Source organism: Strongylocentrotus purpuratus, unplaced genomic scaffold (assembly GCF_000002235.5).
Source record: "Strongylocentrotus purpuratus isolate Spur 01 unplaced genomic scaffold, Spur_5.0 spur5_scaffold_18, whole genome shotgun sequence".
Lineage (NCBI taxonomy): Eukaryota > Metazoa > Echinodermata > Echinoidea > Camarodonta > Strongylocentrotidae > Strongylocentrotus > Strongylocentrotus purpuratus.
The window spans coordinates 22767332-22839420 of NW_022145603.1; the positions used below are offsets into that span (position 1 = coordinate 22767332).

Below are 72089 nucleotides of genomic sequence, written 5' to 3' on the forward strand. Positions count from 1 at the left end.
GTAAGGAGAATGTCAAGCGAGGGAGGCACAGCGCATTACAAGAGGACTCGAGCCTTGTTTAGTTGATTACTGCTTTTGGAGCTTTATAACAATGCAGTAAAAGGGATGTACCCCCTCTACAGCCCAAAAATATACAGGAAGCTGTAAGGAGAATGCCAATTGAGGGCCACAGCGCATTACAAGAGGACTCGAGCCTTGTTTGGTTGATGACTAATGTTGGAGGTCTATGACACTGCAGCAACCCTCACTTGAACCCTTGGATATCTTGGAAGCTGTTAGGAGAATGTCCAGAGGACTTGGGCTGTCTTCGGTCGATAGCTATTGCGAAAGAGCTACCAAATATTGCAACATCTTGTAGCAGTTCGGGATGTACCCCCTCTACAGCCCAAACACATGCAGGAAACTGTAAAAAGAATGCGAGGACACACGGCACATTTCAAGAGGACTTTAGGTGTGTTTACATCAAGACCAAGTTGAAGATAATGCATGGAGCCATACAAATCATGACATTGTAATTATGACATCATGGAACAGTTAAAGGAGTAATTCACGCTCCATCCTAAGACTTGTGAGGAGAAATTAAGCCCATTTCCAGAGCATTCAAGATTCAATTACAGGTACATGTATACACATGCATTATGTACAAGGTAGGGGGGGGGGGAGAGAGTAATTAATTTTTAGAAATGTTATTAAAACATTGATTGTATGGTAATAAAATATGTATGAAATCTGATATTCAAGGCCTTATGTTTGATGACAATACATGTACTTGATTTTTATTACAGATCTGGTTTTCTTTACAGATTTATACTCTAAGAGTCTCTGATGATTATTCATCTAAATAAAATAGATGAAGAAATGTCATCAAGGAAAAAAATTGGTAAATTTCCTACCATACCATAGATTATTATTTTTTTGTTAACAATCTCCTCTATGCAATGAAACATGTGAATCCCACATTACTATCTGATGTGCAAGACCCTTTTTATGCCTCCGTTACGAAGTAGCCGGAGGCATTATGTTTTCGGGTTGTCCGTCCGTCCGTCCGTCCGTCCGTCCGTCCGTCCGTACGTCTGTACGTACGTCTGTACGTACGTCCCGTTCTCGTGATCACGTTATCTGAAGAACGGATCAATGGATTCCTACCAAACTTTGGTCATATATGTATCTAGCAAAGTCGATGAACTGATTAGATTTTGGGGTCACGAGGTCAAAGGTCAAAGGTCACAGGGCTCATTATGTATGCAAAAACAGCTCGTGATCGCGTTATCTGACGAACCGATGGATGGATTCCTGCCAAACTTTGGTCATGTATGTATCTTGTAGAGTCGATGAACTGATTAGATTTTGGGGTCACGAGGTCAAAGGTCAAAGGTCACAGGGCTCATTATGTATGCAAAACGGCTCGTGATCGCGTTATCTGAAGAACCGATAGATGGATTCCTGCCAAACTTTGGTCATGTATGTATCTTGCAGAGCCAATGAACTGATTAGATTTTGGGGTCACGAGGTCAAAGGTCAAAGGTCACAGGGCTCATTATGTATGCAAAAACAGCTTGTGATCGCGTTATCTCAAGAACCGATTGATGGATTCCTGCCAAACTTAGGTCATGTATGTTACTTGCAGAGCCGATGAACTTATTAGATTTTGGGTAACGAGGTCAAAGGTCAAAGGTCACAGCGCCCATTATGTATGCAAAAACAGCTTGTGATCGCGTTATCATTAGAACAGATTGATGGATTCCTGCCAAACTTAGATCATTTATGTATCTTGCAGAGCCAATGAACTGTGTAGATTCTTGGTTCATAAGGTCCAAGGTCATGGGCTCATTATGTTTGCAAAAATAGCTTGTGAACGCATTCTCATTAGAACTGACAGATGGATTACTATTTAACTCTGGATATCTTGCAGAGCCAATGAGCTGGGTAGATATTAGGATCATGAGGTCAAAGTTCAAAGGGTCATATATGTATATGAGAAATTGTTTGTAATCACGATATTCTGAGAACCTGTTAATGGATTACAATTGAACTTGAATTTGAAAAATTTCTTCTGTTTTGGATTGTAAAATTGCTCTATGACGGAGGCATCATTTTCGACTGCGCGCAGTCGAATTCCATCTAGTTTTCCTTTTAAAAATGATGCACATGTAGTATCATGTACATAGTTTTCTGTACAGATTTATGCTCTGATGATTATTCTTGTAAATATCTTTTAATAAATAAATGCTATCGAGAGAAAAATGAAAGGTAAATTGTTTAACATGTATGCCTATTTCCTATTGTCTTCATCAAAACAATTTACTAATAGGTACAATCTATTTCACTGGAGGAGGGGGAGGGGAGGGGTGCGAGTCTTTGTTTTTACATTCACGCCTTTCTTTGTACAAAAAGAATACCGTAGACAGCTTTTGCCCCCACCCCCATTTTTCTTTCTTTCTTCTTGTACAGTTGATGCTCTAAAAACATCCCATTAAAGGGATCCAGTAACTTTGTCTCAGATTCTGAAACAAAATCCTGGGTTTAGCTCATGCTGCAATGATAATTATAAACCTTTAGGTCAGTCAGGATCCACATGACTTTTACAAACCGTTGGCCTGTCTGATTATCAAGATATTTATGATTGGAAGTCGAAACCAAATTTTGTGTTTGCCAAACGGTTTTCATAAGACTACAGTATATTGGGGAAAACGAGTGTGGTAAAACCGGTCATTCAAGGATTATTACTTTTTTTTGAGGCACTTTCTGATCATTTTGAAGTGCAATTTGTTTAGGGAAGTTCAATATTATACCATATATTTCATATCACAGACACTGATAACACGTAGGGCCATGCATCTAGGGTTTAACATTGTTAAACGATGCCTTTAAAGGTCATTATTTTGAAGTTACCCGGTATTGCCTTGCTATTTTTTGGGAGACCTTTCTCCACATTAAAAAAAATGTTCTTGTTTATTTTATTTATTTGTATTTATTTATTTATTAGTCTTTTTTTTTTCAGTAGTTAAATACTGTTTTCTGTGGAGGCCCTACAACATAAATACAAAATTTACAAACATATTGATGTAAACAATCCAAATCGAAACATGTATGTTTAAATTATTGCTGATAGGCAATTGCAGAGGGAGTAACTGTGTATGTGTGTGTGTGTGTGTGTGAAGACAGAGAGAGAGAGTGTGTATGTGTGTGTATGAAAAGAGAGAGAGAGAGAGAGAGAGTGTGTATGTGTGTGTGTGTGTGTGTGTGTGTGTGAGACTGAGGGGGAGAGTGAACCATGAAACGTGAAAATGAAATATACAAGACTATATCAATCTTAATTGAATTGAGTTTACAAATGCATTTTCCATACATGCAGAACATTATGATGGGCAAAAGGGAATGGGGCAGAAGGAAAAGAAGCAAAAGGAGAAGCAGTAGTAGAAGAGCAAAAAGAAGACGCAGAAACAAAGGAAGAAAAAGAAGACGAAAAAGAAAAGAAGAAGAAGAAGATGAGCAGAAGCAGAAGAAGAAGAAGAAAAAAAGAAGAAGAAAAAGAAGAAGAGAAGCAACTGCCACTGTCATCACTTTTCTTTCTTTTCCTCTATAGAGATTATGTTGATTCATAAGCAAAAAATTAAATATCAAATGAGTGACATGGTCAATTCATTGCGATGTGATGTAATTTAGGGCAATTCGCTGTATTTTCTTACCCGCTCTCTCTCTCTCCTTCTCTCTTTGTCTGTCTCTATCTGTTCATTGTCTCTATATTCCCTGTCTCCCCGTCTCGTTCTCTCTCTTTCTCTTTCATCCTTTTTTAATCTTGTTTAAACACTTAACGTATGTGCCCACTAGAAGTAATTTGCATTATCCGGTTGTTTCGAACCATTACATGTAGTTAACATCAACCCTATCAATTCCATCATATCAACATTTCCAATTATTTCGAAATGCATTTAAATGCTTTCATTCTCCAACAAAAGAAGCTACAATAGCCATTATTTTAAAGTCAATAATAAAATCTTAGACAGTCTGTTATCGGTATGGGGTCGGTCTTGTACGGTTGGTGAGAGTGTGGGTATCACAGAGCAGTTACATTTCAAAACATCAAAAACACAAACATTACAAAATCAAACCATCAAAATTAAAACTTCTCTCTTTCTATTTTATTGATCTTGCCACTTTTTTCTTGTATCCGTACATGACACAAAAATAAATATTCTGGTATACACTCTAAGTCCTACTTTGAAACTATATATGGTCACCAGAACTTGCTAATACAGGTCAATGGAATGCATATAAATCGGATACAGCGTTTACTAGTCGTAGCAATAGTTATAAGAATTGAGGTTTAAATTGATATATGACACGATAGCAATTAATGACTTGCGAAAAATCAACTCAAGGGCTTTTTCAATTTCATAGCTATCACGTTCGGATAACATAATACTTCTTGGTAATGTTCGTGGAATGCGATCACCACTACTTCTGAAAAGTCAACACATGGGCGATTTTAATTTCAAAGTCCCATAGAAATCATGTTCGGTTACGTAATGCGTCACGGTATTACGTTCGTACATTTTGATAGGTGACGTTTAAGGCCATTGGAATTGATTCGGTTGATTTTGCGAAAGTGGTTGCGATCGTGTTATATTAAGGACTTTAGATTTGCACGACGAGAACGTGGATTGCTACATGTGACATCCTTTTAAGGCAATGTGACGTCCTTTTAAGGCACTGACGGTGCCCGGCAGTGCCTTAAAGATGTAACATGTAGCAGTCCACGTTCTCATCGTGCAAATCTAAAAGTCCCTTTTGACACTTGAATCTAATTATGATTCAATAATGAGCACGATCGCTAAGACGTTCAAGAAATTAACACGGGGGTAATTTCAAAACCCTATTGTATATCCCATAGAAACCTTCCTGAATTACGTTTCTGCAATACCTTATTGAGACCAGAGACTTGTGTCAATAAGGTATTGCGTTTCTGTAATACCTTATTGATACCAGAGACTTGTGTCAATAAGGTATTACGTTTCTGCAATACCTTATTGATACCAGAGACTTGTGTCAATAAGGTATTATGTTTCTGCAATACCTTATTTACACCAGAGACTTGTGTCAATAAGGAATTACGTTTCTGCAATACCTTATTGATACTAGAGATTTGTGTCAATAAGGTATTGCGTTTCTGCAATACCTTATTTACACCAGAGACTTGTGTCAATAAGGTATCACGTTTCTGCAATACCTTATTTATACCAGAGACTTGTGTCAATAAGGTATTATGTTTCTGTAATACCTTATTTACACCAGAGACTTGTGTCAATAAGGTATCACGTTTCTGCAATACCTTATTGATACCAGAGACTTGTGTCAATAAGGTATTACATTTCTGTAATACCTTATTAACACAAGTTTCTGGTGGAATGCTGGTGGTGCAATTGGTGGTTGACGGGGATATTGAAATTACCGTATGTCCTCATTTGTTTTCGAAAATCTCTGCAATCATGTTAACGCATAAAACATTCATTTATATTTTTTTTTAATTGACGGCATATTTATTTAGAGAAAATTATAGGAGAAAGTACAGATCAATATTGTGTTGACTTATGTTAAAGAGGGAAGCGAAAAGCAACTTCTTTCATAGCAATTGTTTGTGATGAAGGAACAAGCAACCGACTATTGTCACTGTCATCATTCATATACCTTCACAAGCAACTGTGAGTTTTCCTTTATACATGTAAAAAAAAAAAATCTCTATAAATTTAAAACAAGATATCAAAGTACACGATTTGTATGTTTATACATTATTTTTCGCCTTCGGTGATTACTAATGCAATTGTATCATGTTACTCACATATATTGTCTGTTGATTACCAAAAGGACTTTATCATCTAGTATTGTAATACAAAATTTATTCTCTTCAGTTTCTCAACACACTATATATTGAATAACAACACACCTATGTTTCAATGAAATAAGCCGTGGTCACGTGGTGTATGTTTTTTAAAAATGATGACATAAGTATACTACACTTTATATTTTTGTGTGGTATATAGTAACATAGATCTCAGTGAATACGTGTAGGACCCTTTTTGCGTGCACTTAATTGCCATTCATTCACAAATTCTTAATAAAAAAAAATTGTTGCAGTTTATTACTTTATATCTCTATATAAAAGATTCTTTCCAATCCATAGGCCTACTCTTGGTTATGTAAATATTCACAGGAGTTTCATGAAAATCAATCTCTCTAATATTAGTGAAGAAATGCATTATAAACTTAAATAGTGTGTGTTTAGGTTAATTAAAGCTCATCATTAGTTCTGCTTCTCTCTCTTTCTATCACCTTCACTACGAGAATTAGGCTTTTCCCCCTAAAGAATAAATCAACATACTTTTCAGTCTATTGTATGGTGTTACTTCAAACTATAAATTGGCATCCCTCCCCCATCATTAAAACCTTTAGAGAATATGCATTTTGAATTTTAACATCAACACAAAACATCTAATTTCACAATAAATAAAATAACAATAATGCTGAATCCAGGTCGCTTTCTTGTACAATATGTTGATATTCAGACAATTTCTTCAATAAAATGGACAAGATTTGGTGTAAACAATACAGATAAAATATTTAATGGAATGTGAAAGATTGCAGCCACTAGACCAATAATTGGTTAAATTATAATAAAAAACAACACTTTTTGGGAAATCCCAACTTTTTTAAAACCAATCTCTTAACAGGTTGTAAATTAATAAAATCGTCTCATTTCACAATGATCGTATTACATAGTATTTTTCATTCACCAGACTCTTGCACGATATATAACTATTAGATTCACAAAGCTTTTGGCATGGTTTTGTGTATGACCGCTTGTTGAGTGAATTTTAACAAAGTTGCCATGCTTAATCCATAATGTAATTTGAAGAATTTATGAGTCATGGATTTGCTTCTGTCTACCCTTCTTGGTTAAATTTCCCACTTTCCTTTTTTTTAATGAAACACAATTGCACATTGTAGAAATGGTACTTTACATTAATTATTTGCTTTCATAAAAAAAAGGATATCTGCTTTGGTTTGAAAAAAGGGGCTCTGACTGGCCAGTAGCGAAGGTAAACCTAATCCCAATATATATCAATAAAATAAGTTGCTCGGGGCATCACCATCGAATACAAGGAGAAAATATGCGGAAATTTGTTAATTTCGAATGGTACACGCCCTAATTTAAGCATGAAATTGTAATCGTGTGTCTTGCACTCATCAGTCTAAAGCACAAAAAATAAACAGAAATTGAAATCTGTTTAATTCTTGCATTTTTACTCTGATGAGTTCATGACCAAAAGCTCTCGGGATGTCTGTATTCAAAGAAATGTAGGTAAAACAGAATTTGATAATGATGTAAGCTGCAAATTTACTACAATAACATAACACAACTAAAAGACAAATCTCCATCCATCTTGATTAAGCCAAAAACAGAAATACATGAAACTCACAACTGAAGCATTGTGTTTGATAAAAGAGAGTACAGCATGGATAATGACTAAATTGTATGTGTAAGTTTAATAGTTTGTGGCAATTTCTCCTTCTGAGATGCTTAACAGATAATACACAGTGTTGGCAGAAGATGAGCAAGTCAAAATATACATTTCATTGATTCTATAACTGGTCGGATACACCGGTGAAAAATGAACTACACCAAAGCCTAAAAGCTCTGATTATAGAGTGTCTGCATTTTCAAGACATCACTTGTTAACATTTTTTTCAGATTTATCTGCCAAAAAATAATGTCTTTTGTTGCAGCTCACTAACAACTTCTTTTTACCCGAACTTACAAAACATTGGGCATAACAAGGTACGAGGTCATATTTTAAAAGAATGTCCTTCTGAGAAATATAGACCAACCTTTTGTCGTCCTCACAGAGCTCTTGCAGTTGTCCAATGAAAACTAATAATTTGTTTAATATTTCTCTTACATTCAATTGCTTTTCCTTTCTATTTCTGCTTTTCAAAAAGTATTATTACATCTTAGATAAATATATATATTTCAACCGGCAGGGCTTATGCTTTATAAGCGTAGTTTTTTTTTCTAAGGTCCTTCAATTAAACCGGAGTGTTGGCTCAGTCAGTAGAGCGTCCGCCTCACAACCGGCAGGTCGTGGGTTCGAACCCCGGCCGCGTCATACCAAAAGACGTTAAAAGATGGGAGTTGTTGCTACCTTGTTTGGCGTTCAACAATAAGGGATAGAGCAACGTCGATCTGGCGCTGCTCAGTGGCTGCCGAGTGGACTATTAGGCTATTATTATTATTATTATTTGCGAACAATTTAATGTTGCTGTTCATAATAGCCTTGTGCACAAAAATATTCTAAATATGTCAATGCATATTGAAACCTTTCTGTGTTTGTTGGGGTTTTTCTTTAACCGATATATAGTGGAATGAACTAGACAGAAACTGAAACTGAAATTGGGCCCCACTTCAAAAAACTTGTAATCAATATTACAAATCCCAACTCTTTGATAAAAAGGCTCTCAGCCAATTAAATTCAATGATTTCAGTAGCATATTGTAACTTGTTACTAATAACAAGTTTTAGGGAACAGGGCTCTGATCAACTAGATGCACCACAAAATAGATATTTCACCAAATTCTTCACATTGCCAAAATGCTGTGGATTACCTTTCTGAGATGTAAATTACTAAAACTCCCTACTTTAATTTCACAGTCATACGATATAGCACAGAGTATACACAAAAAATCAATCATTTTCATATATAAATTTATCTTATTTACAAAATTTCTTAAACATGATTGCGATCGATAATGCACAACCCCCTTCTTTCATTCAATGGCGCATCTCGCTAATTCTTATAAATATAGATAACAGATATATAACATTGGTCTATCAGGTATATTGCATACAACACGTCGAAATATTTGTGCTGCGAATCATTCTGGTACTAAAGATATTTATACTTATAAAGTATACATACATTTATATATATTTACAGATAAATAAGTCTATATTGGCTATTTTCTTTCTCTAGTCGGTTTGACGTAAAACTACACACTAGTTCATAAATGAAGTTTGTATTTACAATCGTATACAGCTGCTTTTTGTTCTCTCTACGTAAATTCTCGTTAAATTTACAAAGTCACCATCCCTGGAAATTCAAACCAGTTTTCCTTAAAGTGGACTAACGTTAAACCATTGTTTACATCATTACTCACTTTTAATCATGGTTCAAAACATGGTTTCAATAACTAGTTTTAAACCATGGTTTAACAACACAATTTATACCCTAATTCAAATAAAAGTGTGGCATAGACCATGATAATTATAATTTGAAGCTGTGGTAAACGCCTTTAGCGACAATCATTCCACATGTTTGGGTTTGGTTCAATAACTTTATTCAGAGCCCTAAAAATTATGTATTATACTCCACACCGAAATTCAGAGTGTTTTTTCAAACAAAGCAAAATTAAAGCTGTGCCGGGCCATCCAAATGTTCACTCTTCAAAGGTTTAGATTAGTCCACTTTTCAGAACTTGGTTCAAGTCACTTTAGCTAAATATCAATTAAAAAATCACCAAAGGTTCAGACAAGCATTAAATCATATCATGTAACACTGAATTAATACCCTTCTGGCTCTCCTCTTAAGTGATTACTCATTTGTTAAACTCAATATACATAAACTTAAAGACATGAAAATATTTAAATGGACTATCACAGACGCAAAATGATTTTATCTGTTCAGAGCCAGAAAATCGAAAAAGTCGAAGTGATCTTCCAGGATTGCCGATGATGACAACAATTTGCTGAAAAGAAAAGTAAGTTTACATCTACCTGAGACAAGGAAAAATAGGGAATCTTTTTTTATTTTTGAATTCTATCCTCAACATGTTATCATAAATGTAGTAATTGATAAATTATAAGTTTGAGTCATTATGCAACTAAATGCATTCATCCAACTAATTAATCAAGGACAAGTGTTTCCATATGAGCTTAATGAATCATTCTTTTACTTTGTCTTTTGTGGGTCACATCTATACCTTCCAAATCTGGCATTTTTCTTGAACACAGTATACATGGATGTATAAATTGTAAGATAAACTTAACAAATTATATGAAAAAGTTTTAAATTTGCCAAATTTGAGCTTGTAATATGCAATTTTCCAAAATAATGTCTGAAACTGCCCCCCCCCCTCTAAAAGTTTTTTTTTTTAATTCTAGAAGTGACAACAGAAAAAGTCAAAATATCTTGTACATTTTTTGCAATTTCTTTGCAGAGAATTTATGCAACAATATTTATGTAGGAAAAGTTTGAACTACCGGTGTCCCAAAATTATGATGATCCAATAAAAGAAATAAATTGAGTTTACATTGGAACAGCTGTTTAAAGCCAGAAAGGCATTGCCTCAATTTCTTTTAAATAGATATAAACATCACGTGGCTCCTACAGAATATTTCTGAACTTGAATGCTATACATTTGGTACTTTGAAACCATCTGTTTACAGCCAAAAGGGTGTTAACTTCGTGTTAAATGAGGTAAGTTAATGCCCTTCTGGCTCTAAACTAACAAAACAAGAAGTGCAGCAAAAATAGATACATTAAACCTAGACGAATGAATATAAAGAGGTCTGGGACTATGACATAACAAAATTGCTTCACAAAAGTCATATAGTCTGTTGAAAGCCAGAAGGGCGTTAAATCTATATAACAAGTATAATAATTAATGCCCTTCTGCTTGTCAATAGACGATATACAAATCATAAAATTAACATAAATTGCCTTAAATTTCAAATCAACTAATAAAGCATAGTCGGTCATCGAGCAGATGCACATCATGCTTCAAATCAAAGTTACAAGCAAGATATATTGTCTACTTTTATGGATAAATGAGTACATTCCTGACAAACATAAATACACATAATCAACTACCGGTACATACATAATCTGGCTAATGAATTTTACAATCACTTAAAATTGATTAAGTTTTATGTTTTTCATAAGAGATGTTCAAAAAATAAATATCTGTAACAAACTATATAGGTTAAAATAATAATACAGTAAGAGATTAAATAAAGCAACATTTATGTTCCTTAATGTGGCAATAATTAATGCAAATGAAAACTCTTCAAAAACCTATAATCAGACATTTCCAGACCAGAAATTAACATTTTTTCAAGGGAAATACGTAAGTTAATCCTAAAATAGATAATATATGTCAAAACCTTATAACTAACTCTTTTCCATATAGGAAATTTTTAATATTTTTAGACCAGGCTTCTGTCCTTGTAATTATTTTGGGTTAATTGACATTTTATTACATAATAAAACATAGCTACAAAAGAAAAATATATGCTTACCAGTTTTGCAAATTTGAAGATAAAATGCTAATCAATTTAGTAATTGAAACAAGGAAACAGTCTGTCCTGAGCAGGATTAATACATCCTTGTTGCCATAAATTCCTAAGAATAACAAACTCAGATGTCTTACTTCTGTATTATTTTCCTGTATTGATATTTTTCACGACAACTGTGAAATTTTATTAATTTGCTGCTTTCCCTTAAAATATAAATACACTTGATATGAATTCACTTCATAGCTGCAGCAACTGGTACCAGATGAAACAAGTAGAAAATCCAACTGGTTTCAACTGTTTTTTTAACCTGGGTAATAAAACTGCACTTGATCCCTAAATAAAACATGTAGATCACAAATAACAATGATGTAAATGCTTAAGTAAATAAAGCGTGGTAAAGCTAGTCGTGGTTGGTTCTGTACTAAACTGTCTGAATACGAGAGTCCGTCCGTCCGTTCGCCGAAGTGTAGTGGGAAGGGCGCCCTCTCACTCTGCCCCCGTGATGGATTCCCTTCGTGGCAGACATTTCTCGTAGAGGCAGAGGGCTTGATGGATGAATTCATACTGCTCGTTGGTCTGGATCATTCCTCCCCTGTTTCAGGACAAATTAAAAGATTGGAGGAAAAAAAGATATTACAATTATTATTCTTTATATACTGTCCTTTTACCAGAGCGGCCCAAAGCGCTAATACAACAAGAAGAATCCTACACAAATGAAAATGAAAACTTACAGAAACCTAAAAATCTGGATTACAAAAAAGAAATGTTTTAAGTCCATTTTGAATGAAGAGACAGATGGTGATTGCTCGAGTATTAAATGTAGCCTATTCCACTGGAGAATCATAGATTCCTGCGAGGGGTGGATATAGGGTCAAACAATCGCAAAAATCTTGGACAGTTGTAAGTGGAATCTGGGTTATTATAATTTCTCTTTTAAGCATCATCGTCATAATTTTATAAACATAAAGATGTTGATCATCATGATAATGGTAATGTCTACTATGGAGATGAATGCATTTTAATCTGATGCATAATCCTTTCAGAACAGGATTTAATTAAAAATGCTAAATTGATCACAAATTGTTCTTCAAATTGGCAACAAAATTATTTTTCTTTTATTGCTACATTGTTGTAATAAAATGTAATGTCTCTGTAAGCAACTGCATGGGTAGGAACTTAGTTACAAAGTTGAAAAATTGCCAACATTTAAAGAAATACAATGATTTTTAACCTTCTACTTTGTAAAATACCTGGCATCAAACACAATAAGGTCATGCCAAAAAGAAATGGATGCAGTATGTGCAGAAATTTATTTTATGGCCCTAAATCAAATGTTATAGCCAAACTGAAAAATGTGGTATATTTTTATAAGGTATATTTGTAAAGGGTATATTTGTATCAGGTTTATTTGTATATAAGGTATATTAGTATATTTGTATAAGGTATATTTGTATAAGGTATTGAAGTATATTTGTATAAGGTATATTTGTGTCCTTATGCTCACCTATCTTGCCTGATTTGGCACACAATACCCAGTATATCGACCATACTCTCTTCATCCATCTGCCTCATACCAAGTGTGATTGCGATATAACACCCAGTCCGACCAAGTCCAGCACTGCAAAACAAATGACATAGCAACATTCAAGATTCAAGATTTTTCATTTAACCATAACCATAAAACCATACAAAAATTATACAAATAACAATATATACTATGGAAAGGACCAAAATAAAAGCAAATGCTTGTGAGGAGAAGCCCTGAAAGACAGAAAAAAGAATATGTAAACAAAAACAAAGTAAAAGCAACATTATAAAAAATCCTTAAGCTATATATGAAAAATCCCCTATATAGCAATGACCCTGAATAACAATTATTCAGTATTATCTGCAAATGCTGTTTACCTGGAAGCATAATTTTGTATCCTAGGTTGCAACATACAGGTGAAGCTGCCCACTTAAATAAATCTTTAAAGACCAAGTCCTAGACATAAGACTAAGCCTACTTGCAGTGGACTAGAACCGGTCTTGAAAATGTTCAGTATCATAGATGGAATCCAATTTTTGACTATTTAGATCATACCCAAGTCTAAATAAGAGGACCAGGTCTACCTACCTGCAGTGGACTATGACGGGTCCTCTTGGAAGCGTTGGGTCTATCCTGCTGAACTCCACCTCACGTATCATCTCCAGCAGCGTGACAGGGTTCTCTGGAGGCTTATTGTCTGGCCATGCGGTGTACCAGTAATGCAAAACCTGACGACATTCGTTTAAGTACTAGGTGTAAGAAAAAGAAAAAGACAAAATGTACCATTTCTTTAAAGCCTGTCTGTACTAGTTTACAGGAGGGATTAGACCACCATGCAAGGTCACTGACAGGTGGTTATCTCATCAAATCAGCTCTCAGTTAACATAAGAAAAAGATGATCATCGGGGACCAATCATGGTCAACGATTAGACATGGTTTGCTATACAGAGGGCGCAAGTAGCTATAGGTAGTGCAGTAGGGCTTTAAATACTCCAATTTAAAAAAAATTGTAAGGTTTCAGTCACTGTCATTACTGTCAAAAGTTATGATTATTCTCCTCCTACTCCACATAATCATCATCAGAACCAACACTGGAGTCATATATCCTTACCATTTATGGAATATCTGTTGTCACTTAATCATTCATCTTTAACCACCACCATCATCAACATCATCATCACCACCATCGTCTTTAAAACCATCCTCTATATCATCAATATCATCTACCCAGGATACATTATTGGCCTGAATTCACAAAGGAGGTTTAAATTTAACCCATGGTTTAAACCCTCATTTACATAACCCATGGTTTAAAATAAGCACAAAATAAGCGCGACACAAGTCACAGGTCCAATATTAGACGCGCGCAAGGCAAGGTACGCCTCAATTTGCCCGATTTTAAACCATGGGTTATGTAAATGAGGGTTTAAACCATGGATTAGATTTAAACCTCCTTTGTGAATTCAGGCCATTATCTTTATCATCATCACAATCCTCATCAACACTACCAAAACATCCTCCTCCTCCCCCTCGTCATCAAGCTTACCTTCAATGTAAATATTTTAAGTATATAATCGTCTTTGGGCACTGTTTCTTCCACCGTCACATCAATATCTCCATAGAAACCCTGTCCCTGAGGCCAATACATCTCACATTTACTCTGGAACAAAAAGAAAAAACTCTCTAATCACACACTGCTCGTTACATTGAATAAGAATTATGTTTAAATCCTTCAGAGATATTACTAGATTTTGTGAGAACTGAATAAAAGTTCCATCACATCAGTGTAACTACAGAAGTCTGCAAATATTTGTATAATGCCATCATTTTTTAATAACGAATTTCTCTAAAGATCATTATCAGACACAATAAAATTTAAAAAAAGTCACAGATGTAAAAAGATGTTAACATATATATATATACTGACCAGGTAAGCATGTCCATTAAATAAGACTTTCTAGTGACGAATGACTATAGGCTCATAGATTCATTGCTTTCCGGGTGATATGTTTCATCAATTAAAAAAATCAAACCCAAACAACTTGCTCTAGAGGAAGCAGAATAATTAGGTAACCCAATAGTGAAAATTACAGGCAAGTATTAAACAATTTCTTGTTATATGGCAATTCATATTCTTGAGAATGGTGGACTTTGACCTATTTGTTTCTTACATTTAAAACGAATAATAATTAAATACCAGAGTAAGTTTTGTTTCATAGGTTGCACTGCATTTTCAAGAGACTATGAATGGAAGTGTGAAAATTGTGCTGATCTATGTAATATATATCTTAAAATAAGGATAAAAAGAACATACAGTATTATTTGAATACTTACTCTTTTCCTTTCTTTGATCTTGGTTACCATGACAATAACAGGTGCATTGGTAAACCAGATCATCCTCCAAAAGTCTGCCAGGGTGTGTGCCATTGGGCCTTGAGTGGCGACGAAGGCAGTGGGCTCTCGATCGTACCCCTTGAGGAAGAGTAACAAAAATATTTTTTAATTAATTAATTAATTAAAATATATTGATTGAGGGATTGTTTTATTGAGGGATTGTTTTATCGAGAGATAAGGTGATTGGTGAAGAGATATTGTTTTCTGTGAGTTTGGCATAATCTTCATCTTAATCTTAATCGCCACCACCCTCATTACCACCTCCACCACCAGCAATGGAATCATCGTAAGCACAATCAGCACGATCATCATGAACATTATCACTACCATTATCTACATCAACATCATCATCATCATTAGCACCTTCACCACAACCACCATCAAAGTCATCAAGAGCACCACCGTCACTATCAACATAATTTTCATCAAGATCATCATCATCATCATTACTACCACCACCACTACCCTCATTACTACCACCAAACACCCACAATCCTCTTCTTTCTCTTTCTCTCTCTAAACATGACCATTATCCTAACATCATCTTACCCTGATAATATTTGCATTGATGTAATCAGAGGATCTCCGCTGATTGGTGGAAGGGAGACTTTTGTCTGTGGGTTGGGGAGTATGGTGCTATACCGTTTTTTAGACCACCATCACTACTACCACCACCACCACCACCACCACCACCACCATCATCATCATCATCATTATCATCATCATCATCATCATCATCATCATAATTACTACTACTACCACCACCACCACCACCACCACCACCACCACTAGCATCATCATCATCACCATCATCACCATCAATACTACTACTACCACCACTACCACCCTTACCACCACCAAAACAACCACAATCCTCTTCTTTCTCATCGTACCCTGATAATATTTGCATTGATGTAGTCAGAGAGAGGATCTCAGCTGATTGGTGGAAGGGAGACTCTTGTCTGTGGACTGGGGAGGACGGTGCTATACCACCATCCCTATCATCATCATCATCATCATCATCACTACTACTACTACTACTACTACTACTACTACTACTACTACTACTACCACCACCACAACTACCACCATTACTACCTCCAAAACACCAACAATCATCATTACTACTAATACTACCACCACCACCACTACCAACATTCCCACCACCAAACCTTTTCTTGCTCCTCCTACTCTCTCTCTAAACATGACCATTATCCTATCATCATCTTACCCTGATAATATTTGCATTGATGTAGTCAGAGAGAGGATCTCAGCTGATTGGTGGAAGGGACACTCTGGTCTGTGGATTGGGAAGAATGGTGCTACACCACTATCACTATCATCATCATCTCATCATTACTACTACTACCACCACCACCACCACCAGCAAAACACCCATAATCCTCTTCTTTCTCCTCCTACTCTCTCTCTCTAAACATGACCATTATCCTAACATCATCTTACCCTGATAATATCTGCATTGATGTAGTCAGAGAGAGGATCTCCGCTGATTGGTGGAAGGGACACTCTGGTTTGTGGATTGGGGAGTATGGTGCTACACCACCATCACTATCATCATCATTACTACCACCACCACCACCACCATTACCACCACCACAACACCCATACTTCTCTTTCTCTCTCCTCCTTCTCTCTCTAAACATGACCATTATCCTAACATCATCTTACCCTGATAATATTTGCATTGATGTAGTCAGAGAGAGGATCTCCGCTGATTGGTGGAAGGGACACTCTTGTCTGTGGGTTGGGTAGTATGGTGCTATACCGGTTTTTAGCAGCTGAACCTGGAACCTCTACACTCTCAGGATGATTCATCGGAATGTCCTACAAGAACAAGGATTTTTAAAAATTTATTTCTGATATTTAGATAGGGTGACTCATTATCACCAATAATGATGGTTTTCCATGAGGCCCTGTTAAGCATAATAAGCAACAAAGAATCACTAAGAACATGTATAAACATATTATATACAAAGTATTTGGTATCCTCGTAAAGAATGAATAGTTTGTTTGTTTTGTTTTGCTCTGCTTTTTCGTTCAAGAAAACGTTGTTGCAAATCCATATCTTAATAAAACATTATAGTATAGACGGTTATTAGTTTTTTAATCCGATGAAAAGTAATTATTAGCATATTTCGGTATGTATTACACTTTGACAAAAGGCAACATATACTTTTGAGAGTTCATAAACAACGAATAGAAACTACTTAGGCTCAGTTAAGAAAGACATTAGGGATACCAAAATGATAACATATCTATTATTGTGCATTAATTTGAAGAAAACATTAACATGATTTAATGAATAACATCCCAGTACAAGGAGAAATCACAAAACAAAGATAGCATAGATTGGATGGAAAGGTCAAATTATAGTATTAGAGTGTTGTCACATATAGTGTAGTCACGTACTGCTACAAATATAATCCAAATCCACTCTGTGCTCAAACAGACTCCCTGCAGTAAAAGTGTCTCTCTTTCCACCCCCTGTCTCTGTCTCTCTCTCTGTCTCTCTCTCTCTGTCTCACATAGTGTAAACACACTATTTTCACAAGTCAGTATATGACAGTATTCTATATTCACTCTGCAATCAAATTATATGTGAGACAGAGTGTTCTTTCTGGCAGGGAACTGTATATACTCACCCAGAATTCTTCATGTAGGGCGCGGAAGTTTTTAATTGAATTTCTCAGCTGTTTTCTCGTCATTCTGTTGCCTGCTGACTCTAAGTATTCTTGTACAGAGCTGTGAAATCAAAAAGAGCAATCATCAGAAGATATTCAAGAAAAAATATATAATCGCAGCTACCTTGTAACATTCATAATAGAAAATATGCAATTTTACTAATAAATCTTGATTTCCTTTTGATTCATCCCTTCACTTTGAACAATGATAATTATAATATAATTTGCTGACATCATATTGCAATTCATAAATTGTACTAACATAAACACAGTGTTACTTTCTCTGGTTGTAAAGCTGACTAATAATAATGTACCATACTTAAATAGCTATTCCTATGCACAATTTGGCCCAAGAGGGTGCCAAAACTTCCCATGGACTTGATATAGATGGCAAGAAAGCAGTGTTTTTATTCTGACTGCATTCTTCAACAACTGAAACACGTTGCTGACCAATATTCACCATTTTCAATCTTTTATTTGTATTTTTCCATTTTTCATATGGATACAATAATACGGATGTAAATAATATGATAGCTTAGAGTTACAGGGACTATTTGAAAAAAATACCTTTCTCTTGGGGGCGAGGCTACCCATCTGACTGTTTCTGCCGGAGCATTAATGTCGAGTGTGAGTGACTGGGATGAACTTCTCCTACGAAAAAGAAGCAATAATGATAAATGGCTATGTGCTAAACATCAATTACAAATACAGAAGAGGATTTAAATGGCTTTATGGGTGAGCCTTTCTTTTTCACACTGACAACATTGGCTTTATTTTGTTAGTACACTTTTCTTTTAAAAACATATATATGATAAGAATACACCTGAACAAGGTGGTCGATACTTCCAAAAGTTGCAAATATTGCCATTTTTTTGTAAAAAGCAGTATTTATCTATTTTCAATGAGTCGCACAATGAAGAATTGTGATGCTCAATTTCCTTTTTAAGATCCCTATCACAAAATGTGAATAAAGAATGTAACAAAATGGGCACAAAATGTGCTGAAGCTTTTAATGTTTCTATACTTCTGCATCTTGTATATTTTGTAAGACTCTGAATCAATAGTTATTTTGCCAAACCCACAAATGCGTGAAAAACGCAAGTCCTGAGGGGCATCATCTCAGTCGTCTTAAAGGCTTCGTTTAACAATGTTAAATCTGACATGCATGGCCCTACGTGTTATCAGTGTCTGTGATATGGTGTAACAATGAAGCCCTAAAAAAATTGGGCTTCGAAATGATCATAAAGTGCCTCAAAAAAGTAAAAAATCTTTGAGTGACCAGTTTTACCATACTAATTTCACCAAAAGACTGTAGTGTTATAAACGGTTTTTAAAATTTTGATTTTCCAATCAGAAATATCTTGATAATCAGACAGGTGATCGGCTTGTAAAAGTCATGGGGTTCCTGACTGACCTAAAGGTTTATAATTATCATTGCAGCATGAACTAAATCCAGGATTTTGTTTCAGAATCTGAGACAAAGTTACCGAATCCCTTTAAGCTTTCAAAGTCTGTACTCCCGCATCTTGTACATTTTGTAAAACACTCAAACAAGAGTTTCTTTGCCAAACCCACAAATGCGTGGGAGAAGAAAGTCCCGAGTGGCTTCATTTCAGTCTCCATTTTCTTAATGAATGTTATTACCTTTCTTGCAATCCTTTGCTCTTTATCTTAATGGGTTCACTGCGGGCTAGTGAAGCGTATGTGTAGCCTGCCTCGGGTTGGACGAGTTGCCCCTCCTGCGTTGCAGGCTTGATGGGCGGGTACATGCATATTCGCTTCTCCTCGTCCCTCAGATGCTTGGCACGCCATGCTCTCCAGCAACAGTAGCATATCTATTATAAAAATGACATTAGGAGAGTATGGAAAGTGCGTATTTAAACATCATATTGATGAATACATGTTATCATTCAACTACACTCATGAATTGTTGATGTTTCATAAAATGTCTAGTTCTTGTTGTTTATTTGTTTACTATACCCCTTATCCTAAAAACTTGTTTTTCCCTTTGACTGTATGCCACGTATCTTCTGGCAATAATGTTTCCACTATCAATTTCCCAGACTGACCATCTTCAACCTGAAACCAAATCGCAACCCTAAAATAAATCCCTCCACGTTTGACAAAAATAAATCCCAGGGTTGGAATTCTGAAAGCAAATAGTTATGTTCTAAGTTAGTAAAACAATGTTACTTGTCATAACAAATAAAAATCAGGACAATCGATTGGTTAATGTCTACACAAAACTGACTGCGTTTGTGTAAAGTTAGAAAAAACATCTGCACAAGCACCTAAGGCAAGTGTTAGCATTTTCAGTTTGTTATGACAATCAACATCATTTTCCATAACACAAAAAAAAACATCATTTCCAGAATATGGCCCCAGTGAAACTGTAGCCAAAGCCAAGATTAGAGCACCTTCCCTTCTTATCGGAACAAACTTTTGACGTTTATGACAATGAAGGTGAATGAAAAAAATACAAATACTGTTACAAGGGATTGTAAAAAATGCATTCATATTTATAAGAATACTTACAATTGCTAGTAGAATAACAAAAACAGCACAACCGAAGCCAACTGCGTATGGTGCATAAGAGTGCTGCCAGAAGCCTTGCTCACTCTCAATTACTTCATGTGGGTATGCTGTTGACTACATAAGAAAAAGATAGGAGACAATGAAATTGATAAATTTCCTATTTCAGTGCATAAGTAGTTACAGACATCAAGTAGACATTAACATTTGAAGCAATTTCAATGGGTTCCACCTATTGTGTAATGCACTGATGTGTAAATCACAATAAATTTATTTTTTAATTTAATTCAATTTGAAGTGAATTGGGCTTTATCAAGAAAAAAATGTAACATTCAGAAAAAGTATTATGATGCATGCTAAAATTTGTTACTATAGAAAATGTTTCATGTGTAATTCACTGTTGACACACAGATAAACTGAAACACAGATACTCCTGAACATTAATTTATCAATTGTTTGATTACCAAATGAAATGATTCTCCATGGAGTCCACATTAGAAAAATGTGGTTTGGAAAGTGGCATGCAACTTACCACACTGGGTCCTGTTCCCTGAGACATTTCTGGATATGGCTGTGTTTCTAACCCTGTCGGTTTCACCACCATGGCAACAAATTGTCATTCACAACAAGATGTGGCAGCAACACAATGTCAGGTGGCACAAAATGGCTTAAAGAAAACAAGCTTTCTGGCAGTGAAAGTCTTCTTTTGTGTGATGAAGGAAAGATTATGGCGGTGATGTCGATGTTGCATCTAGTTGCTGCAATGCAGGATTCTTAGAACATGAGGTGGCAGCAACACAACAACAACTTCAAAGTGTAAAAAGGCTTGTAGAAGATGAGGTTTCTGGCAGTGAAAATCTTCTCTCTTGTGGTGATGGTAGCGTTGTTGATGTTGCAGATGTTTGAGCTGATGTATCTATAGCTAGTTTCTGTGATCACTTTGAATCTTTATGGGTGTTAGAGGAATGTTGCTGTGATGGTTGTCTTACATTGGATAGCTACGAGACTGAACAGGTGGTTTCAAAGTTGTTTGTTGCAGTGTGTGTTGCAGTAGCAGTGGCACAAATTGGCAGCAAATGCAGCAACTTAATTTGATAATATGACACAAAATATAAATTGCAAAAAATAATTCATGCCACAGTTTTCTATTTTACAATAACACCTACTTTTTAATGATTAAAATGATGATAAATTAGGGTTATAATAGTGCTAATAACTTCAGACTTGGTGGCAAATTATTTTCTTGTGTTTGTGTATGTGCTTGGATACTACTCGGTGGTTTTGAAATATCACTTACAAAATCTTATCAGTTGCTTGGAAACTTTTTGCTTTGAGACTTGATAAAAATGAATTCTCATATCATTTTGCTTTCAAACTGCATCAAGAAAGTAAAATAGTTGAATTATAGATTGCTACCAGAAACATCCTGAGTGTATTTTGGGTCGAAGTGATAACCTTTCAGTTTTGCTAATGTAAGCTAGTGCACCTTATTGCTACCGGTAATGCCTGTATGTGATCATCGCAGGTGATTGTGCTGGCGGTCTTGCTGGTGGCTGTGTAGCTATATATCGTGCCTTAATTTATTTGGAGCATGCAAATTGGCAATCCAGCTAAATGTGTAGATCATTCCCTGAATGTCAGTTAGCTAGCTGGTGCACGTTTCCCATTTCGTGATGGCTCAGCAGAAATACAGCTGCATGCAGCGATGACAGCGTTGCCTGGGGCCACAGACACAGGCCTGAGCTACTACGGTAGAAGTTCATCAAGCTTAAAATCTGTGTATCTTTGGTCTGCTGTAGTTAATGCTCCTGATATTCCAGAATATATCAAAGCTTATTCCAAGAGTAAAGTTGCATCCCAATGCTGGCCATGCATGACACTGCATTCATTTGAAGCCATCTAATAGAAAAGAGGGAAAAGCACAATAGACTTTGTATAAATAAATCTGTATTGAGAATTGTAGGGGGGGGGGGGAATCAGTACTGGTTTCAATAAGAAATTTTATGGGTAGCAGAGAAAGAATGGTGCTATAATTACTGATATCTTCATAACTACCCAAGTATGTCAAATTAATTTTGTAATCTCTTACATTTTTTAATTTTACAAATACCCTTACAAAAAAACTTTTGTAAATATATCTTTTGATTTCAAGAGATAATATCGTCCACCTAATGACTTATTTCTGATAAGTTATTCATGGATAGTTTTTAAAAGGAAACCTCTAAATCATTTGATTTTCTCCCACTGGTTCACAAAAGGTTATCTTCCCATTGAAAACCTAAGAGTAAAATCATCTGATTTTCCTCTGCCGGTTCACGAAAGTCCAAGTTGAAATGCGAGGAAGCGCTTGGGGGATTCGATCGATTCCCTCTTCTTTATCATACTCGAGGTGGACCAATAACTGGGGCAGAGATTTTGGCAATGGAGCCGTGGAAGATGATTCACGATCCCCCGAGATTCAAAGCTGCAACACTTGCAGTTGGGACTCAATTAGATTGCCAATTTGTGAGAGGATTCAACATACGTCACTGCAAGGGTTAGGCGAGAATATTATGATTACGGATCAGTATGGAATACAAATCATGGCCAAATCCCTCTCTTTGTTATAATCAATGATCAACGAGGACAAGATAATGAAAATGAGGATCCTTTCCATTTCCCGTCGCATTCCGCTACCACATTATTACCAAAGAATGGTTTCCTAATCAACAGTCATATCCATAGGGGGAAGAGAGAAGCTGTTCTCGCATAATTATTTCTTGATTGGTCTATTTTTAACGGGACCAGGGGTTCGTTCCCCTCAAGGAACGATCATTACCATGATTGGAAACTGAACATACCAGAAGTGTCATTAATCTTTCATTTGCAATGAGTTCTGTCAAGGAGCTACTTGTCTTGTACTGGTCAGAGTCAAAGGCCACTTGGACAGGCAGGTGGCTGAACTTGCAATTTCCTATCCCGTTACTAATGAAATATTTCCCATTGCAATGATGGAAAATGTCAACAAATATGTATTTCTTGTGTATGTTGCGAGTATTTCGTGAGTATTATGATTTGTCACAGTTGCTTGCCTTATAGGCTTTTATGATTTCAATTTCAATTTTTATACATACTGTATTGTAAATGTTTTTTTTTACGAAGAATGGAATAAATATACCAACAATTAATTTGTACACCTACGTTCTTTAATTGCTGTGGTAAATGAAATGACCTACTGAACTTAAAAGATTAATCCAGTTCACCAGCAGGACGTTTCACCTTTAACTACTCTTCATGTGGGTTCTACAGCATGATTGCCTTTTAAATGTCATGTACACACTTCACCGTGACACTGTGCCAATGTCAACACAGAACTCCTATATCGTCAATGGCAACTCACTATGCAAGGAGGCCTCAAGGCACTCCAAATCACATTCACCTCCAAACAAACCGGTATCTTATTCTCAAAAGGTGCACCAGATAGAGCGGAAGTACCGCCGAGAGTGAAAAATTTAGAACAATCGCCATAGCAACCTAACCCAATTGGAAGCGCCACTAATTTAATTTCTACGTGCGTACCTGCCTGCCCTCGAGGTTCAAGCAGATCATGTACATTGCGTATTACACATTGAATTGATTTGGAGAATTTATACAATGGAGGTTTCCATAGGTTTCAGTGTGACAATCGAGTACCTCACAATTACAGTGTGAGCACTGCTTTTTCAGGTTTGTTCAGAAATGGTGCAGTAACGTCCGCAAAAAAACTATGGCGATTAACAAAAAAAACATTTTAATTTGTAAAATCAGTGGCAACTGCGCACGGCAAAGGACCTGAGCGTATTCACTGAGCTCTGTGTTATAAGATACAGAAATGTGAAGCGAATTACACATTGCGTCGTCATTAAAAAAACTGCTGTACTTTTGCAGCGTCATATGTGAACAAGTCTTTTTGTGTGGGATTCGATCTCTTGTGTACAAAAGGTGATGTAACTAAAATCAGCGCCTTAAACCGCTCGGCTATCGCGCTCTGTTACCATACTTAACAGTTTTCTCTAATATATAGATTAAAATGGATTGAAAACGGCTTCGCGTGGTCGATGCTTCACGGCTGCTCCATTAAACAGGCCCTTCTTTTACTTTTGCAATGCATATTGGCACGAACTTAGATCAAGATCAATCAGCAGATGTTGTTTTTTTGTTTTTGGAAGTTTATTTTCGTCTTCATGTCAACAATGCAAGATAAAATTGTCGGTAAGATCGATCGAGATTCAATTGTATTGAAATTACCGACCAATTCTTCGCACACGTACGGTATCCTCGATCGCTCAGACCATTTTTTAACATGTAAACCTATGGGGTAACCATGGAGACTGAACTATTTTCCCGGTAACCATGGTTATTGGGATTTTAGAACTGTTTTAACCATGGTTACTGGGAATTTTCGGGAACAGTTAAAGTTTATGAATGCAATTTCGACCAATCAGATTGCTGGATTACTTAAGTGAGGTATATAATATTTTTTAATCGATGTGAAATTCATTCACAATGAGCTATCTAGTATGGTTCTTATGACAACCAAGCACTTCACAATTTTGTGTGAACATTGCTTTGGACTAGGGTTCACTAATAATCAGCTGTATTTTGATTACTATGGGTCTTTCCTTCAGGGGTGAGGGGTACTGGTGGTAGTTGTCTATTACAGACATAGTTTAAAATGCGACACTGAATTCACCCATTTAAAAATATTTTTTATTCTCTCCATAACATCAATCTTCTCTGTTTCTGGAGGAGATGACACAGATGAATCAGGTTAACATACAGCGAGCTTGGGGTAGTCTGTTTTACAAGGAAATTCCTGGTAGGGGTTGTCTTAATGTGCTATTGGAGATACCAATACAAGATCCTCAACACACCCTTGTTAAAATCTACAACTGTATTTATTTTCCTCCTGGATGTCATAACAGTCTGATCTGTTTCCTAGAAAAGATGACGCAGATGAAAAATGGTTAACCTTCAGAAGTCTTGGGGTAGCTTTTTTTTTGGAAACAAGACCAAAATTTCTCGACCAAATATACCCTAATTGCAACTGCTGGCTGATGAAAACACAAATTATCTAGTTAATTTGTGATCGGGATAGTTAAAAAGCGGGTTATTTGGCAAACTCGAGCTGATGAAGGCAGGCCTAAGGATATTCCTGGGAGGGGTTGTCTCAATATATGGCAGACCTAATAGGAATAACCAATCCTCAACTCACCATTGTCAAAGTATATTTTCTTCCCTCCTGGATGTCATAACATTCTGATCTGTTTCCTGGAGAAGGTGACGTAGGTGAGGTAGCGACAGTGGCCTTCTGATGACGATCTCACATTGTCTGCAGCATCATCGCATCCTGAATGGAAAATTTGTAAAAGGTGAAAGTTGTTATTCATTAATCAATGATTGAGTTTGGGAAAGGAGGAATATTGGCTATGATTGTTATTTCTAATTCTCTAACTAAATGCCCACACATAGGTGAAAGTTGTTTTTCATTAATCAATGAATAGGGTTGAGTTTGGGAAAGGAGAAATATTGGCTATAATCGGTAGTTCTAATTCTCTTTCTAAATGCCCACATATATATCATACGTCTCAGCACGTTATAAAAAGAGTCCATTTTCGTAATGTACCAGTTAGCAAATGTCTTTGTGACGTGCCTCGTTATAAATTATTTTAATTAACTGCAACAAATAATCATACTTCAACAGTCAGAATGCAAAGTGCATGTATTAAGTTTGTCTGACCTAGCAACATTTAATATATACAATTTGCATCCTGACTACAGAGATATAATATCAACAGATGAATAGAATTAAGCAGGTCGCGACATGTATATAACACATATTAATTTGAATACATTTTATATATGGCCTATTCATAAAAATGTGAACTGTAATTCGAAGTCACTCACTTTCACAATTAGCACTATCCCAATGTGTGGTGAACTAATTCATCAAAATACAAACATTTACAAATACAAAGTGATTCTGTTGATGATGATGACTAAAAAATGACAATCAGAACCATTTGACTGTGTACTTAATATGTAAAAACTTCCTCTTATCGTATATATTTATCACAAAAATAAACACAGTGACATGTGTTTGAATGGACTCTGGCTGGGAAAGTGCCATGTGTGTTAAACACGTTGTAGAACAAGGTACTTCCGATAATACAAATGCAGACTGATATCACCCAGGGTTTTTTTTTCTAGGGTTGTGTACTCCATGAATAAACTGCCAACGGATGACATTTCAAACTTGAATGAATGACCAAGCTTGGGTTTACATGGGTCATCTATTGTAATATATTTCATATTAGCGTTAGGATGGTAGTTTTATAAAATATCTTTAGTAGTAGTCAAATATACAAGTGGTATTTCCTGCAATTTTCTTAATGCAATTATTTGGAATTCATTGTAAATTTCCATGTTTTTTCTAATTTGTGCAGTTTTGAAATAAACTGCCAAAAGATGATACTCTGAATTATAGATGACAGAACTTGAGCTGTTTTTTTCACTGTTCGGTTATTGTGTGTAATGTTTAATATGAATCATGAAATGAATAGTGTACAGTAGTTGTTATAAAATATCTTCAGTAGTAGTAAAAATACAAATGACACTTTCCAGTGATTTTATTACCCGGTATGCAATCGTGCATTTATTGTATATTCTTAATTTTTCGTATCAGATTCTATCACAAAGTCCACATTAATCAACATTTTGCAGCCTCTTCTTATTGGTAATTACTTGTTATTTACTGTTGGACACAAATATTTGAAATTGTTTTCTACAAGTATTCTCCAATCAAGACTTAATTGACATCACTACAGTATTGCACATAAGTAAAGTATTACTCGAAACCCTTATGTCAGTAAAAAGTTAGTAATTACTTTAATTCCAGGTAAAGTACTATCTTAATTAGTAATAGAACATGCTTATGCCTCGAACTGCATAACGTTCTGTGCCTGCATGGCGAGCAAGGGAGCAAGCACCATTAATGTTAAATTTTAACCTTGTTTAAAGTGTATATGATAATGTAGAAGAAAACACAGAGACTGTGCATACATGTACATTGTGTGCGGGTAAGCCTGAATCTGATGACCAGGGTAATAATATATATTTGTTAAGCGCTTTGAGAGGGCCTGCGGTCCTGAAAAGCACTATAAAATACCAACTATCATGATTATTATATTATCCCTAACATCAACAACAACAATTATAATAATAGTAATAATAATAATTAGTATTAATAACAATAATAATAATAACATAATAAAATAATAAAGTTTACACTGCAAAACTTCCGGAACATAAATGTAAACCTTAGTGAGTATAAGGTATATAAAATATAAAATGGTGTAAAACATGCAGTATTTTTCTAGAAATGTACATGCATCCTCTTGCACCGTAATTCTTTTGTACACTCTATGATATATTCTCGATTCATTTGTCAAGTCACCCATGACCTTCATGGTTTAGAGCCATATTAAGCTGCACCCAGTGTTACAACATCAATCATGATGTACTCATCAATTGTAGGCTCCAGCTACAACCAATGAAGAAATGTTCGAGTGCATCTCACAATTTACATGTGTACAGGGTGCCTCAAGATAAGTTTGCATCTCAGCATCACACTCATTCTATGTACATTCTCAAGTATCTTTTTTTTCAGACACCCTATATTTGATGCATGTGCATGCATGTTTATAATCCTTGCTCTTGAGGATTTCATTTCCAATATCCCCTAGTTCAATTTGTCAAGTGTTTTCAGATGAACATAAGAGCTCTATGATGAATGACCTATCACAGCTAAATACATTAAAGAACTTATGATTTTAAATTCATTTCAGTCTAAAAAGAACATATCAATCTTTTGGAATACCCGGTATCTGATGCATGTACATGCATGTTTATATCTCTTGCTCTTAAGGAGTTAAGTTTTCAATATCCTCTAGTCCAATTTGTCAAGTGTTTTCAGATGAGCATGAGAGCTCTTTGATGAATGACCTATCACAGCTAAATACATTAAAGAACATATGATTTATAATTAATTTCGGTCTAAAAGGAATACATAAATCTATCTTTTGACATACCCTGTATCTAATGCATGCATGTGCATGCATGTATATAATCCTTGCTCTTCAGGAGTTTATTTTCAATATCCCCTAGTTTAATTTGTCAAGTGTTTTTAGATGAACATGAGAGCTGTATGATGAATGACCTATCAGAGCCAAATACAATTAAAGAATATATGATTTAACAATCATTTCGGTCTATAAGGAATACATAAATCTTTTGAGATACCTTGTATCTGATGCATGTGCATGAATGTTTATATCCCTTGCTCTTCAGGAGTTTATTTTCAATATCCCCAAGGTTAATTTGTCAAGTGTTTTCAGATGAACATGTTCGGTCTAAAGAACATAGGAATCTTTTGAGATACCCTGTACCCCACGCATGTATACGACCCCTGCTCTTTGGAAGTTTATTCTTGGTATCTCCTAGTCCAATTTGTCAAGTGTTTTGGAATGAACAGAGGAGCGCCAGTGATGAATGACCTATCAAAGCCAAATATGTTCAATAAATATAGTAGGACGGCTGTGCATGTACAGACCCCTCATCTACGACGTGCAGGCTGAATACAAATTGAACTCTGTAACATTTGCATGAAAACAGCTATTTATGATTTATTTCTGCTATTTAGCTCTATTATTGATACTTCCACTACATTGACAACTACTTCAGGTTTCTTTTTTATCTCAAGGATCCTTATATTAAACACACAAATGCATTCTATAATTTCATTAAATCTGTATTGTACAGACCGGAACTACATACTTGGTGCAGATTTTACAAAGCACACTCAGGTTTCAGTTGCCTTTCATGCCTTTATATTTTTTCAAAATCCATATGTCTCTCTATAAACTCAAATATAGTTTTTACTGAGGTTATTTTATTTAGAACATCATTCAAAAGGTCTGTATTTTTTTACAGATCTTATCAGAAGTGTACATGTTCAAATATGTACTGTACAAATCCACAGAATGCAATTTGCTGTGAAGTCATATCATGTTCAGACCTTATCAAATACTGTTCCTGGTAAAATACATTTATTGATTGAAATAGAGTAGACACTCTCACACTCACATGTGACTGCATGTATTGTGGTCGCATGGTGTGACTTGGTGTGAGGGTGTCTACGTTATTTCAAGCAAAACTGTTCATGTATATATTCAATAGTATTAAAAATGTGATATCATTCAGACTTTCTACATTGTAGGCCTTTAGCTAAATGCTTATTTACAAACAATATCATATATATGCAGCAAACACCTACATAATATTCTAAATTTGTTGTATGGTTTGATAGCTATTTCATTGATGTACTTGGGCCTCCTCTGTTTTACTCTAATTATATTTTTCATGTACTCTCACAGTGATAATATTATTGATGACGATATTCTGTTCCTTGATAATAATAATAATAAATAATGATAATAATAAAGCAGTGCTTATGATATAAAGTGTTTTCCACCAAAGTCTTTAAGTATCTAAGCGCTGTATACATGTAGAACAGTACAATATGATGTAACATCTCTATCACTTCAAATCAACTTTGCATATTTCGACAACCGTAGCGCTAACCATGTACATTCATGAAATAAATGCTACCAGGTACCTATTTATACAATTGGGTCAAGTGAGGCAAATGTAGATATCAATGTCTTGTCAAAGGGCGTTAGTGCTGCGATTTGGTGACATTCTACTATGAATCTGTAATTTTTTATTTTTCACCAGCATATTTTCTACCAGCATGTCTAAAAAAATTGTTTCATGTAAATAATCTATATCCTGATACACTATCCATTATCATGTATTTCTTTGTCCTTTTGTGTTGACTAGGTGTATGTATTCATTTTATAATGCATGTAAACAAGATAAATCTCCATATATGGACATTAAAAATGGAAATAATGAAAATTCACTTCTGAAAGTGGTACTCCGAATACTCTTTGTTCTATGTATCCACACTGAGATGTGTAAAAGCTACGAAGAATGAATTATTCACATCTATTCTGGGAGGGTAATCATTAATGAAATATATGACCTTCATTGCTCAATTGCAGGCTGCTTGATTGATAAAGCAATCAAACATTTCCAAATTTCAATCGAACATTTCGCTGATCACGAGCAGACAGACAGACGGCGCTTGCTCAACTTGAAATCCTAATTACAACCTGAAATTAGGTCTCTACCACTCTCCTACAAATGTATACGCCAGCCTCAATACTCGCCTCGCACGTACAGCATGTATACGTGACCAGAAAGACAAACATTACAGTCGGCGTGGATAAACTGCATGAATCTTTCAGAGCTCCACGTGTGCGCCAAGTACCACCATAAAACAGACAATGAGTTGGCACTTCTCACAAAACGCCGGACCGGAAATGCAATATCGAGACGTGAGCAGCTGGTCGTTTATCATCCAGGGAATAGGTACCAGCACATAAAATGCAAGGATGTAATATGGCTATGATGTTTTATAGTCTGGAAAGGATTCTGTTTAGGGGTTTATCTTCTGGTTTAAAGGTGGCAGTTAATTCAGAAGGATAATAAAAATGAAGTTTGACAGGTTAATTCATGCCATCAAATTTAAACTTTAGGATGTGACTTTAATAATTAAGGATGGTTTTATTCATGAGATTCTGAATATTTGAAAGAACACTGTATACAGGCATTTTAAACAGTGAGTTTTCATTTGTATTGAGTACTGTAAGTTTATCTTATAAATTCATATTCCCTTTTCATATATGCTTTCCCCATATGTTGGCTTGAAAGATAACTCCCTTTTCAACAAAACTAGACACAATGCCGGTAAAATACTTTTAAGGGCATATTGTTGCATTGTAATATATCATAACCACAATAGTAATATTCAATATTCAGATAAGGAGATTAACATATATATATATGTTAAGCAAACTAAAGATTAAGATACATTAAGCAAACTATGATAGAGTATCTTTTAATGTTAATGATGTTATTGTCAGCCTTTTGCCTGCACATAAGATAAGGGAACAATGAACATGTGTAATGACACAATGCACTACAGGTGTAGGCTACAGTAATTATAGTATTAATGAGGGTATATATGCATTACCCATATGTTATATTTTCCTTCAAAATCTCCAGTAAAAATGAATATGAAATTCTATTGGTAGTCTTTTTATTACTTTTGTCATAAATCTTGTCATAGGCTTCTGTCAAAAATGTACAGGACAAGCTCTCATAATAATGTAAAATACACATAAACATGCCTATGAAGACCACTGAAGGGAAATAAACAAGAAAAGTGTTCATTACTACAGCTTTCATTGGTGAATTCTCTTCAAGGCAAAAAAAAAATGGTCTTTACAGACAGGTCGTTTCACGATATCTATCTATCTTACCATATTTGTCAAATCTGAAGCAAGCGTAGTTTTACATTCATCATCAAGGGTTGATTATTTCAATGTCTTGAAATTTATACAATTAAAATTTCTAAAATGTGAAATGGTTTATTCCAGCCACTTGCTGCTTCCATTTTCATATTAAACCATTTCAATCACAACTTCCAAACAAGACACTTAGCACACTTTAATTGGCTATAAACATGATTGACAATTTCATATTCTACAACACTCACTGAATAACCCACAAAACAACCTACTATCATATGAGCTGATCAACCTTACAAAATGGATCTCAGAAGCTTTGAATTACATTATCCTTCAATAAAAATGTATATATTTATATAAATTTATCAGCAGATATCCATATATGAAAGCTAGGCTTAGTATAACGAGTATATTTAGCACCACCCCATGCGTGTGTGTATAAATTACCACTTTAAACTCTCTTCGACCCACGCACTTCATTATGTGGTTACTAAGTGCACCTATCAACATTCTATATATTCCCACAGTGGCTGTAAAACACATTTGCATTATCAAAATAAGTATGATGAAGAGTGTCATCAATAACACACTCTGAATAATAACAGGTAAACCACTCAAACTGTCATTATATTATAATGGGTAAAATTGGCTTTTGTTATATATTTTAAAAAAAAGGGTAAATGGGTTTAAAAAAAAAGATTATCAGGATGGCTGAAAATAATCGTGCTCCTGCTGTGTGCATATTTATATTTGTAAATTACACACCGTAAATATGTTATAACTTGATTTAAAAATTTGCTAATCAGAGTAAAACTTACTTCAATAAAAACAATAACTATAACAGACAGAATAATAATGTAGACAGTCCTTTGATTGAGCACTCACCAAGAACTGTCCATGTGCATATTGTATCCTATTACATATACATACAGTACCTGTGTCTATATAATACATGTATAAAAAAACCAAGCATAATTAATGAAGAAATCTGCGGAAGTAGGGCTACATGTGTCTTTATCATAAATGTATGAAATGCATATTTCATACTATGTGAAAAACAAAAAAACGGCCTAAAAATCCCTCCATTCAGAAGCGCAGGGGATGACTTGTCCACACACAACAACAAAAAGTGTCATACTACCATAGTATATTTTCATATACTATGAAAATATTCACGTTATCAAATATAGTTCAGAGTTCATAATCCACATATGGTCTGATCTGAAACTCCTCCTTTAGTGAATGAATGGCTAGGTTCTCAGTTTAATTAAAACAGTTGTGCATCTGTTTTAATGTTTCAGGCCAGCTGTCGCCTCTGGGGAGTATGATCCAATAAAACTTTAAAGAGAAGGTTGGGTTCTCGACTTATCGTTTAGGTGAAAGGAAATGTGGGAGCTTTGAGATACTTTTGTAATACCTTTGTCAGTTTGGAATAATATTAGAGTAGAATTGTTTCTGCAAGGGATTCTTTTTCTGAAATATACCGAACTTTTACAAAGGGTACTTTGATTTGTTCATTTTACCGTACATGTCCTTTAAGTTTCCTTGTACACTGTTGACAATAAAGATAGCGATCAATCTAAGGAGTCATAGAGATTGATCAATAATGTTCTGAGGGAATAGAAACTTGATCTATCAGTAATAAATCACATAATTTTCACAATCACTTCATGAAAAAAGGTAAGAAAAAGTTATTCCAACCTGATCGGTATGGTGTATATATTAAGATGAAAGTTACCTTCCATTTGCTTTATTAAAGCATTGTAGTTATAAAATATATACTTGAAGAAAGATACAATACTAGTGTGCTTTTGTTTATGCTGCTTTTCTTCGAAGGACTAAAACATGCTACCACTGAAAACCAATCTCCACAATCATCATATTTGGTATCTTATGACGTCATTAGGCTAGGGCAGTAAACATACCTCTCATTTGAATGCAATCAGCCATGATATACTTCAAGGTGAATCTGAAGTTCAGGTAATAATATTTATTTTGAGAGAAACTGGCTCAAAATGATTCTAAAGTGTTTACCAAGCAGCAGCTATGTTCTTTAGACCAGAAAAATATCAACAAACTCACAAATTTTTCTTGAAATTACATTTGCTGAATATCACAATGCACATTTGCAGAGTAGCATACCAAGGCTTGTCCTTCCAAACATAAATTTGAATGAATGGGACTGAGAAAGAGAACTATTTTGGTAGAGCCTAATAGATTTTTGTTAAATCTTCTATTTTCTTTTCGCACATTTTAATGAATAAGAAAAATCTTTAAAAATATTGGTAATGGATATCAAATTCAACTACTTTGGCATTTCTTGAATGGTTATTTAAACCTTAATCTTAAAAGATTTTCTAAAAGGAATAATTGAATCAAGAGAATTTCATTCATCACCTTCCCATCGTGCTGACTTTTATGAGAAACGTAAAGCATTGTCTTGTTTTTTTTAAAAATCGTTCATGTACATTGCTTAAAGATCAAATAAAATCATTAAGAAACACCAGATTTCTGTCAAGTATTCAAAGAGGTCTGTTTACCTGCTCATTCTAATAACGTGTCAAGTCCATTACTTGTTTTGAACTAATGAGAACAGCCCTTATGTCGGCACAAAAAAGATGATGAAATCAACAACTTGATGCTAGCAATCGACCTTTATGCTACACAACACTCCTGAGTGACTCTACTTCTCAATATCTATTGGACCAAAACACTTCACTACGTAGGTCTCTCTCAAACATTTCTCGTCTTATCTTAAAGAGTACTGATCACCAAACCAGGTTTCAGTTTGGATGTAAGGGACCCTATGTGGCTATACTGTAATCAAAATACAAGCTTCAAACGTTACTTTTACAAAGAGATATTGCAATTCAAGTACTTTCTCAGTGAACTGTAAAGCGTTTCCCTTGGTAGACTACCGGTAGTTAACGCAAGTGTACACGCTCACATAGAATAGATATAGCATGGAACACAAGTATGACTTGAGTTCCCTAGGCAGGGATTTATGTTATATTACCCATTATGTTATATTACCCATAGAAAGCCAGGTTAATTTTTTTGAGGTTCATTGCATCCATTCTAGCTGTACACATATTATCTTCCATTTGACCGGTACACTTTAATACAAATGCCCCTAAGCACGGTTAGACACTTCATGCATTTCAACATGTGTTAAATAATAATGCCCGCCCCCTCACTATGTTTTTTCCATTCAGTATAGAGAGGCAACGAAGAAGTACTCATCTGAGCATCTTTTTGACATTTTGAGAATGAAGTAGTATGTGGGCGAATTTGTAATCTGTCTTCCCATGTATATTTTTTGTCCTTGTTGATCATTATGAATCGTTATGAATATCATTAACATAGAGAAAAAAATATCCATCAAAATTGTCAGAGAAACTTTAGTCCATGTGAGTTGATCTCACAACAAGGAACAACGAAAAGCATCTTATGATGATTTAGCTGATATTTCGTTTTTAAGAGTATTCTTCTTGAGGGTAAAAATGCTATTTTAAATAGTACTTTGACAATTGAAATGATTGTAAATTTGCCATAGAGTTGATTCATTCAGAGAGTTTGGCCCAAATTCACAAAGGAGGTTTGTCGACAAACATAGGTTTATGTGTGTCATATGACGCGTTTCGACGCGTTACAAACCTTGGTTTACAACGCGTCATATGACAATGGACAACTTTTGTATTTTTGGATTGAATGTTATTAAGTTGTGATCATAACTGAGTTAAACAGTATTTAACTGGGCATAGAATCTGCCAATTTTTGCTCTTCACTTTTGACAAAGTAATTTTCTTAAATCAGTCATTTACTCCCAAAAGCTCCCTGATCAGGTTTATTATTAGGCCTTCTCTTGAAAAAGACCTCTTAGTTTGATCGTGACTCAATTTATTGCAATACACATAATCATAATGACATGTTGTCAGAGTTGTAGACAAATATCCTTCGGTACAAGGTACTTCTGGAAAACCAGCTGGTGTGGTTCCCACATTGATAAAACAGTGATAACGTACTTCCATTGACATTCAAACTTGTCACCTTGCACGTACTCTCTGTAGAAATTTAGTTAAACCCATCGACTACTGAATTCAATAATTCCCATAGGCTTAATACACGGACCACCTGGTTCCCATAGAGAAAGGGTTAATCCTCCGAGGACTTAAAGGCCCACTGCACTAATTGTAGCTACTTGCGCCCTCTTTATAACAAACAATGCCTAATCGGTGACCATTGGTCCCCCATGATCCTCTTTTTCTTATGTTAACTGAGAGCTGAGCTGATGAGATAACCACCTGTCGAGTGACCTTGCAGGGCAGTCTAATCCCTCCTGTAAACTACGGCAGATAAGCTTTAACCCTTTTGTAGAAATAAAAGATGTGAAGTATCAGTGATGCTTTTCACGGTGGAAATTCTACATCGTGGGTAACGTTTTCAGGGTTACATGTGACCATGACAACTTAATCTCCTATTCAAAATGATATATGTAGGGAGAATTCTTAACATGCATTTATTTATGTTCACAATCCCCCTTTTTTTGTTTTATTGTTGTGTTTTATGAAAATATAATTGGCCTGACACCTGCTCTGGTGACATTTCCTGAAATATTTCATGAAAGGAATAGATAGGGTTAGAACAAGGGCAGGAAAAGAATGGATTTTAGGTTAGGCTATGAGGTAGGGTTTATGGTCCACGGTTAAAGTTAGGACTTTGTTGAATAATGAAATTGACTGTGTAGCAAGCATTGTTGGAGCACAAGTCACAAGAACCAGAAAATGCGTATCTCCTTGCCTGTTTTGTATCATGATGTCTATTATTTGTGATTTATTTCATATGTTATAGGTACTTTTTTTCTTCTAAAATGCTGAATACATAAACAAAATTAAAAATATTTGGTTTCTTTAAAATGGGTTCACATCTACTGCTGATTCACTACTCTTTTTTGGGGGGGGGGGGGGCTAAAAGATAATTAAAATTTAAAATGACATAATAGACTGAGACCTGTATATATATATACATAAAGAGAAAAGTGGTAGAGGTGATCTTTCAGTGGAGGATCAAATAATCATGATCCCTAAGACTTTTCCACGGTCAACCTAAGGCGATTATGTATCCTTGTCCATTACTTATTGTTTAAGATACAGAACTAGATACACATGCCTAATTCTTGTTGTTGTTGTAGTTGTTGTTCTTCTTCCCCTACTCCCCTCCTCCTCCTCCTCTTCATAATCATCATCATCATTTTTTATCATAATTAAAATGTGGGGACATGTCCGAACCCCATTTCACAATCCAAATATAGTGTTTATGGCATAATGTAAAATAAGGTATTCAAATATCTATGGAGTTGATCTTAAAGTTGTTTCTAGTTGTCTTAATAAAAACATATTTCAATGAGAAATACAGTAAAAAAAGAAACCAAAAACTGCATGTCCTTTAAGACTAGTGTCCATTCTATACAGGTGGTAGCTAAGTTCCTTTAGCAGATTTGACTGTAAGAAAATTCTTGCAGTTGTGCTTGGTGTAATTACGCAGCCCAATCTTCCCACGGATTGCATTTCCAGACGCTCGATTCAGAAAGTGTATTAGATCTGGATGAGTGGCTAACACCACAAAACAGACATCAATCTAAAATGGCCGCAGCAAAACCTGACCTTACGTTTTCATTCACAAAATAAGTCAGCAAGGACATGTATGATGACAATACTGGTAACAGAAATAACATCTATAGCTGTTATAGAATGCAAAAGATTTTTGTATAACACATGATGAACAGTATTACTGAATTTAATTTATTTACTTACTTTATCAACATCAAACTGAAAAGAAGTTTACAAAGCAAATACTTTTATTGATTCTGAATATTATTTCTGGCAAAAATGCTTAGAATTTAGATACCAATTCATGTAAAGTGTGTATTATGATTGTGGAGTGGTAACTGGCAACATCACACGTATTAATATTCAAATAGAAACATACAATTTTCACATCAATAACATGTAAATTCATTATTTAAAAACCAATTTGCAAGCATTTGTTTGAATCAACCAGATAAATGTATTTCTTGTAATTTATACTTACTGCGCTTTTTTGTTCAAAAAGTGCATAAAAAGAATAGCTTTATACATGAATTACCAAAAATATACCAGGGTCAGATTCGAAAACCTTGTTCATAACACACAGTAAATAAATCTTCCATGTACATTTCAAATTATGTCACCTCTTTGACACACTGCTGTCGCCTATTATAAACAGATGCATGCCCATTCACAAAATATCCTACTGGTCATTTTGTCCACACATTATTTATCTCTGCAGTCATGAATAAGGATACAAAAATGAAATATCATGATAAAAGATGAATATATTTTGGAATGTTTGTTCATGTACTCACAAAAGACACCGTTTTGAGGTCGCGTCGATCGCAAACTTGCTAATAATATATATTCCAAGAGTAAGGATCCAGCTTGTATTGGAACAGGTTGCTAGCCAAAGCCTGCCTGTCTGCCGTGCGAAGTGAGAGTGACAACGGAACAATCGGCTCACAACACACAGCAATCCCTAATGAAATGGTTTTTAATATCCCACACTCACTCCCAGCCCACATTTCCTAATGCATGGGACTGAAGTGGGAAACGTGTGTATGGGTGTGTGTGCATGTGTGTGGGTGAGTATGGTGGTGTAGGAGACGTGCATTACGTGTATGTGTGTGATGCTTGTGGAGGAGATGTGTATGCCGGTCGTGTGTGTGTGTGTACATGCAGAGGATGCGTTTGACTTAAGTGCCTTTGTGCATTGTAAGCATGCGATGTGGCGTGGGTGTCTCCATGTGTGTGTGTGTTTCTATGTGGATTTTGTCTCTTGTGAGTAGAAAGCTGGGATGTGCCTATGAATGGAAGGCTTTCAATAAAGTGAGGCGTGTGGCGGGGACTCAAGTGCGTAGGGAAAAATTTGGCGATATTGGGGCATGGTAGTAATAATTGCATGTACTTAGAGAGCTTACATGTATATTAAGTAATTACCTAGGCCTACGGCATGAATATGTCATGCACTCTGTCTAGTATTGTAGTAATAATATAGGCAAATGTACAGACTTACTTAAAGGCACTACTCGATTTGAAAACACTCACAAATCTATTCAAAAGGCTATAAAGTAAAGATATATTACTGCTGGCAATCTTGAGAATTGCCTAATTTGAAATGAATTGAATTTTAAACTCACTGGTACTATTTAATCAGATAGTTATGTTTATATTAATGATCTTAAAGATATATGCATTGCTGGAGGAATATTATTTTTTACTGATTTTAATGAAAATCCACAATTTTTCCGCTCACTATATATTGTTCATCATAAAACATTTACCTATGTTTTTGTTTCATTTTAAGACAAATCTATAAAGAATATATTCACATGTTCTATTTGTAGTCATAGAGCATTTTACAGATATATCATCAGATTTAAGTAACCTAAAAAAACATATCACTTCTAATTGGCAAAGAAATAATTCATAGAATTTAAAATCAACATGACATTAAAAAAAAAACAGTTTGAGTTGTAGATAGTCTATCTTTAGACAAATTAACCTCTTTTTTTTATATGCTTTCCATTGAAAGAGTTATGTTTCCTTGTAAAAAAAAAAAAAAAAGTTCATCAACAACTGAGATGAGACATTTATTTCACTTACAAGCTATTACATGAAAACCATTCATTTTCTTGAATGGTATTCTCTAAAGGGTAGATCATATGATTTATATTGACAACATGAATAACTTAAACTCTTCTCAAGGTGAAAGCCTTGTCTAAATTCATGTAGATGAATACAAGGGTGACTAACTGTGAGAAAAAAATTGTAAAGTGCAATGGAATGGCACTACACAGGCCATTTAAAAGTAATGGTGCTTAAAAATGATTCAAGAAATGACATTAATGTCAGTAAAATTAGGAATACTTTTGTGTTTTGTTAATCAGTCTACCAGACACTTCATCTTGCTAATCGCAAGACGACAGAAGCTAAAGAAAGATAGATTAACCTTGAAACAAAATAGTTAATAATTAATGAAATACTGGAGCTGCATAATGCCGGAAGGAAAGTACACAAGGTTTCATTTATCAGGTCTACAATGTACATAGATTGTGGCCAGAGACTTTGGAGGATGGAAAAGTAATGATATTAGCTCTATAAAGGTAAAAGCAACATAGGGAGAAATGGTTGGAATATAGTTAATAGAATTTCATAAAGTTATGATAATTACATTTTCTGTAGGAGAGGATTACAAGTGAGTCTTGAGGTACTTTGCAAATCAGGAAGAATAAACTTGAATATGTTATAAAATTTATACAAAAATAGTACATTGATCAGCTCTGCAGATGTGGCATGCCAAAGTCATTAAATGACAACCATATATCAAGAAATTGTTAATTATTTTGATCATAGAACTATCTTGAATTGTAATTTTTGCAATGACTCTTATTATTATATCAAGAATTTTGATGGAAAAAATATTTAGAGTTGTCTCAGATTCACATAAGTCACTATTTCATTCCAGCCCAAAATTGCAGATTCTTGATAAATAATTCTTTCGCCCAAAAAACTCAATTTCTTGTCTCCAAACACTTTGACCAACCTCATGAATCTCATGTTTCGGTTGAGCAATACTCTTGACAGTTGCCAACAACAACTGAACCGACTATTTACTTTCCTCTCCTCAGGTATACCCAATATCGTTGCATCCAGTCAAGCCGACTGTTTTGTTTACAGAGTACTGTTCACTGCTGAGAATCTTGGAGATTTATAACAAAACACACGTAGTCAAACCTGCCAGCGTGGCAAACTCTAACAGTCCACCTGTGTATAGTGGCAATGTATTTAGTCTCACTCAAGAAAATATGTGTTGTTGAACCTGTTTACAAAGGCTATCTACCTACAGTGGTCATCTTTTCTGTCTTCCTTTGGTGACCTTAATAGACAGATTAGCCTGTCCCAGGTGGTTTTCTTAAATGTTGAGTCATTAGTCACTGTAGGAAAAATACATTTTTGAAATCTAAAATGATGTACATACATATAAAAAGGAAAGAAATGACAGACGTATAAAGAAAGTAAGAAAAACAAATCTTCATTCTCTTTCCTGTCAGCACCCCGTCCCCCCAAACGCACATACACATACACACATGTAACATAAAATTGAAGGAAAAATCTTTAAAACATTAGACTTCATAACTTGCTTTACATCCCTAAACCTTGCCCCCCCCCCCCACTCAACAAAAAACTTACGAAGAGCAGAAGAACAAAAACATTTATCTTCATACTTTATAGAGACAAACACAAAGGAAAAACAACTTCCAGGCATAGATCGGGATATAAGGGACTACAAGGAGGTGTAAATGAGAATCGGGATGGCCCAAATTGATTCCTGAGCTGCATGGGAAAGCCTGCGTGCATCAAAGACACTGATTAAATTCCATCACGAAACTCTTAGTGCCATTGCGACTGCGTCTGCATCCTGCCAATGGAAAGGAAGACGGGAAGAGAATGCGTAAAGAAGATATTAGAGACCTGTATCTCATCTTCCTCCTCCCTGAAGATGTTTCCTGGAAAATTGATTTCGTCTTTTCCTCTCTCTCTCTCTCTCTTTCTCATCTCCTCGTCCATCCCTGATTGAATTTCACATCAATGATTATTTTACATGAATGAATAATGCTTTTTACTTCTAAAGAATGCCTCATTTATTGGATCGCTGGTCTAAATGTGTCTCTCGCAATAAACCATCACATAGCCCGGTAACTAAGGAGGCAATCATCTCTGTATAGTTGGAATGATTTCTACTCATAGTTATTCTTTCAAAATTGAAAGAATGGTCCAGGTTTATTTTCCTTTTGGAAGGATTACTGGAAAGATGAATGAAGTAAATATGATTCACTACTTTCGAAATAGCAAATCCTACTGTATATTCTTAATTCATTTGAGAATTTCTTCTTTTCCAAATAAATAGAAGTAGCAGAGTATCAGGAACATGATCAGCTTATAGCAATTTCAAAAGCCTTGTGCTTCACCTAATGAAACGTGAAAACATGACAAGGTATTATGTAATCCAAACATGATTTCTATGAGATGTATAATAGGGTATTAAAATAGCCCTCGAGTTTATTTTTCTAAAAAAGTTTGTAGTGTATTGATGGCAAGTTGTCAAATCACACAATAGTCAGGTTTTGTTCCTGGTTTTGGACGCCTCTATGTTCATAAATGATTGCAAAACATATGCTCCCTTGGCAACTGACACTGTCAATTTCATATAAAAGGGAAATTCCCAACTACAGTTCACCCAATACTTTGTCTAGACCTTAACACTAACTCTAATTATAAACCCTAAATTGCAACCCGTTCACGCTCCTAAACTTAAAGCTATATCTTTGCTGAATAACGGCCAGACAAAATAATACATCAAATGGCTTATCATCGTTCACACAACCACATTAGGGACCTTCATTGTAGAAAACATTTTGCACATCCCTCTACTTAGTATTGGGATTTAGTGAACCTACAGTACAAGCAACAAGCCTAACTTTTGGGTAGGTTCACTTTTCATTTCAGTATTTAATGATTCACAGAACATTCTTTCATATAATTAATTACTATGATTCAGAATTAATTATTTCTATATGTTAATGTTTTGTAAAAGATATTATACTTTGATATTTTTTCTTTCTTTCATGATTCCTATCCAGTAATATGCAAAAGAAAGACAATGTGAACACATATGCACATGGGATGTATCCAGGATACCATTAATCTCATGGCATCATTAATAATTTCTATGTGCATTACCGCAAATCGTACATTCAAGATGGCTGCCACTGTTAATATACTTTATTTTTGCTTTCTTTCATGATTCCTATTCAGTAACATGCGAAAGAATGCAAGGTGAACACATATACACATGGGATGTTTCCATGATACCATTAATCTCATGGCATCATTAATAATTTCCGTGCGAATTACCGCAAATCGTACATTCAAGATGGCCGGTGTTTTCGTGAGCATGTATCCGAGGAAGGTGTGATGTTCAGGGTACCCCCCAACGGGGTCGGACCACCGTTTGTTCATGCATGATTCAGCACTCCATACTATAAAACATTCAAAATAAACTAAGAGAAGGCTAAATAACTTATAGCAAGTGTTCCCCGATCCCTCACCCAGATAGCTTTTCCCTCATTTTGGATTTCTTTTTTGTCAGTAGAACGTGATTGCTGCATCTTCCACTGAAAGAAAGCAGAAGGGGCCTGGTGCTGTATTGCCCTCACTTCCGTTCTTTTTCTGATTTCTTTAGTCAAGTGTCCAGAGCCTTGTTTCCCTTGGGCGGTAGCTGTAGACAGGTTTGACTGTACGTACATATATACTTCATGTCAACATTATTTGGAAGCTTGTCCAGAACAAAAAGAATTAAGCTTGTCCAGAATAAAAAGAATTTACTATTAGTGCTGGTATTGCATTGCCCACCCCCTCTCAATTTGTAATGATTTCTTTATTAAAGTAAGTGTCCAAGTTTGGCTAATCCAAGATTCTTAGAGCGCCAGAAAAAAACATCTGCAAATAAATTATTATTCATTCTTACTTGCTCCATGAATTTCAGGACATTTCCAGAGATTTCAGACATTGCATCCAAACATAATTCCTACCAGCAAAGCATGCCTTCTTTCTGATTCCACGTCCACAACGTGCATCCACTTAAAACCAAAGTGTGCATTCATAAATACGGCTTCATAAAAGTTACATGTGTGATATTCTATGTCTGCGGAGCTCCTTCTTTTGTATTCAATAATTCATTCTTTACCCTCAAGCAAGATAGCAGATGTATTTTTATGAATTTTTCAAAAGCACCTCCTGAAAGAGTCAAGGGAACCCAATGAATAAAACATAAACTCTCCGCTCAGGAAAATCCTTCAGACCCGTTGTGTTTTCTAAACTGTATGATGATGTCTATCTCTCTTCCATACTGAAGTCATAGACTTCAAGCAGGTTGCATTGCTTGATTTTTTTTTTTCTGGCATGGATAACAGTAAACTTGGCTTTGAGAATTATGTTCAAATTGTTTTTCCCTCGTAGGTTGTCATATCTACATTTAAGGTTGGGCACACTTGCTGGTGAGAATCTATTATGTGAAGTATATTTCTGGAGTACCAAATTAAAGATCAATGATTAAATGATGATATTTATGAAGATTTCCAAAGAAATTAATCTCCATAGAAAGAAAAAAAAAATCAAAGAAAGATATTGCATGGATTGCATGAATACTCATTTTTCATTAAATCTTTTTATCTACATGTACCTTATGAGAGTGTCTTTAAAACTGATCTAATCAAAGAATATTCCTTGTATTTTCAAGATATTTACAATAATTTTAAATATAATTACTACTACAGTAGATGTACTACTTCTACTTCTACTACTACCAATACAACCACTATTACTATTCTTCCACTTGAAATCAAATGCTCAAGGTACCCTAGCGCAAAACATGAAGAATTACTCTGTGTGTCACTCATAAAGATAAATTATCATCTATAATTAAATCATCTCCACCTAGTTATAGCACACGATGCAAATATCAGAAAGGTTACACGCACCGAATACCAACTTATAGGTGCATGCGTCATTGGTTAATGGATGTATGTTAGGTTAATTGAAACAGAAAAGTTGTTTTCTTTCTAAAAGCCTTATTAGGCTTCTGAAATGATCCTGCTTATTCCATTACGAGGAGCTTCAAGCGAATCAAGCCAATATGATCTTGAGGTGCACAGCGTTCAGCTCCGGATGTAACGAGGATCTTTGCTCCGGCTCGAAGATCGGGGGGAGCCTAGTTGTGCAATATTAACTTTTAGAGCCGGAGATTGGAATGATGATAGATGAATTAAAAGCGGATATGAATCTTTCTCTAAGGCACTATCTGAGAATAGAATTATGGCTTTGCACTTAAAGGGTAATACTTGGCTATTGAAAATAGAATTGTAAGAAAAGGATGTCCTCCGTGATTTGGTGAAAAGATAATAAACATCATACAAATAACTGGAAATGCTGAGAAGATCATTAACGTATTAGTAGATGGTAATGTATTTGAAGATGATAATGTACTTTGTTTGGTGAACAATGCTAAATTTCCAAGGTAATCAATAGAATTTATGGTTAAATAATTGTTTGCTAATAAACTGTGTGAACAATATTTGTGAATCATATTGTACAATTTTTTTAAAATTTGTGCTGGGAAGCAGAAAGTTTATGTTTGACACAATAAAGGCCTATTCAGATATGACATGGTCAACCCCTGCAACAAGAACAAAACGCTGGGTTTCTTTACATGTGAATGAACGGCAACTGCTCACAAGAATGGTCCTGCACATATTCACTGAGCTCCGTCTTATATTAAAAATCTAAAGAAAGGAAAATCCAAATAGTATTGAACCTTTATTGACTTCAAAATCTGATTGAAATCCTGAATTGCCTTTCTAAATATCATACATTGAAGGTCTCTGGATAAGGTGCATGTTATAAATTCATCAGAATAAAACTCTCTATCAAATCAATTAATTCAATTTCTAAACGTGCTCAATGCAGAATCTACAAAATATATGTTCAAAAAGAAAGTTCAAGGGAACAAGTAAAAGACAGAATAAAATCACTAGGGTACTGGCTCATTTCTAAAGCTGCACTAAAAAAATGTTCACAAAAAGATTTCCAAGGAACAAAGTGATACATCAAATCTAATCGATATGGTGTTGGTTCATTTTCAGAGCTGCACTGGGTACGTTTGACATCACTGGTATTCCTACAATCACCAACATTGCTTGCCGACTCAAAGCAAACATTCAGCTTTCGACAGCTATGCAACGAAAAAGAAGATTTTTTTTCTTTGCTGCAAAAGAACATTGGAGGATCTCCCACAGGCTGCTAAATGCATTTCCCAGGTAGCATTCCATTCTTCCTCCTACACCATCCTCGCGGCACTTACGTCATCCGGAAAGTGGTTGCTACGGCAACGAGACCATTATCAAATGATTGCAGTTGGAGGAGAGATTAGAATCACATGATAAAATCTTGCAAAATGCTTCACTGCCCACAAGAAAGTCTTTCTGATTGTTCATTGATATCAAAGTCTCAATCTTGTTTTCTCTTTTTTGTTTTGTTCTTGCGTTCGCCTCCATCATATCAGTGGGAGGGAGCCTGGGAGCTTTAATCTACCTTCCATAATGTGTTGAGTAGAATAGATATTCAGAGTGCTTGCTAATTCATTAGAAACTGAAGAAGAGAATAAATTAAATAACATGCAGTGTAAGAGCGTTCTATTAATAAACTCTTCTAGAACTGGATATATGCATAAGTTAGACATTGTCTTTTGTGAAAATGATGGAACAATACATTTCTCTTTCCAATTCTACTTCTCATACCAAGCTAATCCAGGTTATAAAGATACATTGACTGAGGAAATATACTGGTTAAAAAAATGTCATATTTAATGGTATTTCTGGTGCAAAACAAAATTATATTCCTCTTGAACTAGATAAATTCACAAATTTACACGATGAGGCTGGTGTTAACTTGTGTAAGAGTTATATCTCCTCCTTATTCTATTTCTTATAAAAAGCTGATTTGTGCTCGGATAACTGCGCTTGACTGAGGAAAATAATAAAATTGCCCATTTTCTGGTGTGTAGAACAAAATTGAAAATTTCCTCTTTTTTTTCTGAAACTGGTCTATCGCTATAGTGATGTGAAGTATATCAGCAATTACTGCTTGTAGCAAGGATATTTTAAATTGAATGTTTTTTTCCCAATTCAAATAATTTGATCTGCATAACTCAATAACAAATTCCATAACTCAATCAAAACATGAAAGCTGTATATAAGATTGTGGAATGACATAGCAAATATCTGGATGCACATAACAAAGCTTCCTTTATTCTCTTCTAAATGCCACCCACACACAAAAGTTTGAGCAGGCAGGGAAATTAATCACGATGCAGCAGAAAATTATGATCAATGTCTATTGACTATATGAGTTATAGATATGAATAACAAAAAGATAAAATATAATTAGTTCTTGGTTGTCAGTTATACAAAGAAGCCACAATTTGCAGAGCAGGAAAAGATGGTTTTCCACATCCTCGTTTCTGTGGTTACAAATTACTCCGACAGACGAGCTCTACATACATACTGTGTCTATACGTCAGCACTTTTTAATAATGAAATATGGCTTCGTTGTTATTGATCGACATGAATACATAATGCTATTATTACCACAAATTAAATACGAACATTACAGAGAAGACGCGCATCATTCATGATTAGAATAGCAATGAAGGGATAATTTTCAAGGTAGACTCATAAAGAGGACTTTTTTTCTTCATTTCAACATGCATCCTTTAATAAAGGATTCATAAAATATATTTGATTTTGGTAGTGAAACAAACAAAAGAAAAGGCTTGCAATGCAATTTCTTGAATGCTGTTATGAATATGCTGTAATTTTTTAATAGTCTAATCTGCTTTGGCAAACATCTCAGCAGCATGACCAACAGTCTATGAAGACCCCAATTTTTATTTTTTAACTTGAACTGTGTATCTCATTGAAATAATTGTTATATGAACATGTACGACCACCTGTTCATATAGACCGTTTTTGTTGTCTTCCCTATTAAAGCACTATTTATATCCAGGTTTCAAACTGTAATATTTTAAACCTTTTCTCACCTCAAGTATCAGAATAATCCTTTCTAATTGCACAGGCATGTAGCATTCTGGGATTGAAAACAAACACTTGGAAACTATTTACTCTCCTCGATGAATTCTGCTGGTACATCTTCCGCGGTCATAAAACAACTTCGGAAATGACACATATTTGACACAACATACCCTTGCATAATCAAATCATATACCTGAATACGCCGGCACTTCCGGAGCGGTGCAACCCGAGCTCTCGGTGAATAAAAAATACACATACTTAGCAATCAGCTGGAGTCACATGACACTAGCCCTGTCCTCATCAGCTCGAGATTGCAAAATATCCCGCTATTGGAACTATCCCGATCGCAAATTATCCAGTTAATTCGCGTCCTCATCAGCCTGAAGTTGCAATGAGCGAGATATTCGGTCAAGATAATCATCCCAAGATAGCTTGGGCTAGTTTGCAAAATATTCCGCTATTTGTCTGTTGCGTCTTCACCAGCCGAAGATTCGCACTAGGTGAGAACGCTGAGAAAAATATCTTGAGCTAATTTCTTGAGCTTGAGTTTCAAGTTTTGAGGTCAAGTCTCGAGCTGATGAAGATGCGATTTGTAACTTCAGGATTATTTTCCCAAATCAGATATAGCGGGCTATTTGGCAATCTCGAGCTGATGAAGACAGGCCTACTGTCTTGCTGAATTAGAAAACGAAGCACGTAGCGTCAATCGCTTGAGCCCTCATCTTCAAAGGGGCAAGCAACGCCAGGTAAAGATACATAATACCAGTATATAATGTAAGGATCTGTCCAATTCAGCAAGAGTATACCTAAGAAATTCTGTTTGACTGCATCCAAGAATTGGATAGAATCTAACAATAATCTTTGTCAAAATGTGATCAGGAAAGATGAAGATAAAGCTGATAAAGCCAATGTGATCACATTTTGAAAGAAACTGGAAGCAACTGGAAAGGTTGATTATGTGGTACTTTTTAATTAATCTTTTTTGATTGATCAAAATGAAAAGAAAAGTGACTTTTAAAAATCAAATGCATAGCACAAAGAAATGGATAAGCAGGACTACATTACATGTGGCATGAAAGGTTTGTCCTCACTTTTCATTTTTTTGTTGTTGTCATATTTCAAATATGAGGGCATTTGTAAAGCATTCATTCCTTTTCAGGGGACATTTCTACTATGATATTTTTCCAGCTTGACATACTACAAATGAAAATTAAACAAAAATCTTTTTATCTTTACCAGAACTCAAACCTTCTCCTTGTTGCAAAGGGAGAAACACGTCACAAGCAGCAGTAAACAAACATGTTGTGAAAGAAAACAGTGAAGTGATGAATGGAAATCACGAGAACGCACGGAACAGAAGAAAACTCAACGTCCACCAGCACAGGGGGGGGGGGGGTGTTTCACAAAGAAAGTCGAACTTGTCTCTAAGTTGGACTTAACAATTCACGGAAAGCTGTTAGAAATATGAATATATTTTGTAAAAGTTATTTCAAAAGGCATAAAATGTTGATTCAAATCATTCATATTTCCTATTATCAAGGAGATGTCATGTTCTTGATGTGGAATTTATGAAAAGTCTTAAAGACTTGAATTTTTGCTTTTGAATATATTTTATTTTAAGGCCACAAATGGCTCTCCTTAATGTTTAAGTACAACTTAGAGTTAAGTTTGACTTAGGATCTTTGTGAAACACCCCCCCCCCCAGGTATTGTAATGATTGGCGATGGCAGCAGATGGTCTAACATACCAAAATAACCCCCAATAACAAGTGAAAAGAACCGCAACGCTGAGTCATGTTGTGTAGTGTGATGTCATAAATTGGTCCTAAATTTACAGATGATCAACATGGTACGATCTTTAAAAATAACCTCATTATGTTCTATAAATACTCCATTTTTAAAAGGCTAGGTGAAAAAAAATTGTCATATGTGATATATCAAGCCTCAAGTTTTGGATTCTAATATTATGTTTCATTAAAGTGTAACATCAATGTGTAACATGAATTGTCATAAATTAAGTATTTAATAATTGATGTTGTTATCTTCTATATCTATTCCATGTACTTAGAGGGAAAAAACATTGTATTTTTACTTTCAAGCATTATTTGTTTTTTAAAATCTAATTTTGATATCAACTATGTATTATTTCTTAAAAATGAATGCCAAGCATGATATTTGTTTTCAATGTGTACTATGAATTTACATGAATAAACTTTTAATGTTTCAAATTTTGACATTTGGGGTTGGTTGGTGCCCAGACATGCTAGTTGATCGATTACTTTAGAAGATGAAAACAAAATAAAATAGAGAACTTGTCCTTAGATTCATCATTCTCCCATTTTCTTAATTTCATTATGACTTACATAATTTGTATTCCCAAGTCAATTTTGTGGAAATCTAATTTCAAATGAATTCATTGATAAATGTTACCAACCCTGCTGTGAAATGTTGTTTTCACTTGTGATGCAAATGTGTTTTTTTTAAACAGAATACATTCAATAAATGTGACAGAATATATTCAGTAAAATCAAAATCAAATGAAGTTTGAATGTTATCTTTCTGATAGAATAAGATAAAAAGCCTGATGGATGATAGATCGGGCTCATTAACAATTTGGTCGCTTTCTTTGCCCTTACACGATTGCCCACATGTGCTATTTTGCACAAAACATTAGGCACCTATTGACAGGATTGCTTTATGCAACACAATGACTTTGCAACACTGGTATGGAGTAATTTTGCTCTGGAAACAGTCTAATGATCTTGAAGCCTTTGGTATATCCCATGATAATTACAACGTGGCATTGGAAAATTATTGGTGTGCAATAAAAAAAAAAGTCAATCATCAGAACTATATTTAGCACAGAACAAAGAATTTTAAAGGACAAAGATCCTCAAAATCCATCACTTTCTCAGGGCAGATAGCTATCAAATAAAAAATTATCCCCAAAGTATCACCAATCATTCATCTATTTGAAATGCTCCATGAGAACTGTCAAAAAAGTCTGTGGATATAATATGGTATCATGGAAATACTGAGCCTGCACCGTAAATCCGCAGGGGAATGGTTCGCAGATCTGGGACGGTACAAGCGCCGTCCGAGGGAGGAAAATGTCAATTTTTTAGAACACAGATGGTCAATTAAGCCGCGAGTGTCGAGGTTTTCGTCTACACCTCACTGCAATGATGTCATTGTTGCTGTGGCAACCATCTGATTGGAATTGAGCTTCGCTCATGCCCTTGCAGCAGGAGAGAGGGAGAGAGAGAGTGAAGAACGAGACTATGTTCATACGTGGTGTAGCTCACCTATCAGGGCAGCGGAATGTGACAAAGGGGGCGCACCCCCCCCCCCTTTTTATAGAAAAAAACAAACATATGAAGCCAACATTTTTAAAAGGCTAGTGTCCCCCACCCCCCACCCCCCATGGATCTGCCCCAGTATCATTATTTCATCATGATTAGAGTAAGAATTTTTAGTCCAATAAATTTTTTGTAAGGGGGTTTAACATAATATGAAACCCTTTCCCCCCCCCCCCCTGATTTTTCTTGAATGGTAACATTGAATGCCAACATTGCCTAATGCACTACAGTTGTGTGTAAAGAAGTAACAACATACTCAAATGCAAGATGAACACCTGTGTAGCCAGATATAACAAAATAAATTGTCAATATATAGTGTGTTTGTGTGGGTGTGTGTGCATACATGTGTTTGTGTGGGTGTGGGTTTGGGTGAGTGAGTGTATCCACAATCATGTTTAGATGTGAACGTACTATTTCTCCCCATTTCTAATCAAATTGTCTCACACGCAATCATTTACAGGAGTATGCTCATAAAGTAATGTAAATGTTAACCAAGATTGGAAAGCCAACAATTTACTGCACCAGAAACAGATTTCAAATTGATAGTAACTGTTCTCTTTTTGCTCAGGCAATTATATAGGTATCTCACAGCATTTTAGATGAATGACTAATTGCTTACTCTATGCATTCAAACATGTGCATACATGTACCTATATATACATGTATAGGTATGAACATGTTTGCATGCACTGAAGTTGTTTTTGTGAACAAAAGTAATGAACTACATAAATAATAATAAACGACATACTCGTATGCAAGATAATCACCTGTGTATCCAGTTATTACAAAATAAATTGATGATATATATATATTGTGTGTGTGTAAGTCAGTGAAAACAAGGGGGGCGCTCGGGGTGAATTAGCCCCCAAAATGGCCAAAAGAGCCCCTGAAAGTAAAAAAAGAGCCCCCAAATTTGTATATTTTCAATGCAAAACAAATTAAAGAGTGTTATTTTCATGCAAGCAAGCTTGAAATGTAGCCCCCGAAATTGTTTTAATTAAATTTGTATGTGGTGTATGTGTGTGCGGGTGTGTATGTATATATAGAGAGATATATATATATATATATATATATATATATATATAAACTTATACATGGTTATATTTTGGGACAGAACAGCATAAGTATATTAAAGTTGTTATGTGGGGATGTATGTACACTAGCACTAATCCTTGAGAACATAGTTAACCTTGAAGGACCTTCAAAGTGTAAGTATGCCCAAGGTGGGATGTGGGCATACATATACATGGGATATCAGTAAAGTGAGCAAATATTCTCATACATTCACAGTTATATCATATTACTTATGGAGCACTGTTGCATCAGAAACTAGATGGAATTTTGACTCCGCGCAGTCGAAAATGATGCCTCCGCCATAGAGCAATTTAAACAAGTTTGGAGTTTAAAAAATCTCCAGTGGTTCTTGAGATATCATGATAACAATCTCAATGTATGGAATTTCATAAGTTGACCTCTGTGACCCTTGACCTTTGACCTACGTGCTCCAAAATCTACTCAGATTGTCTTCCTATGGTGATACACACTATCATTAAGTTTGAAGTTTAAATCTCCAGTGGTTCTTGAGATATGATATGGTGATACATACTATCATTAAGTTTGAAGTGAAAATTCTCCAGTGGTTCTTGAGATATTGCGATAACGATCTCAATGTATGGAATTTCATAAGTTGACCTCTGTGACCCTTGACCTTTGACCTACGTGCTCCAAAATCTAATCAGATTGTCTTCCTATGGTGATACACACTATCATTAAGTTTGAAGTTTAAATCTCCAGTGGTTCTTGAGATATTATGATAACAATCTCAATGTATGGAATTTCATAAGTTGACCTCTGTGACCCTTGACCTTTGACCTACGTGCTCCAAAATCTAATCAGATCGTCTTCCTATGGTGATACATACTATCACTAAGTTTGAAGTTGAAATCTCCAGTGGTTCTTGAGATATCATGATAACAATCTCAATGTATGGAATTTCATAAGTTGACCTCTGTGACCCTTGACCTTTGACATACGTGCTCCAAAATCTAATCAGATCGTCTTCCTATGGTGATACATACTATCCTTAAGTTTGAAGTTTAAATCTCAAATGGTTCTTGAGATATCGCGCTAACAAACTCAATACAAGGAATTTCATAAGTTGACCTCTGTGACCTGTGACCTTTGACCTACGTACTCCAAAATCTAATCAGATCGTCTTCCTATGGTGATAAATACTATTCCCGAGTCTTAAGTTTAAATCTTAAATTGTTCTTGAGATATTGTGATAACGGTCAAACGGGACGGACGTACGGACGTACGGACGGACAACCCGAAAACATGATGACTCCGGCACCACCTTCGGTGGCGGAGGCATAAAAATGCATAGCGTGAACATGGCCAATGTCTCTGAAAGGGGCATAATACCAGCAAGGTGATCACATATTATACACATTCATTCTAAAATTGGCTTACTTCGAATGATCGGGCAATCGCATCCGGTCAGGTGGTCGGGTTATACGACCTTTCATGAAACGAAAGCAGAAGATGACGCAACCTTTTGTAGATTTGCCGTAGGGTTTTCACAAAGTATCGGGTAGATTGAACCAGACCAATTGTAGATGAGAGTGGTTTATTTCACAAACGCTACCACTGATATTTCGTGAATAAAAGGGCACATTTTCACAAAAGGTCGGAGAGCGCAACCACCCGAACCGACGTGAAGATTCGAAATAAGCCCTTATATTATATCCCTGAGGCAGCAGGATTTACGGTGAAAGAACTGTAAAGTATGAACACAGCCATGGTGTGATGCATAGGCATACATATATTATACACACAGTATGATATCCGAGTAGGAGCATGGTTTACTGCGGAGAAACCTCACGATGTGAACCAGGCCATGGTGTAATAAATTGATGGGTTTAGTGCACGCCAGTATCTGATGCAATATGAGTGAGTGTGTTTACTAAGCCTACAACATGCTATGGACGAGTACAGGCAAAGGATGCCAGCTAGTGCATACATTTGTGAAATGTTGTGGAAGGTATGAATTTTAGATCGATGACAATGGCCTTACATGAAATGACTGAGTACAGAGTGTATTGGTTTCAAAATACACCTTTTTTTAGTAATGGGAGATGTGAGGAAAGTGCTATATTTTGAAGTATACGAGATAGATACAAGAGTATACATTTGTCAAACGTTACTGAAATGTTGTATTTTAAAACGCTGTTAAAATTGACAGTAGCTATATACCAACTGTAACATGACTAATGAGTAATAATGGTGTATGATGGGTCAGAATTACAACACTTTAACAAAATTTACAACATACATACAAATATGAATATGATAACTGTATCATATTAACCACAGATGTAAGAGCATTTATCTGTCAAATGCTGTGGAAGGATTGCATTTTAAATCTATGTTAAAACAGATAGTTTTACCTAAATTGAGTAATTATAGTGTGTATACATTCATTGTGTCATTTAGTGTCATGTCAGACACAAATATGTAGAAAAACTGTATTAATGAATCTCATAGATACACAATACTCATAAAGTACAAATTTGCAAAATGTTGTGGAAGGGTTGTATTTGAGATCGATGTTTAAACTGGCAATGGACTCAACCTAAAATAAATATTACTATCGAAATTGTAGACATGAAGAAAGCTGCAATACTTTTTATTATATTATAGATGTGAGTGTACACATTTGTCAAATGTTACAAAAAGGTTGTATTTTAAATTGATGTTGAAACTGACAATGGTTGTACCTATTTTGTGTATCAGGTCAATGTTCAACACTCTATTGTAATGTTAGAAATTCATAGATGAAAGGAATACAATTCAAAAATGTTATAGAAGGTTGCATTTCAAATCGATGTTAACATGGACAGTGGCTGGCTATAAGTACCTGAAATGATGAATGATAGTGTATTCATCGGGTCAAACTACAACAGGTATAAGAAGAAAATGCATCATTTTGCGATATATTATGAGTGTAAAAACGTAGGTTTGTCAACAATAGTGTAGACATGCTATTTTAGATGGCAGTTGAAACTAACAATGACTGTGTCTAAAATGAACAATGATTATGTGTATTGGGTAAAAAAAAAGAAATACCAAGCAAAAGTGTAGAAACAAATAAGGAGAACATACTGCAGCATTAGATTGTGTGTCTGTGAGATATTTTTTAAAGATCATAATAATAATAATATTCTGCTTTTATATAGCACTTAATACATCAATGATGTCTCTAAGCACTTTACAGATTATTACACCGGTCATCGTATTCAGGCCATCACGCACACAATGTATGCACATTTCTCCACTCCCTGGGGAGCATTCCAGCCATGCATCATTTAAGCACACACTTGCTCATCTAACCACAATAACTTTTGCATCCTACTGGGTACCCATTTAACACCTGGGTGGAGAGTGGCAAATGTAGATTAACGTCTTGCCAAAGGACATTAGTGTCACGGCCGGACTTGAACCCTGCACCCTGTGATCTGCAGTCAGGTGACTTATCCACTAGACCACAACACCTCTACATACATATGGATACATTCTTCGATCGCGGAAAGATTGATTTGTCTAATGCTAGTAACAGTGAAAATCATAGCTCCAGAAATTGAAATCTCTAAACATATTTGGTATGATGTAAAATACAAAATATCGAGTACAGAGCACTGACACTTTTATAATAGAACGAGAGTTGTTAGATCACACACTAAAATGCTTTAATGCGTCTAGAAGTAATACCCTTACATCCACAATTTCAAGAAATTGGCAATGTGGTAGACATTTTTTTCTTTGAATTAATGGGTTAAGCATCTTTCCATAGATCTAGGCGAGATAAATAGTCTGTGACGATCATATGAATATGGCTTTTTAAAGATAAAGTTGAGTTTATATCATGCGATGACATTGTAAAACTGTGTGGATGCCATAGGGAAAGGTTGAATATATATATCTACATTCAAATCTGCTTTTGCGACTACCTGTACAGAAAGGAAACCTGTTTACAAAGACCACATTTTTTTGTGTTCTCTCGAAAGTAGTTTCCGGTTGAAACCTGTACTAAAGGAACCTGTACATAAAGTCAACCTGCTTATAAAGGCCACTTTTCTTGTCTCTCTTGGGCAGTCTTTATATACAGGTTTCACGGTAGTACATTATACATACATATACCACGAGGTTTTAGAAACTTAAACATGAAAAGAAATTGACTCGATCGTGCTGAATATCCCATGCACCGTAAACAGTATTGGGTTAATTTGGACAAAACACCCACACATGTTGCATGGATGGTTCGTCCCGGTATAATTTCCCGTCATATTTTAAATATTAGGACATTTGACTGACATAAAAAACTTAGAAAGTTCATTAATTCATTTTTACCTTTCCAAGAACTCAACCTTTGCTTTAAGTACCTTTCTATCTTAAGGAGATATAAGTCTTTCATGATGACAATATGGATATGGCTCTTTCACAGGCATGCTTAATCGTGGTGTTCTAATTTCCGTCAACCCTCACAATGCCTTGGGCAATTAAACCAAGGAAGTTTTCATGTCCTGAATTGAAAATGTGTGGGCACAAACAAAAAGCTCAATTTTCTTCTTCAATTAAAAATGGGTTCTTATGGAGTGGAAAGATGATCCTGAGGAGGGGATTATAATTGAACAAAAATAATCTCAAATCATAGTTATGCAAAGAAAAAGAATGTCTTTCTCTTTTTATTTAATATAGCTTCAATTGTGGAAATCATTGAAATAAAGCAATCCTTTTTTTTATCAAGAGGAATTTCCAAACGGCTCTACACATGAGAACTTGTCTCACAAAGGGTATACTACATCAAGTTTGTACATTATTCACAGTTAGCAATTACAATAGTTGTGCTATATTTGTAAACTGAGTGACATTGTATGAGTTGATCTTTTGGGCTTAACTATCCAAACGGCTCTACATGTGAAAGCTTGCATCACTAAGCAATAGTTCTGCTATGTTTGTAAACTGGGTGACATTAATTGGAAGAGTCAAATTTCAGGGGTTAACAACAACAGGATATGACCTACATTCCCGCTTACATATGTATACATTACATAGATATTCTACACCACCCACAGAAGGAGTTATTTGGTGAAAATATGATATTCAAGTAGACAAGCATACCACATTAAATATGAATAGGTACAGTGTGTTTGTTTTAGGGACCACTTGTGTACAAAAACCACCTGTCTACAACTAGCACATTTTTGTGTTTCCCTTGAAAATGGTTTCTCTTTGAAACATGTACTAAAGGAACCTGTCTACAAAGACCACTTTTGTGTTTCCCTTGGGCGGTCGATGTAGACAGGTTTGACTGTACTAGTCTACATTTAACATTTTAACTAAATGAGACGTATAATGTGTGGTGGAAGCTTACAAACATACTGGACGGGTGTGCACACACACGGATCATCCCTCGTGAATCGAGTAATCGTCAATAAATTAACCAAATGAGATTGGCATCATTTCAAGCTTGACCGACGATGCAGCAGTGTGGTTGGTTGGTGAAGCGTTCACGATGGCTGCATACTTGCAGTGGACTTCAGTGTCAAACAACGACAGCAGACATATTCAAAATCATCCCCCTCCCCGCAAAGAAAAGGGGGAAAAGTATTAAGATAAACTTAGTCACACTGCCGAGACCTGTTTAGCATTACAGAATAAAAAGAAATGTATACCAGCATTTTTAGAGTATTATTCAAAGGAAAAAAAGCACTGAATTAGAGAAATAATTTGTTTAAAGTCATCTTTGATGAAATCTTAAACAACTATACATATTCTGATTCTTTTTCTTCTTGTTCTTTTCCATCTTATCCCCATCATCATCACCATCATTCTTTTTCCCCTTCTTCTTCTCCTTTTCCTTCTCCTCTTCCTCCTCCTTGTCCTTTTCCTCCTCTTCTTCTCCTTCTCATCATCATTCTTTTTCTTCTCATCATTTTTCTTTTCTTCTTCTCCTCCTTCTTTTTTCTCCATCTCCTCTTCCTCCTCCTTCTTCTCCTTCTCATCACTATTGTTTTCTTCATCTTTCTCCTTCTCCTTCCCCTCCATCTCCTCCTTCTTCTTCTCCTTCTCATCATCATCATTCTTCTTCATCTTCTTCTCCTCCTTCTAATTGTTAACAAAGTGTGTTCACTTCACTCTAATATGCCTATTGTCACACACTGTGGACACTCCGCAGTCTGCTAAAAGAGGATTACGACACCTCATACTTGTAGCATTCATAATTTTGGGATACTATGTCCACTCCATCATTATAACGTGTATTGTGTAGTTCATTCTTACACACAGTGGCCACAGAAAATATCCATGTAATGTCTGTCTAAAATATTTTGTATATGTTTTAATTTGTGTAATTTACACTGTAGTTTCTATCATTGATTAACTTGATTCTGTATTTACTAGGAATTTGATTTTTCCTCACTCTTTCAGAGCCATTCTTCACAAGCATTTGCTTTGCCATATTCTATACTGTATTTTGTATTATTGTTTGTATATTTTGTATAATTATGGTTGTAAAAAATATCTTGAATCTTGACTTTAAACTCTTTCAAACTGCTGACAATATTACTGAATTGCATGAACACTATTTTACACAGTGTGACCACAGTTGCCACACAGAGAAATCTTCACGAAGTGCAGCTAAACCTACATGTAAATAATTTTCTACAGCATAATTAGTATTGTGTGGGTTAAAAATGAATTTGAATGTGTCTCTTTGGTGTCTCCCTGTGCAGTCATTATATTTTGATAAAGAGACAGGAAATAACGCTTGATGTTCTACAGAACAGTGTGTACACAAAAATGGCACTCCAGAAAGGTCATGTGCAAACTGGGATAGGCGCCTTGTCCATCACATCTCATCAATTGTTTATTAAAGCAGCCAATTCAAATGAAGTACAGAAACCAGTTATTTACCAGTCTGTCTGCATAGGCCTACTATGAAATGCTACACATAGACAGTTAGAGACTCAAACAGTATCTGCGTTCAGTGACTTGTGGTGGAAGTGATATTACCTATGAAATAGCATATGATAATAGCATATAGTTTGCTGGAGCATAACAAATGAGTAGGAAATTATCTCTTATAGTTGTGACTTTAAAGGTACTATGTCCCTTTTGCAGCCAACCTCAAATTCTGTAGAACTTTGCAGGAATTATGAATATGTCATGTATGTCCTATCTGTAAAATTTAAACGTTAGCAGTGTCCTCATATTCAAATTATGCAAGGAAACCCGTTTACTTGCTAGACTTCACTGTCAGACACTATTGAGTGACTGACTGGCTTTTTTTTCTTCTTTGGTAATAACATACATGAAAAGAGTTGTAAAGGGTACATGAGCATTTGTCTACATCAATAACCCACTTCTTGTGATGGCCAAGATTAAACTGATTGAATCTTTGCGCAGCATAAAACGTATGACCATTCGGTACAATTGTCTGAAAATCAAGACTATTACTTTTGGGCTCTATAGCCCTAAAGTCGATTAGACAACTAATAGTCATTATTTTCCCACTTGGAAGACATTTTCAAGCCCCACCTTTTTTAGGGAAGTTCTCAATTAGTATTATCTTTCAAATGCAGTTGGAATTTAACTTTTTCATTTTTTTGGCCTGCAAATGGGACATAGTACCTTTAAAGCCAGGAAATAAAACTGAAATATGAATGCAACATTGAGAAAGGTGGAGAAAGATATTTAATGCAAAAGATAAGAGAAATAGGAGAGAGTGAGAGGGAGAGAAGGAAGAGATAAAAGAATGAAATAAGAAAAGAAGAAAACATAAATGACCAAGATGACTACCAACAATCAAGAAAAGACAAGTTTGAAAATGTATGTTACACATTATATAATAGCTGCAATGGCCACTAGTATTAACTCTAAAAGCTTGTCTTATATATCCCTGACATAGCAACACATCATACGTATACATATACAACCTGCATTCTGAGTATGCAAATACAGGTGAATGCAATAGAATTCCATCATTGTGTTGGAGTAGTGTATCAAATGAATTATGGTACATATGTGAACTGGTGGTATGATTTTACTCCAGGGAAATCTATTCAAGGTTTTGGAACAGTGAAGCTTTACATTGCTATTAATTAATCTTCTCATCTTAAACTGCTACAAAACAACGCTGCAGTGTCGAGCTCATGCTTTTCCCTTACATTTGATGTGGCCAGGCAGGGGGATATCTAGGCACATCATTTACATACATGTACCATCTGTTTGGAGCCAGAAGGGCATTAGCTGACTGAACTAAATTTGCAATATTTGTTTGTTATATATTTGTAAAAATGCAAAAGAAAAAGAAAATCAAACAGAAATAAATAAAACAAATCAAATCAAATCAATCAATCAACTCATATTAACAATGAGTTTAAATTCTTATGGCTCTGTACAGGTGATACTCTGGCGAGAATACAAGTCAAAATCCATTATCGCTTCACGCATCAGCCTTGCCTTGATTCGACGAAAACCAATCATGAAATCTACTAGATGGACAAGCAAGGGAAGATCTAGCGTACCCTTCCTACATTCCCTCTCGTCCTAATAAATCAAATTGGCTCATGTTTTATAAACAAACTGATTTCATCACTTATTGATATATGCCATACACACTCTCTCGAGGTCAAAAAAGGTAGTGGGGAAACTCAAGAGAAGGTAGACCTTTCAGGGAAAGGTGTAAAAATATCTTGTGAGCTTTCTCAATCTGTTAAAGATGAAGTTGAGTTCTGGTCATGCGATTGCATTGTGAAAGAAACGGTGTGGAACCGACCAGAAAAGGTTGATCATCTAGCATATAAGAATTTGTGTGTATTGCAAGGTTCTGGAATCATCAAAATGATAATAAATTTGGCCAAGTCTTGGTAAAGTTACAAACACTGTACACAGAAAGATGTATATGGGACTACACGAACACGTGGCGTAAAAAGCCGGCCCCCGATTTTTACGATGTCACATGCATATTTAGAATATGAAGGCATTTAAAGAGCCATGCTTTTCAGGGAACATGTCTTATCTGATGTTCTTCCACACTTGCATAATAAGAATGAGTAACGCTCACAAATTATTTTTCACCTCTTCCCAGAACTCAACCTTCTCTTTAAAGTTCGTTTTGGAAGAATATCATAGTAGAAATATCTCCTGAAAAAAAAATTGTCTGAAAAGGATCGGTCTTCAACTGCTCTCATATTCAGAAAAAAATGACAAAGTTAAGGTGTTTGAACCAAACATTAATGCCATATTTGAGTGTGTGTGGTCCCATATACCCATTTCTGTGTGCAGTGAATGTACTATTCAGCAAGATCAAGTAACATCTCATAATTTTGATGATAAGTGTACACCAAATGTTATTCACTACACAATTAACCTTTCCCAATTGCTTCCAGGCCGTTTCTTAATGTAACGCTCAAAGCCTTGTCTTTAACTGTAAAAGGTACCATGTACACACATTGTTGTGTGCCCTAATGGCAGGCTTCAACAGGGGAATTGATTGTGGCCTAGCATCTACAATGGCTATGAATAATTCCAATATAATTCTGACAGTGAGGTCTTTAAAGAGTATGCTTGGGTCATAGCTAACAAACAAAAAACCTTTGATGTTTGATATATCTTCTATGAATTAAATGTGTACAATTAAACTTATCTTTTGACACTTGATTGTTATTTAATTTTTTTTAATAATTAATATGGAGACAAAAAGAAGAGTCATGGCTAACAAACAAAAAAACCTATGATGATTGATATATCTTCTATGAATTAAATGTATACTATTAAACTTATCTTTTGACACTTGATTGTTATTTTTTTTTTTTAAATCAATATGAAGACAAAAAGAAGAAAACAAAGTTAGTAGCCTGCAAAAATGAATAAAATATAAAATGCAATGATTCAGTAGAAAGATATATCTTGTCTACTTTCCATGACCTTGTTTCCAAGTTCAGACATACATTTTGATATGCAATTTCATGATTTAAAAAATATTTCAAGGATGGAATATGAACTAACAACAGAGGTGGTTAAATAATGGCTTAAAATATTTTACAATCAAGTAAAGGCATTAGGTATAATGTGAGTTATTTTCTTTAAATCCTTATCCTCATTTATTACTTCTTAAATGCAGCTGCATTTTTGGTCTTTTTTAGTTCTGAAGTTCAGAAATGTGACAATAGTTTAGGAGAAGGCAACTTTGTCAAGTGGTATAAAATGAAAATAAAAAATAAAATCTTGATAATTTTGACAAACAAGGAGCAAAATAGGAGCAACTGAAAAGTGTTGTTAATGATTTTGGAGATACTTTGTATTTTGTTCATAAAAAGTGTGTAAATTTGTCAATTTAAACGAACTCTATTAATAATGAAAACAAATGGTGCACTGTAACTGTACAGGCATGGGGTTTGTATACACTTATACCACACATTGGTATTTAAAACTGTTGTATTTTATTCAATTAAAAAGCAAGGGTAAGCCGGACAATTCCAGGGGGAATCATGCGTGAAAAGCCCCCCCCCAAAAAAAAAAAAAAAAAAAAAAACTTTATCATGGGGCACATATGCAGAAATTGCAACAAAAAACAAGCCCCCCCCCCACCCCCCATCCACCCACACCACAGAAAAATCGTTCTAGAATCACTTATACTTATAAGGTCATCATCAATAAGGTCATACTGCTCTCAATATGAAGGCTCATATAAGGAAAGTATGTAAAGCTGCATCTTATGGTATCCACAAAATAGGTAAAATTAGGAAATTTTTAGATAAACCCACTACTGAACGACTGATTCATGCATTTGTCACTTCACACTTAGACTACTGTAATGGCCTCCTTGTTAATTTGCCACCCTCAAACCTTGCTCCTCTTCAACGTATCCAAAATGCCGCCGCTCGTCTAGTTACCCGCTCAAGACCTTATGAACATATTACTCCAATCCTCCGCAATCTCCACTGGCTGCCAGTAATTCAACGTATCCAATTTAAAATTCTTCTCCTTGCCTTTAAAATCCGTAACGGTGAATGCCCCACGTACCTTTCCAGTCTTGTAAAATCCAAACCCCCCTCCTCCAGGTTGCGTGCTTCTACTTCCTCTCACCTTCAACTAATTCCTGGCCCTCGTGTGAAAACGAGATACGGGGATAGAGCGCTTTCTGTAGCTGCCCCCCAGTTGTGGAATAGCCTCCCATCCTACATTCAAAATGCTCCTACTTCCACTTTCAAAGTAATGTTAAAAACCCATCTGTTCAAAAACATACCATGATTTTTTTCTTCTCTAAACATATGTCAAATAAATGAATGATGTTGTACTTCTATTTGTTATGAAATAAGTCATCTTTAGCAGAATCTAAGTTAGATTTAAGTCACATTTAAGTTAGATTAAGCTGATTTATTCATTTATTTGTATAAACAAACTGTAATTTTGATTTTGTAATGTAACATTGCATACTGTATAATTGTGTACTGAATAATATTGTGTACTTGTGGTGCTGTCGTCCCGGCTTTATTTCGGGTAAGGATATTGCTTCACTTAATGGCTGCTGGGACAACAGCACCACTGCGCCTAAAAACAATGTATTAGGCGCATTATAAATGTGATTTATTATTATTATTATTATTATTTTAATGGTGATTATAGTGGCATATATCTGTGAAACTGTCCCAAGGCCGGACCCCGAAATAAGATTTAAAAATTCATTTATAATCTTAATATTTTGACAGGTTTAAACCTTGGTCTTTTTTATAAGCCCTACCTGTAACACATGTCATGAGACTACATGTCTTTCCCATGGCCCGACTCGGGGCTAATCAGGCATAATACGACTACGGACAATGTGACCGCAGCAATAATGTGCGTGCAACATACGCGTGAAAACTTTGGTCTGTTTCGCGAACGCTAGCGCACACTGATTTTGTACTATGTAGAGATTAAATCACTGACTACCGTAAATCACGTCCATTTGTTTACGTGTAGGGCTATGTACATTGCAATCGGCCAAAATAAGTTTTGAAATAATTCAAACAAGCTGTACACAAAAGAATACGGTATGAATAACGTGGTTAGCCTACAACATGGAATGAGAAGTAAAGCAATGAAAGTTTAGTCTAAGAATAGACCGACATGTCATTGGCAGGTATAGCATGGACCATGGTAGACCGAAAACTTCAGTCTCTCAAATCGTCGGTTGTTCCACTGAGACTACATCTGGCTCCACTAGACCTCCGATGACAACAAATGTCAGTTTTATTAAAGAAATGACCCAAATCAGATGATTATTGCTGTCTAGGACCATGGTTGGTATCGTACTTGCTGTATTGTAAACACGTTGCAGACAGTAAGCTAAGTTGATCGGTGGAAAAAGCGATACTCAGATACTAGGCCTACAATATTAGTGCGGCGCTGCACCGCGGAGAATGCATTTAATACTAAGAGCAATTTACAAGCAGAACAATTACCTTATATCCAGAAAACCAGAGATTCCAATCCTTTCAATGATTTCCTGGCAGCAGCAAATGGGTAGTGGCTTCGTTATTTCGGTAGCAGAAAATTAGAACGGGAAGTAAGCGTGAAATTCATCCAGAAAGTTTGGCGGTATCGTCTGCTAGCTAGTAGCACCTGTTTAGAGCAAATGCGATGAGTGCAATACTCATGCACACACGCACGTTCATTCATAGACATGTATGCAAACGTTACGAGCTGAGTGTGAGTCTATTGGCAGTACATGTAGCGCATGCACTTCACGGCGTTGTGTCTACCAGTAAAATTTGGACCTGCTCGGACTGGTATACCGGTGCATAATCAGGATATACACGTATAACTAGACTAAAACAATTAATGTTTCTAATTCCTGTCATAAAGAAAGAAAAAGGCTCTTGTTTTATGCAACATCCGAATACAAATATAATCTATTCAAGTCAAACGATTGAATCAATGACAATTATTTATGGCATCGTTTTCGACTACAACGGTTCCCCAAACAGTGTATAGGAAAGGCTTTGTGGTTACCAAGTTCAAAATTCACGAATATCTTTTTCAAAAATTCTAAGGAGATAAGAGAAAAAAAACATGAATAATTTTTCCACACATAATATATGGTTTCATGATAGCCAAGTTAGCCTTTACCCCGCCCTTTAAAACACACTTTGCACTTGAAGTTCTGTGGTGGCGTCTCCATCGTAGGCCTACTCCTATTGGCTATTGGAGTCCTTTCAAACGAGGCGCCATTTTAAGCATGCATGCCATGCGTAGTTTCTACCAGTCAAAAAGATCGAGGTCTATTTCTTGAATTTCTTGCATGTTTTTGTTGCTGTCACTCAATAGATCTTTAAAGCATTGGAAGTTTGATGTTTTTTAAATGTTTTTTAAAATACTTTTTACATTCTATATATCCATTGTACCATCAACACATACAGACATACACACACACGCACACACATACAAATGATTGAAATGTCCACTAAGAACACAATCGCTCGAGGTGTATTTTTTGAATTTCTTGCATGTTTATGTTGCTGTTACTCCATAGATCTTCTAAGCATCAGAAGTTTAATGTTTTTAAAATGTTTTTTAAAATACTTTTTTACATTCTAAATCCATTGTGTCATCAACACATGGAGACAGATGCACACACGCACACGCACGCGCGCACACACTAACATGATTGATTGAATTGTCCACTAAGAACCCAATCGCAAAGACTTTCATGAAATCAACTGGATGAAGATGTCAATACCTTATTGTAGATCCCATAGATTCCCAGTTTGTCTTACGTAATATATCAGTCTAATGTTTGCGCATTACAGTAGCAATGGCCAAGGATATTAAATTGGATTAAATTGATTTTCTTCGATCATGTTTAATACCAAAATTTTTGCATAATTACTTCCATTCAGAGCTGAATGAATAAAATAAAACTTAAATTCATATTTCTAAATACTGGACAGAATTCTAGAATCTAACTTTCAATTGGTGGTTATTGGGATTACCATTTTTAACTTAAGATTTATGACGTCACTGACGGCACCGTCTTATATTAATCTATTGTTGACGGACTTGCACAGGTATCCCGCTATAGTAACGTTCCTTTTTAACCGTTTCTATAACCAAGAAAATATCTCCTCAGGGAAGTGATGTTGCAATGGAAAGCATATACCTCCGAGATAAATTTTCCGATAGATTTCTCTTAAATATGGTAATCCTGGATCAACATCAATTGCTGTTTTTTTCTTACAATCGCACAAATTCATTGTATGCCCTATGTAGTATATTCCTAGGAGAGATCATCAGTTTGTGGTGCTCCATAGTAAAAGATTGAGTGGTAAGTCACCACTTCAAATGGCCTAAAAGAAATGCGCTTTTAAAAATTCAAATCTTTTTTTTTACTCTCATGAAGATGGTGGTAGCAACGTTGATATCTTTTGAATGAATGAGATTCAACATTTACGTTTACGCATTTACAGGTCCAACATTAGTGATTTATGCTCAATTAATAGTTACAGGTGAAATATACCAAAGTTGGTCACGAAATTGTTCCAAAGTTGGTTGGTTGGTCGCACAATGTTCCTCCTTTTGAAGAACATTTATTCTTACCGAACGTTTTTTTTTCTTCCCTTTTTCTTACGTAGCGTTGATTTTTTTGGTAATATCTTAAAAGTGAGAGATAGAGCTTCCGGAAAAAATACAAGATACAAAATTATCCGAAAGCCCGAGGCTTTTATGTAAATGTGCATGATACAGGAAGTGATGAAAGTGGTATTGCGTTATGATTGTCTGATGTTTGTTTATTATTACTTTGGGCTGAGAATTGATTTCGGTAGACCGAATCCGGGCTTCATCGATTGGATTTGGCCTCCCTTCCACATCTAGTCACCAATGGAGAGATATTAAATCAATATTCTCGTTTGTTTTTTGTCAACAGTGACGTACTGATATTGCATGACAAAATAAGGCGAAGGCGTAGGGAAAAGGGAGGGGATGGGGCACGTTTCTCCCCCTTCCCTTTATAATATACCGCCTTTCCATATTAAAAATGTATGAAGCATGCCAATTAGTCAATTTAGTACCGTTGCTTGTTTTCGGTAAGCAAGCTTTTCTTCTTTACCTCCCTAACTACTTCAAAAATGATAACTTCAGCCCATTATATTTTGGATATGCTTTTAGTAATCCCAGTCATTTTCTGTTAATAGTGACGTATCTGTGCATGCCGAAATAATACGCAGGCGTACAGGAGAGTAAGGGCATGGGGAAATATTTATACCTTTACTTTTTTTTTTTTTTTTTACCCCATGCCTTATTTAGAAATAAAATAAATTAACGAACAGTTTTGGGACATGTTGTTTCTTGCTTTATTCCTTTTCCTTATGTCCTTCTTATCCTCTTTCAAAATAAGATAATTAGCAATTATGACATGTTTTTTAGATATTCTATGTCTCCAATTCCATGTTGTTGTTTGTTTACGTATATTGCATGATGAAATAAGGCGTATAGGGTTAGAGACTAAGAAGGGATGGGGCAGTTAGATATACCCCCTTATCTGTCTTTAAACCCTTTCCAATTCCCTCTGTCTAAATCAACATTGTTTCAGACATACTATCTTGTCAGATCAATATCTTTCGTAATTTCGGTTATTTTTAGTATACAATTTCGTACATTGTATGACAAAATAAGATGAAGCCGCAAGGAGAGGAAGTGCCTATTAATGTAAGCCTACCTCTTTTTCTTTCTCCCTTTTAATCCTTTCAAAATTTGTTTTATACATTACTACCGATATATATATATATATATATATATATATATATATTATTCCATCAATCACTCCGCTCAATGTCATAATAATGCATCAACACGTACGCTGCGGGTCTGATTGATGTAGGAAAGAGAACACGAGAGAGACAGACAGACATACAGAGAGAGAGAGAGAGAGAGAGAGAGTAAGAGAGAGAGAGAAACAGAGAGACAGACAGACAGACAGACAGACAGATATAAAGAGAGGTTGGAGAGAGTGGGGTAAAGGAGGATAGAGACAGATTAGGGCAAATAAAAATTGGAAAGAGTGCGCTCAGGTGCAATGCTATTTTAAGCATCTATATATTCATAGCTTAAATTCAGTGTGCTCTATGAATGGAATATTTGCGGAAGCAATTCATCAAAAACGTCTACCAAATAATGGGTTGGAACATTTGGGTGCAATCAATCTTGTCAATATAAAGATACCGTCATACTTGTGCTATATGCCATATCAAGCTTATTCTTTCGGCGCCAACCTATCTTTACCCTATGCTCTGCGTTGTGATCCAATGATATAATAGATAGTGATATGATCAGAGGCATAGATCCCAACCCCCTCCCCCCCCCCCCCCCAGGAGCGGAAGAGGTAGAAAGAAAAAAGAGAGGGGAAGACGTTATTTGACAATTAATTTTGAAAGAAAAATGACAATAACAATTACCATCTCCCCCTACTTCCTCACGTGGTGACCGTGCGGATTGCATTTTTATGAACCACCTTTTCCCTATTATGGTTGCACCCGTACTAAGCCAATAAAAATAAATACAGTCAGAAAGGCATTTACGATAATTAAAGCTTTTAAAAGCATAAAGGAATCATCTTCTCACCCAGACGACAAGGTGTATAAAACAACACAGCTAAATGAACACACCAAGTAAAAGCCTTTTGATGTTAAAAGATATTTTTTTCAAAATCTAGAAAATATCGATCTCCATGAAATTATGGTACGGTCTATTTTTGTGTTGCTGTTTTTTTTTTCTTCATAAAGAATGTGTTTACGATCTGCCGTTATGATGTTACCAAGATCGTGACAAAAACAAGATCAAACGCTGTTAAGCCTATGCTGAAATTAAATGGCGTGCGAAAAGAGGAAAGAAATTCGCTATGACAGCGGCATATGACAGCTAGCATTTAAAATGCGGACTGACGAACAGTTTTATTCATCACAGTTCATTATCAAACGATCACGAGATAAGCTCATTGTCTCTCCTCCAACGATGATGTTTTCGTTTTTGTTTTTTGTTGTTGTTTGAAGCGATGACAGATGCCACGTACTATTTCCTCCATCGTATGTTGTCCATTGACGTCACGAGTCGTACCACCACGTTGCTTAGGTAACGGGTGTGAATATCGAGAAGGCGTCGCGGTACGGTATTCCATTCACAAACAGCTCTCAGTTTTAAAGCAAAAGTTGAGTTCTGGTAAAGAGTGAGGGTCATTCGTGAGCTCCGCATTCTTTTTCCATCAGTTTAAAGGATTTTAGTAGTAGAAATTTTGCCCTAAAAGGAATATCCTTCAAATGGCCTCCTATTAAAAAAATGTACGGCTGGAAAGTCTGGAAAATTTATTCATGTCACATTTTCATGTAGTCCCGTCGACCACTTTCTGTGTGCAGTACATGTGATCTTCAGCAAAGATTGGTAACTTTTTTGTTCATGTTGATCATTTCAAAACTTTACGTTATACCTCACTTAATTATATTTTAATTACACTCTTCATTATGTAATCAGCCACTTCATATTCCTTGTAGACAGTTTTCTTTCACAAAGCATCGCAAGACCAGAACGCACCTTTATCTTCAAAGAGATTAGATCTAATGCTTACTTGAACAATGCCACGGAGAGTGGATGGATTCAATGTCAAATTGCAGATCAAAATTAGTCCGAAGGGGACTAATACCTTAAAACGAGGATGAAAATGAGTCGATTATCCTCAATTAATTCTTTCTAGGCCGATTGGAAAAGCCTGCTGGAATTGTGAAGCATATCATGTTCTTGTAATCTGGTACTTATATTTATCTTTTAATTGACCCTTAAAAGTGGCCGACCTAAATATTATTTAGGTCGGCCACTTTTAAGGGTCACTTCATTTCTGCCTACTACCCGCCAAGCATCTCTTATATTGTTGTACCAATGTATTTACATGTATTCTATTATTTTTATGTAACAATGTATAGTTCTATGTATGAATGTTATATTCATTTAAATTGCTTTGGTGAAACGAAATTGAATTGAATTGAATGTTATAACGAAAAACTTCCCCTTTTTGTGTTCTTTTCAAGTCTTCTTTCCTTGGAGGTCAGTTATTGGCATAATGAGGAGTAATATTGTATTTATTAGAAACCTTCATTCAGATGATTCATGATTATTTTTCTTCTTCATAATACATAGGCAAATTTTTATTACAAATACGGACAAAATCATTTGAAAGATAAATGAAAACAATATAAATATTTTTACAAGACATTAGTATGTATTCATACATTACTTCCCATTTGATTAAATGTTTCGAAAATGAAAAACGGAAATTCATATAAAATATTTTGTTTTGAAACTTCACCTGGCTTGCTCGTGTATTACATTAATAATGAAATATTGAAATTCGAGCTACACACTCTACTTTTTTCCTCTTCTCTGTGGGTATTTGTTTCCCTTTATTTTCCTGATGTCTTTTTTACCATAGTTTATTGACGACATTGACCAAAGCATTTAGACTGATTTAGCTCATCTGACTTTTCTTTCCTTTTTTTCATAGGTCTGAAAGGTTTAAACATAATAACATTAAAATAAAAGGAAAAAAAACAGTCACTAAGGCATGAAAGACAACGAACAAAACTAGAGATTGTACAATTTGGAGGAATTTTGTCAATTAATGCCGTCTTGGGAAAAATATTCCATTAACCAGAGAGATTCCTGAGGCAACAGGATAAAATGGTCTTATAAAGTACATAAATAGGGTATATGACGTGCATTAATATTTGTTTAATTAAACATAAAGCCGGGGTAATAATATGATTGTAGGGCCCTCAGGGAAAACTGTATTAATACTGATGGGGCTACCCTGAGTAATAGAGACATAATATTATTATTATAATTGTTATTATTATCATTTTTATTATTATTATTATTATTATTATTATTATTATTATTATTATTATTATTATTATTATTATTATTATTATTATTTTTATCATTGTTATTATCATTGTTATTATCATTTTTATTTATATAATATTTTTGTCTATTTTCATGAAGCATACTTCACTTGCCTTGGGATAAAAAATAATAATGATATATTAGTTGGTTATCAAAATACATTCATAAACATATGCAACCCCCATGAAAAGAGAAATTATAATCAATAAAGTAATTAAAAAAATGGATAACACTTTCGCTTGTCATCTTCACTCAAAGGTAACGACACGCAAAACAATTCCAAAAATAAATGGAAACGTCTGTCGAATATCACCTCATTCTCTTGATTACGTATTTGTCCCAGATATACAGATGGCTTTCCCGGAGCTTCATTGTTGCATGACCTATTTTTATTTTTGTCACATTGATTTCTACAAGTATCTATTTTCTGGGTTCCGGACCAGTGTAAAAATTACAATAATAGATAATGGACAATAAACCTTGGTTTGAACACTTTTGTGACTGCTTTTAATTGCGTAAATATGACAAGTTAGCTCCGGGTAGTATTATCTCTCCATGCGTGAGATATCCATACTTGAGCCTCCTCGAAACGTTAATGATGACAGTGATTACAATTATAAAAATATGTTTATAGAATGACAGAATTTGTTAATGTTATGGTCATTTATTGCTTCGATTGATGACGAAATTGTTATTAGCATCGCGAATTATCAATATTACTCTACGATAATAAAACAAGAGGCATTTAATCCATGAGATATCATTTCATTTGACATGCCTAGACGTTTTTTTAATTTTTTTTTTGCAATACAGTCGTGAAATATGGTGTTAAGAATGACAGAGAACGTGGAAAATGTATGTTTTATAGCGGTTCATTAGTTCGATTGATAATCAAAGCTAGCATTTAATTTATAGTGACCAAAATAATAAAAATTTAGAACATGCATGACAGGACAGTAAATCTTCGTGCAAGCCTAGACGTTCATTATTTCTCGATTATCAAGAAGGGAAATAGGTGAGAAGAATGACACAAAATGT

At 35.2% G+C, this 72089-nt stretch overlaps 2 protein-coding genes and 1 long non-coding RNA gene across 4 annotated transcripts in view; 1 reads left to right on the forward strand and 2 right to left on the reverse strand.

Annotated features, from left to right (window-relative positions):
• LOC584892 (transcription initiation factor TFIID subunit 11) overlaps positions 1-654 on the forward strand; it is a 6506-nt gene extending 5852 nt beyond the window's left edge. For both annotated transcript variants that reach the window (XM_011676680.2, XM_030989487.1), the window contains exon 6: positions 1-654. This exon is cut by the window's left edge and continues 250 nt beyond it. In XM_011676680.2, the coding sequence (XP_011674982.1) occupies positions 1-66 (66 nt within the window). In that variant the 3' untranslated portion in view covers positions 67-654.
• Positions 655-4120: 3466 nt separating this feature from the next.
• Positions 4121-8087, reverse strand: LOC115925504. Its single transcript, XR_004064756.1, has 2 exons — positions 4976-8087; positions 4121-4924 (listed from the first exon to the last, which is right to left on the reverse strand). It is a non-coding gene; the product is annotated as an uncharacterized LOC115925504 (long non-coding RNA).
• A 3527-nt stretch (positions 8088-11614) lies between these two features.
• LOC577890 (receptor-type tyrosine-protein phosphatase R) lies at positions 11615-39103 on the reverse strand. Its single transcript, XM_030989489.1, has 13 exons — positions 38363-39103; positions 25740-25874; positions 21039-22405; positions 20510-20623; positions 19619-19809; positions 18542-18625; positions 17936-18035; positions 16962-17117; positions 15213-15350; positions 14425-14538; positions 13467-13627; positions 12855-12968; positions 11615-11942 (listed from the first exon to the last, which is right to left on the reverse strand). The coding sequence occupies exons 3-13, from the start codon at positions 21108-21110 to the stop codon at positions 11837-11839; spliced, it is 1350 nt and encodes a 449-aa protein (XP_030845349.1). The 5' UTR covers positions 21111-22405; positions 25740-25874; positions 38363-39103; the 3' UTR covers positions 11615-11836.
• Positions 39104-72089: the final 32986 nt, after the last annotated feature.

Coding starts and splice junctions, on each gene's coding strand:
- LOC577890 (XM_030989489.1), bottom strand. CDS start 21,110: ATGGTGGTGAAACCGACAGGGTTAGAAACACAGCCATATCCAGAAATG. Junction 13,628..14,424: donor TTAAAATATTTACATTGAAG/GTAAGCTTGATG, acceptor TCTTACACCTAG/TACTTAAACGAATGTCGTCA. Junction 11,943..12,854: donor TGCCAAATCAGGCAAGATAG/GTGAGCATAAGG, acceptor GTCCTGAAACAG/GGGAGGAATGATCCAGACCA.